The sequence below is a fragment of the Ipomoea nil genome, unplaced genomic scaffold (assembly GCF_001879475.1).
Source record: "Ipomoea nil cultivar Tokyo-kokei standard unplaced genomic scaffold, Asagao_1.1 scaffold1034, whole genome shotgun sequence".
Lineage (NCBI taxonomy): Eukaryota > Viridiplantae > Streptophyta > Magnoliopsida > Solanales > Convolvulaceae > Ipomoea > Ipomoea nil.
In genome coordinates, this window is record NW_017617462.1 from 1,442,169 (window position 1) to 1,514,257 (window position 72,089).

Consider the following 72,089-nt stretch of genomic DNA (forward strand, 5'->3'; position numbering starts at 1 on the left):
TGTTTTGTGTGTTTTTAGGTAAGTTTCGGGCTAAAACGAGGCAAAGTGGCACAACTTGGAGGAAAGCGGGACAAGAATACGAGCCGAGACCAAGCCACGAAGGCCACAATGCGTGTTGCAGCGTGCGTTGTGGAAAGGCAGAATCAGAGCTGATTTCCAGAAAGTTCAACGCGCATCACAACGTGCGTTGTGACGCGCGTTGGACGGAATAAGTTCCTGGACAACGTGCGTTGTCCGGGGCGTTGAAAGCTGTTGCGAAAGGGGTTGAAAGGGGAGGCTATTTAAGAGGTCTATCAGAATTTTAAGAGGAGGATTGGATTTGGAAAGCATTTTGTAAGAGAAGGAAAAGGAGAGATTGTGACGCCCCGTACTAAAATATCCTAATACTAGTAATTTGTAATTATTTTCATAAGGGATTAATTATTTATCCCTATTAGCCCAATTCCTTCAATTAAATAATCTTTAATATATGTATGTATATATATTGATTTGAGAGCCCAAGTCCTAGAGGGATTATATAAATGCCTAATATTTCTAAACCCAATTAATCTTGGACCATAACAAACTCTTTCTACTAAGATTATATTATAATTGGTCCAAAAATTCATAAGATTGAACCTTATGTTACATATAATATAAAGAGCCCAAATCCCTTACCTTCCTAAACTTAATACATACACTATCTATATTTATTACCTTATCCTAGATATTTCTATACAAACAAAGTTGTCTTGGCTTTTCCCTCACTCCCTTCTCCTCACACTCTCACGCCACTTCCACCATTCCTCACCAAAGAAATTTTCTTCCATCTTCTACCAGAGAAAACTCATCAAGACTTGTCTTTTCTTCATCTTCACCACACAAATAAGTATAATACTTCTTGCATTCTCATTTTCCTCCATCTTTAAGCATGCATTCATTCTTCCATTTTTGGAGTTTTGGGTATTTAGAAGTGCAAGGTGTTGAAGAGTTTCTAGGGTGATAAAACTTGGGGATTTGAGGTTGGATTTGCTAGCTTAAAAGGTAAACTCCATGTCCATCAAAACCTATTTTCAAGGGTTGTTCTTGAATTAGGGATTGATTGCTATGGTTCTATGTCTTGTTGTTGGGGATAAAGGTAATGTAGGTATGGTATTCAATGAAAGGTTTATGCAAGTTCTAAACAAGCCCTCGCGTGAGGGCGAGAGAGCCTCTGTGCTATATAATTCAATAAGTTTTAAAAGAGCTCTTGTATAAATAGTGGTGCAAATGCACTTTCCAAACCAATGTGGGACAAAAGCTACTCCCAAGTTTTTTCCCTTCACTTTTCCAACTCAAATGGGTCTACTTTGAAAATCAATATCTCATTCACCCATTATCCGTTTTGAGTGTACAATATATCAATTTTTCGTCTCATTACGAAGAATCCAAATCCACTTTGACCCGACCCAAATCGGAAATAGACCCCACAGATAATTGTACCACAAAATAACCACTTAATATGCCATTTTAAGCTATTTCCTTATACATTTATTTTGTTCAATTTAGTCTCTGTACTTTAAAAAGTGCCCATTTTAAGCTATTTCCTTATACATTTATTTTGTTCAATTTAGTCTCTGTACTTTAAAAAGTGCTGCAATGTAGTATCTGTTCATATACTTTCTCAACCTATTGAAACATAAAGAGCCAATAACACCTCCACTGAGGCTCAAACTCACAACCTTCCAAATGGAAGTCCAACCCAGATACCATTAGACCACATAGTCCTGGTAGTAGTTAACATTGTTAATATTACTGTTAACTTATGTTATGTGACGCTTATGATATTTATATTCCTACTCATATAGTCATATATTACTTTATAAATATTTAAAATTAATTATTTTTAACACCAATATATTAAATTAGTATGTCCAAAATAAATAATTACAACCATATTCTTAATGAGATTTGGAGAATTGTCCTTAGTTTCATCACTTTTTAAAGTAGAAGGACTAAATTGAACAGAATAAAAGTACAAAGACTAAATTGAACGAAACACTATAGTACATAGACTTTATAGTTACTTTGACCAAAATACTAGTATGATAATATTGGTCAAAGTACCTATGAGATCCATGTACTATAATGTTTTGTTCAATTTAGTCCTTGTACTTTCATTTTGTTCAATTTAGTCCCTGTACTATAAAAGGTTGTGCAATTAAGGACAATAATTAACGGTGTTAATATTACCGTTAATTTAGCTTATGTGGTGCTGAGGTCATCACTACCCCATCATGATATTTATATTCCAACTCATATATTATTTTATAAATATTTAAAATTAATTATTTTTACCATCAATATATTACATTAATATGTCAAAAATAAATAACTACAAGCATGATGATTGATGACATCAAGTGTTCAAATCTCATTGGGAGTATGGTTGTAATAAGATACTCTAAGTAAATATTCTTGGTTTTGAAATTGGGCTTAGTTGAGAATGAATTTATATAGGAAAATAATTATACAAAATAGTTTTCGAATTTAAATTTTTACGGAGTGTTGCACTCTCCCCCCTTAAAAGGAGTTTCGTCCTCGAAGTTAAAAATCATTTTAAAATGAGATTTGCAATCGGAAAGAGGAGATTAAATCGGTATAATAATGTCATGAGGAATGAGATGCGGAGAAGGAATTCTAACACAATTCTAATAGTTCAACCTAGCCAAGTACCCAAAATCTACCCTCTAAGTAAAAGAGTTAAGCGCCCATCCTAGTTTCCTGATCAAGTAGCTCCGAAGGTACTTCAATTCCCAACTTGGCTTCTATGTTTGCTAGTCTCCAGAGTCCACGGTCCATCTTGAGATCGAGTGAAGAAAACCTCAGCTCCATCACCCGTTGCAACTCCCAAATCTGAAATGTCACTAGATGGTGCACCATCTTGGACGGGATCTTGACATCCTTTCTTTCTAACCTCCATCCAGCTTTCATCTTCGTCATTAATGGCCCCCTCGTTGTCTTCTCCTTCTGACTCTTGTCTCCTTCTTCATCACTTTCTGAGTCTTCATTTTCTTGTTCTTCTTCTTGGATTGCAGTTTTCAGCTTCTTGTGCGGGATGGGAAATCTATCAAGAAGTGTTCTTCTTTCATCCAAAGGCAACAGACTCAGCTCGGCAAGTGTAAGGTACTTATTGCTATATACTCTATACAAGTCATAGAACCTCAAATTCAGGGTGTTGAAAACCACCATCCCGGATTGCTTAGCTACTTCCCCAATCAAGTGTACACCCTCTTGCAAAAAAATCCAACTCAACAACATTCTATAAGGCAGATTTTTGCGGTTAGCATTCTTACAAACTCAATGTGACTAATCATGAGGACAAGTAAGTTGAATCTGATCTTGTGCGTTAGAAAATAGACAAAAGTACATTCCAAACTACCAATACCTTTGCTCTTATTCCTACTAGGCAATAAGCTTTCACTAACAATCAAAGTTAAAATTCTTTGCTCTCTTGTCAATTCAGATTTCTCAGGCCTAGTGTCCAAAGAGATGCCATCTGTCCTACCCAACATGTATTGAAGATAATGTTGATACCCCACAGTTTCAGTCTCTATCCAATTCTCCCTATCATATTTTATAGTTCCCACTAAGTGCAACCGAAACAATTTAGCAAGCTTGGGAGGGCTCAAAATGATCTTAACATTCTTAACAACAGACTTGATTACGGTACCTCCTTTAGTACGCTTAACTTACATATTGTGATAAAATTCCTTAACAAGTTTGGAGCACACAACTCCCTCAACAACGCTTAACTGCCTCCTTTAGTACGCTTAACTTCCATATTTCCTGCTATGCATGACCACGATTCCGGTTTCGGTTCAGATTTGTCGGTTCTGGTTCTGAAAATGGACAAATCGGATCGAAACATTAATATAAGGTTCCAGTTCCAATTCCAACCGTGATTTTTTTTTTTAAATATTGTATGTCTTGTTTTAATTTTTTAATTCCGGCTGCACTCCTGGCCTCCTGCAAATCCTGGCGCAAAGGCTATGAAGGCTAGAGCCATCTGGCTATTTTATTTTTATGAAGCCAAACTGCCAATGGCTTTTGAAATAATTAAAACATGTTGAATTATTATTAATTTTTTTTTTAATTTCACGGTTTGGAACCGGAACCCTTGAGTTCCAGTTCCAGTTCAATTCCAACAGTACACGGTTCGAATCGAACCGTGATCATGTCTATTTCCAGCCGATCCCAATCGCGTAGCACGTGAACTCCCTGCTGCCACCTCGAGGAACCAGCCTTCTCGCCTCTGTTTGTCTCAATGCCAAAGCGGAAGAAGAGTGGTGGGGAAGGAAGCCGGGATAACACCAAGTACACAGTTATTGAAGGTAAATCCTTGGATCCTACGCATTTTTCACCTGAGATTGTTAATATTTTAGAATACCAAGGATTGCTAGAGAAATTTTGGACTGTTGAGGGGGTTGTGTACCCCGAACTTGTGAATGAATTTTATAACAATATAGTAGTTAAGCGTATTAAAGGAGGCACCGTAATCAAGTCTATTGTCAAGAATGTTAGGATCAGTTTGCGCCCTCCAAAACTTGCTAAATTATTTCGGTTGCACATAGTGGGACCTATAAAATATAATAGGGAGAATTGGATATAGACTTAGAGCGTGGGGTAACAACATTATTTGCGATACATGTTGGGTAGGACAGATAGCATCTCTTTGGACACTAGGCCTGAGAAATCTGAATTGACAGTAAAGAATCTTAACTTTGAATTATTAGTGAGAGTCTATTGTCTAGTAGGAATGAGAGCAAAGACGTTGGCAGTTTCGAGTGCACATTTGCTTACTTTCTTAAGCATAAGATCAGACTCAACTTACATGTCCATATGATAAGTCATATGGAGTTTTTTAAGAATGCTAACCGCAAGAGTCTGTCTTATGGAATGCTGTTGAGTTGGATTTTCCTGCAAGAGGGTGTACATTTGATTGGGGAGGTAGCTAAGCAGTTCGGGAGGATGGTTTTCAACGCCCCAAATTTGAAGTTCTACGATCTGTATCAAGTAAATGGCAATGAATACCTTACCCTTACTGAACTGAGTCAGTTACTTTTGGATGAAAGGAGAACACTCCTTGATAGATTTCGCATCCCGCACAAGAAGCTGAGAACTGCAGCCCAAGAAGAAGATCAGGAAGAGGAGGGATCAGAGAGTGATGAAGGAGAAGGTGAAAGGAGACAATAGCCCGAAAGAGAAGACGACGAAGAGGCCCATGATGACGAAGATGGGAGCTGGAGGGAAGTTAGAAGGAAAGGACAAAAGACACCGTCTAAGATGGTGACCCCGTGGCACTTCATATTAGAGAGTTGCAGCGGGTGATGGAGCTGAGATTTTCTTCACTTGACCTCAAGATGGATCGTGGACTCCGGAGACTAGCAAACATAGGAGCTAAACTGGGAATTGAAGAACCCTCGGAGTTACTTGGTCAGGAGACGAGGTTGGACGCTAATGCCCTTGGCGGTACCTCTCGAAGCGGTGAGCAAGGTAAGAATTTAAGCTTTAGAATAGATCTTAAATTGAGTGTTAACTCTTTTGTTTAGAGCGTAGATTTGGTACTTGGACTTGGCTAAGATTGAACTCTTAGAATTGTGTTAGAATGCTTTCTCCGCATTTCATTCCTCTTGGTATTATTATTCCGATTTAAACTCCTCTTTCCGATTTTGAATCCCATTTAAAAATAATTTTTAGCTTCGATGACGAAACTCTTTTTAAAGTGAGTAGAGTGTGACATCTCGTAAAAATTTAAATCCAAAAATTATTTTGTATAATTATTTTTCAATATAAATTCATTCTCAACTAAGCCCAATTTCAAAACCAAGAATGTTTATTAGAGTATTTTATTACAAGAGTCCAACTTTTATGATTTATAAATAAATAAATAAATAAATAAATATATATATATATATATATATATATATGTATATGTATACTAGTATATAAATTTAACCTTATCCAAGATCATTCTCTCTCTCTTCCCTCCCTTCATTCACACGCCATTTTCATACATACATTATTCCAACTTTGGTATTCATTTTATCTACATCCTTAGTAAGATTCTTCCTTTAGTGTCTCAACAAGAAGATTGTGGTGAGATTCTCCTCTTACATGCATTTTCTCTTCTTAGTTTGTAATCTTTAAGACTTTTCTTCTTCTTATGGTGGGGTTCGGGTTGTAGATGAGTAAGGAGATGAAGGGGTGCTAGGTTGAGCTCCTAAGAGATTTATGCTTGGATTTGCTAGCTCTTGAGGTAAACTCATGTCCACCAAAATGCTATTTTCCATTCTTATGTTGTCCATCTCTTGTATTTTCCTAAGTATCTTTTGGTTGCAAAATCCATGAAATGTGTTGTTTTGATGGTATCTTGTGTTGGAAAAATGCCTAAACTTGTGTCTCTGAAATCTTGATGATGATATTGATTGGTTTCCTGTGTTAGAAGAGTGGTTTCGACAAGTTCAATTAGCAAGGAACGACGACAGAAACAAATGGATCCAACGACCTCTAGCCTTCGCGCTCTCTCTCTCTCACTCTCTCTCATCAACAAGCAGCAACGTTAGCAGTTGTAATTAGGGTGCGCTTCACCTCGTTGGACATCAGTGTCAATTCGGATGCATGCGCATGACATGTAAACGATATCCTGTGTGGATCGGGATGAAAGAATGCGCATGTACCCAATTGTAACTAGGGTGCGCTTCACCTCATTGGACATCACTTCCTTCCCAATCTAGGGACCGATATCCTTTCTGAACTCCTTGATCGTAAACGAGGACACTTCTTCCAATCTAAGGACTGCAATTTTTTCCAACTTTACCGTCATAATCGAAGATATTTTTCTTCGTTGGTCCGGAGACCGTAATTTTTTCCGACCTTATGGTCGTAATTGAGGGCATTTCTCATCGCCGGTCCAGAGGCTGTAGTTTTTTCTGACTTTATGCTCGTAATCGAGGGCATTCCAACATTATTTGATAAAATATTCTCATTGTATATACCGGAGTGCTAATTACTTCGAATTATATACATATACTCAGTACATTGTAATTTACTTGTGCTTCGACACTTTACAAGGAGATTCATATGCACATAGAATCTGTAACTCGGTAACAATAAGCAGAAGTATCAACGAACCAAGGAATTCCAACGTTGCTTGAGAATCTCATGTGCTCCAAGGCAAGGGATAACGCGCAAAACTTCATCTCCATCCACACTATTTTCAACAACCACCATACCCAACCTCACCAATGTTTTTACAGCTTTGCCTATTGGCAAATCAACCTGCAAACAACCAATGGTAGTCTCAAAATAAAGTTGCGGTGGGGTAACCCCAGCCAAGTTGATAAGGTTGTTGACTTAGTAACCACAAGGTTACAACTTATAAGTTTGACTCCCAACGGACAACAGGAGCGGCCTATTGGCTTTCTTAGTTTGAGCCGGTCAACTATGGGAATTGGAAAATATAGACTGGTTTACCTTCTTGTGGTCTTTTGCCGGCAAAGATCACAAGGCGGGATTTATCCAGTGCACACCCTCGAACAGTAGTTGAGGGTTTCCCTTGTCACCCAAAAATTAAGTTGTGATTACATGATAAATTTTCATTTCAATGTTACCTTTTCCTTGAATACATTATACATGAATCCGCTGCACTCAACTCCTACGGTTCTAGCAGAAGGCTCCTGCAGTCAAATAAAACTAAAAGGCTCAAAGACGTAATGCAAAGCATCATTGAATGTAAGAACAAATCATAGAGATTAGTAATCAGCTTTTCAGGAACTCTTGGTACAAGCATACAACTACGTTGTCATTAGTTCTTAGAGCTTAATATCATTGAGAAATAAAACGGAAGGGGGTAAATTTAAAACATTGCCTTCATGCTAGACTCAAACACCTCCAATAAACAGCGTTAGGACATTCATTATACATCTAGTACTCCTTCAACTGATGAAATGAATACGATACATGTGGATGGAGTAGTAGCAACAGATAAAGTCCCTATACTCCAAGAGAAGCAGCCCCATTATCATCGTTTCAGTTATTTAGAGGTCAGGCTAAGGTTCCCTCCCTGCTTTTTTACAGAATTTATTGAGTAATAGAGACTACACCAGACCTCCAATCATCACAAGGCATATTTCTTTTCAAACAAATAAAAGAGAAAAAGGGTCAATGCACAGAAAGTAAACGAAAGTATAAAGAAAAACCTTGTCATTTTCTGTTTTGAGAAGGATTGCATATGCCAAAATGGCTTGTTTGTACTGCAAAAAGCCAAAAAGGAAAAAGAAACTAGTCATGTGCAAAACTCAGTTATAATCAATTTCCTGTGATATGATGAATCAGTTATTAAGAAAGCAGATGAAAACCACCAGTTAAAAAAGTTTCTCACCTGCTGTTGTTCAGAGGCATCAAGAAGAAAGTGAATTGAACCAAAACCACTTGCTATAGTTTTCTCATTAAGTGTCTTGTTGACCAGAAGCTAAATAAAACTAAAACGGAGTTAGTAAAATGAGGATAAGTTCTCTTAAGTCCCAAACCAGTTAGATAATAGAGGTGCTGGACTCACTTGATATCTATCCCATGTTTGTTTGTAACCCAAAACCACACGGGTCACATATATCACAAGTGCACTGAGTGCTATCACATCTAGAAGTATTGCAGATCTGTGTTCAGATTAAAACATTACTATAATAAGCAAAATAGATCCCCACATCAATTGGAAGAAATATATCATCCCCAGTCAACAGAACGTGTAAAGACGCCACATGGTTGGCAATCACCAATCCACATACATAGAACTATGAAGGTATACATGCATAATTTGATGTAAGGAAACACCGGAAAAGGTCAATAGCGATCAAGTTGGAAAACTGGATGGAAACATTTATGACTATACCAAGGGAAACTTCAAAAGCAATTATGTTGAATATCATTGTATACATACGGAGAAGATAATATGTCTTCAAATTTGTAATTTATGAAGTAAGCCAAAAGCCCCAAAATTGAGGCAATATCCAAGCGTACCTATACAGGAAATTCAAAGTATTTGATCAGGAAAAGAAACATAATATTACAAATGCAATATATTTACTATTATAATCTAAGATTGGGTCAGGGTCACTCAATTGGGGCCTTTTAAACCGAACATGCAGGCTTGGGTCTGCCTGAAACAAAAGCTTGGACGCCACCAATACCACAGGGTGGACCGAACAGGCTCTGATACAATGTTATGGCCCTGTTTGGTAAAATGGCTGTTAGCTGATAGCTGTTTGCTGTTAGCTGATTCTGTTAATTAGAGGGTATAAATAGTTGATAACATTAGCTGATTGTAGAAAAGTGTTTGGTAAATTAGCTGATAGCTGTTTGGTATAATTTCTTTTCTCAAAAAGCTAATTGAAAAAGTTGCTTGGGGTAGCTTTTTGAATTTTAGCCTTTTGGAGTTGCAAAAAGCTTATTAACCAAACATTTTTATTGATATTTTAACTAAATCAAACAATTAATAGTGGCCAAATAAGCCAAAATTGGCCTATAGGCCAATTTTTTACCAAACAGGGCAATATAATATAAAATTGGGTCAATTGGACTATAATGCACATAGGCCAAACTACACTAAAAGATTGAATCCAACCTATTAGTAGTCTAACCCATGACCTTATAAACCCATATATTCTCTCTTATTTTATCAATGTGAAACTCTTTAACATTTACTATATTAGTTTACTAAACACAAAAGGATAGAATGGATTTAGGACTGCAAGGCTGCAAGGATAAAAACCTTTCCAACTTGCTGCTGACTTGACCATAATTATGGATAGGGTCTGCCGAAAAGTACCAACTCCCACAAATTGCCTCCATATGTAAATTCAGTTTTGTTTCAATGATTGATCATGTTCATCTCAGGCCATGAGATTTTTTATTCATAACCTCTTAATGGGATTAATTCATATGGTCAAGTCCATATAAATTCATGGAAAACTCTTATACAAAACTAATGCACAAGTTATTAATGTACTGTTCCGTGCTTAAAACAGGGAAAAGTTTGTGGGAGAAGCTGGAGATTAGGGTAAGAAGGGAAAGCATCAACTTCTTTTTAACATACCGAATCTAGGATGCGGAAAGACAACCTTTTGTGAGGAAAAACCACCTACAAATAGTACAATACCAATTAATATGAAAACCAGAGATGACAGAATGCATAGGCAGACTTCAAAATAATACAAATGTTGCAAACAATATATGAAAGAAATATTTAAATGTTCAAGTACTTACCGGTAAATCTGGAATAGGGATTGTCTCATAGAACTTCAACTGCAAAGAAGGAAACTCAACTTCATCTCCTGTATTTCCTTGGCACATTTCCTTTGTATATAGCAAAATTAATTCTTCGAATGCTGGCTCCTATTGGAACAACATTTTCACATAAAACGTTGAATATAAATATGATTACGCTGCCTAAACTAATGGAAATTCAAAGGACTGTATTATCCAACAGATTTATGTGCCTAGACAGGTAGCAATGAAGTATTTGTGTATGTTATAGATGGTGTTTGCCTACACCACCATTTAATGAAGGGCAAAGATAGTGGATCATTGAAATCCTAGAGGAGCAGCCCTTGTGTAGTGGACTAGGCCTTTAGAGGTTGGGACCCCTCTAAAAATGCAGTGTTTTCTATCCTCGTGTTTACATTTAAGTTTTTTTGGTGCCTATCTAGATTGCTATATTATATTGTTTGTATTCACTATTCACCAATCGTTATCATATAGTATTGCATAAATTTAACCTAAAGGTACTTCATAGGAGTAACATACAATTGTTATTGTTTTATACCCTAACTCTCTCTCTCTCTCTCTCTCTCTCCCCTCCCCCCCCCCCCACCCCACCCCACACACACACACACAAAATGGTTATTTGGTTACTGCAATAGATAAGTAATGTGCAGATAGTTGGATATTTTCAGGGATTTTCAGTTTGCCAATGCTATATCTTAGTTGCACTGAAATATATCATAATTCTATTTAGATATGCTGTATAAGCAGTAGCATAGGAAGCACTATAATTTCCACGGATGATAGACTTATCAATGAATTTTGGTATGAAGTTGCCAGTTTTACATTATTTATGACAGTTACAGGAGAGTGAAGACAGTAACACCCACAATGAAAAAGAATACTTGTGTCTGGACTTACCTGAAGAGTTGATTGTGAAAGAAGAATGGATACGGCAGTTCTAAACATTTTCCAGAAATCATTTCCACATGATCGGGTTGAAGCAGGTGCCCAAATATCACCAAGTGATATCCTTGGTAAGAAAACAGGTCTATACGGGAATTCCTTCCAATAAACTAGTTAGTTATAAAATATTTGAGATGAAATATTTTTAAAAAGTACAAAAGGGAACAACTGATAATCATAAAGATGAGAGAATTATGGAATTCATATTTTAACTTGGGTCAACATTAAGAATTTACTGAAACAACTAGCTAGCTCCTCAATACATCCATACTTGTACAGGATTATACACATCAAAGCACCAAGTTTATTTAAAGCTTTTACAATAATGTTTCTAAGGCATGTAAATTAGTCCAAGCAAACAAAAGTACATATATGTATGAACATTCAGACTACAATACATAAAGCCAGTCATATTTCTAGATTTCTAAGATCCAAAAAGTTGGGTAACTTTTTTTTTTTTTTTTCATTTCTATTTAAAGAGAATTTAAGGTTTAAAATCAACACAAGTATGACCCTGATTAGAAAGCATTGATCAGGCTATAGACAACTTGTTTTGGTACTTGCAATTTGCAAATGTGGCTCAATTTACCTATTAACTAAAGTAATTTAAGGATTTAAACTTGAAATTGTAATTGGAATTTTGGAAAGTTCTTACTCTGATTGAGGGGAAGTATCACATGCACTAAAACGCGCTGGTTTATTATTTCCATTTACTATGTTCTTTGAATTTCATTTTTTATGTGAAAGTGACACTTTTGCTAAATGTCATCCATATATTACAAATAAACATACACAGAGTGATATGTTTCAGTAGATAGACTACGCGTCACAGGTCTATGGTTAACGGAGGAAGCAGGTGGTCTACCTATGGTGGCTGGATATAGAATAAGAGAGGAGAAGTTGGAGGAAGAAACTTCCTTTTGATTTTATTCAATTTCCAACTTAACTTGACAAATTAATATTCTCCCATATATATAGGAGTTACAACCAAAGATATAAGGAAATAATATTCTAAAACTGCTAAACTAAATATGAAGGAAATATAACTAAACTAGTAAAGGAAACAATATAACTAAACTAGTAAAGGAAACAATATAACTAATATGATCTTTAGGTAGTGTGAACTAGTTAGGCAGCAAGATCTGTAATGTATCACAGAGGGAGCATTCAAGAGGACCAACCTTAAATGAGGTTCAGACTCTGTATTATCAACATAAAGCTCAAATTCCTGCTGTGGGGTAGAAGGTAAAAGTCCAATCGAAGTAAGAAACTTTCTAAGAAGCCTATCACGAGGCCCAGCAGCTGACAGAATTTCTTCATAATGAGTTGCTGCCCTCTGCGCTGCTTTCCAAATGGGAAGGTCACTCTCTAATAAATGGTCAAGACCCTCTGCCTCACTAGATGTATGTTTGTCATAAGAATATGTTTGCTGGAAATAGGGCAGCTCCTCCAGCCAAATCTTAAATTTTTCTGCCCAATTTTGAGCATCTTCTGCTGGACTATTTCTTTTTAAAACCTAACCAGAGAAATAGAACTAGATGTGTTAAAATCAACAATCATGACATTCATGAAATGCAAAATTTAGAAGGAAAAAAAAAAAAGTATTTTTACATTCAATCCATTAATTTGGCACTAGATGAGAAAAATAAAATAAAATTATGTGACCTATTCTTTCTTATCAATAAAGTTCAGTCACTAAATCCTCTATTTTGCACAAAATCATTGATTGCTTCATATGGATTTTACAATGGGAACAATCTGAAAGTATCTAGTGTAAGAAATAGAAGACTATCCATTTGATCCAGTCCTTAGAATTTACAGCAATCATTTCTCCTTCATTCCTTCAAAGAAAAAAAATACTATGCTGAAATTGTGCGAGATGAACTTTATAGAGTGAGGCTTTCAGAGTAGTTGGGTTTATAGGCATATTTCTTGAACTAAGTACACATTTGGATATGGATACATATACTAAATGGGAACAAGCAGTTTTTACTTTTTAGAAAGTTTTCCATGTATTTTGGAGGATTTGTATCAAATGTTCTATGCCCTAGAGATGCCTCAGTCCAACCATGTATCAGATATGAAGTGGACAAACTGTTTGGATTCTCAACTTTAGAAGAGCATCTCAGGACCGGAAATTCAAGGTTTCCTTTTTTACCTTAGGATCTGTTTGGTAAGTTGGAATAGAAGGATGGAGGATTTGAATGAACATAGAGAAGGAATGGATCAAAGAAATTTACATATTGTTAATTACCTCAGTCAACCAAATGCTGGTTTTCCTCAGAGGTTTGACTATTATAAAAAAGAGTCCCTGTAACAACTTTGACTGCAAATATTCCAATTTTTCTACAGCGAGAATACCCTTTTGCCTTTCAGTTGTATAGCCACGCCTGCATGCAAAAGCATATTAAAATAAAACTACCTCTGAAAGTTTTATACATAAAGAAACTAAAATTTGAGTCTAATGCGCATGCATTAGATTGATGTTCTCAAAGAAGATTGAGATTTAAAACAAGGATCAAGACCTTCAAAGAGCCAACTAACTGAGGAAGGCAGAAAGAGGGATAAACTGCTGCTTTATAAATCTACAAATTCACCTGAAGCAGAAAATACTCATATGCACCTAAATATTATGGTACTGGACTCTGATGCTCTCTTCCAGTCAACACTTATCGGCAAAGTAAGAAGGTAATCAGTATTAAGAGCATATGATAGCATCAAATCTCTTGGAGACAATTCCTCAAATCCTGCATCTGAAAGCAGCCGGATGAAAGAACGCTGGAAACTTGAGGGAACGTCAACTCTACAAGGAAATTTTACATGTTTAGTCAAGTGTTAAAAATAAATCAGAATATTTAATAGGCAGTCAGGCAAAAACAAAGTTACAAACAGAATAACAAAGCATATAAAGTATGAGAAGAAATAAATGTTGATACTGCAAATGATCAAATGGGAAAAAAGTGGGGCAGAAACTATACTGAGAATTTTTACATCACAATCAAATAGAAGCATGATAAGATTACCATTTCTTAAATTTGTTCTTCTTTTCCACTACTATAGTATCAAACTGACACATGTACACTTTTGAGAAGACTAGTGTTAGGACATGTGCCCTAATAAAAGTGTACTTCTCTATTTTTTATTTTTTTTGGGTGTACCCAAGGTTTCCACCGTCGAACACAATGACTAATCCCCTCGCTGAATTGTAGGCAACTCTTTTGGGTGGGACAGCTGGCCTAGAGATTTAAGGCTGCTCCATACCCAAAGCCAAGCTAGGATCGAACCCTTGACCTTTGGTTAAGGATGGCGAGTCTCTACCACTCAATCACACCCTCCAGGTTAAAATTGTACTTCTCCATTACATCACCTTTCTGCATTACATGTTTCTGTTTCCAACTTGAAGATCTAATTAATTGGAAAGTCTATTGAATAAGTCTGAATAGTTTTAAAAATCGCATGGAGTACAAAATGATTTATCTCTTTTCAATAAAAAAAAATAATAAAAATAAAATAAAAATAAGCTGGTGGATAAATGACAAATCTTTTTTCAATTAAAAATAAAATAAAATAAGCTTGTGGATAAATGACTTTAAAATGTTCAAATTTCATCACAATCTTAATGAGTTTATCGCTTACTCAAAGCATTCAACAGAAAGAGCTAAAATTAAAACAAATAGTTAAATTGATCAAAGTTTTAACATCAACACAAATACAAAGGTGAAAAACAGTAGTGCACATGATAATGTACAGAATCTCATAGATAGGACTATAGGAGAATATAAGAATTACCTGGTAAATATATGATTCTCGTGGAACTTACACCAAATACATACACAAAGAACTTGTAATTAATAACTCTATTCTAGGAAGTTATTATTAGGAAAACACTATGTTGCCAATTGAGAAAGCAATTTGCATTCTCCTGTAGCAATACCATCCTCAAGATAATTTGTTCCAAATCTATCTAATAGATGCGTGTTTCTAATAAATTAATTTTTTTCGTCCTTAATAGAATTATTTTTATTCCTCTAAATATAATATGTTGTGCTAAAGGGAACCACTGATACCATAAAGAGATTATAGGAGTTTTCAGTCAACCTTTCAGAGTATAGTATTAAAATTCAAAAGGTTGAAACAAACCTGGATCCACCCACATGAATTTTGTTAATATATTCAAGAAATGAAATGGAGGGAAACCCTAGGATATCTTGACTGGAGGATATTAATAGCTCTGATAATCCTGTGGCTCCATCATATTTATCAATCTTCTGAGAATTACTCATGACAGCATCTGATTCTCTCCCATTGGGACCAATACTATCATCTAAACTAGACGTTCCCTCAAAACTGTTCCCCCTTCTCGTCTTAGCATGAGCAAGATCATAATCATCTCGCATTTCCTCTAGAATGCTTTTATGTTCAGCATGAAGAATCAAGTCCAAGCATCTGCAATTACACAAGCACATCTTTCCACTTCAAAACACATTTTTCAAAGAAGAAAACACTTTACTCCATGAAAATGCTCAATACAAACTTTGGCAACTTTTATGCAACAAAATGTAAATGATTGTTGATTAGCAAAGAACAACAATGAATGAGTGAATGGGGGCAAAATGGCAAATTATACCAGACCAGGGTCTACCTTGCACTGTGAACCCTGATCCAAAAATAAGATACATGCTAAAAATAAAATACATGCTTGCTGTTATACATTTTGTACCTATAGCTAATCATTTTTGTAGCGGTAAATAAATTGAAGGCATAGCACATGCTAATTACAAACACATAAACATATACAGTTAATTGCAAATAACACATAACATGCTAACCAATATATTATGTGTATATTACTATATTCTGTTCTTACAGTTAACAAGTGTATGTAATTATCATGTTATGCCTTCAATTTATTTACAGTACATAAATTTTTACCTAAAAAATGTGTTAGCAGGCATATAATTTTTGAACTAGAATTCACAATGCAATATGAACCAACAATTGGGGAATGGGAGGGACTTACGAGCATAAATCGCGAAATTGCTTAGACTCGTCCTCTGAATCGAACAAGGAGGAGAGGATGGCATCTAAAAGCTGTGACTTAGAAGCGGTGATATGCCTCTGCCGGGGCACTTGAACTCCGGAAACTCCTCCGGAGCCGTCATTGCCCAGGGCGGAATCCCAAGCACCGCCGGGCTTCCCCGTACCGGGAGGGCGCTTGTCCATCTGCTGCTTCAACTGGGACTGAGAATCCACAGACCCAACCGATGCTTCCTGCATAATGGGAGCATATCCAGTGATGTGAGGAGTCTTATTACTAGGGATCCTAGTAGCCGAGTGAGACGAAGACGATAAAGGAGTAATGTTCATGAAGATTCGCAAAGACATCATGATCGGGGACGACTAAGGTATCTTCTTGGTGGAGGCGGGATGATGGTGGTGTTTTATCAGCGGCGGAGCGAGCAGTGAGCCAGTGACAGAGTGTTGTTTGGATATAGTATGCCCACCTGTAGCCTGCTCGGTCACAAGCTTCACTTATTACCCCTTCATCTCCAATTTCCTATCTTCCCACTTCCCACCAAATAGTTCTACACAACTACACCCCTAGTAATTTCACCTTTTTTATCGACTAGTATTTTCACCCGTACAATGCACGGAATGAAATTGTTGTAATATATTAAGAATATTTAAATTGATATATAATTATTTAAGAGTTAATTTCACCCGAGATCGCTTATCTTTCCTGACAATTCCAAATTTAATCCTAGACTATAGTTATTAATTATTATAATTTATTCTATGTTATAATTCTTACGTTAATATTCTTACTATTATTATTAACACTTAACTAGTAGTTACACCCGTGTGATACACGGCCATGTTATTATGGTGAAATATATTAAAAATTGTTTTATATTCATGATATATGGTCAATAAGGTTATAGACGTCACAAATACACAAAATATAATATTTTATTATTACATAAATAAAACAATTACAAATTATTAAAGATTTCTTTATAAACTACATTTTGAGTCTTGTTTAGAAGACCTCTAGATTCCCCACAAATTAAGACCTTAAGACCATCCGGATTACTGACCCGAGAGACTGCAACATATAATTGGCCATGATTGAAAACAGGTTTTTTCAATAACAAACCCACATGTGAAAGTGTTTGACCTTGACTTTTGTTGATTGTCATTGCATATGATAACATAAGTGGGAACTGCTTTCTTTGAAACTTGAATGGAAGTCTTAGGTCTGAAGGAGTCAAAGATAGCCTTGGTATCAAAACCTTTGTACCTGCGTTATTGCCAGCTATGATTTTCCCCTCAATAACATGATTTCCCAATTGTGTTACTATTAACCTTGTACCATTGCACAACCCCATCGAGTGATCTATATTTCTCAACAACATAACTGGAGTTCCAATTTTCAGCGTTAAAGAGTGGTTTGGTACACCTGAGCACCTCAAGCTATTTAAAAATTCTGTTGTGTGTACCTGAGATTGCATATCAAAGTTTGCCTCAGCCTTGCAAACAGAATCACAACTCAAATATGTCCTTGATGCAGCTTGATTAATATCATTCATGTATTCATTGACCTCATCAACATCTAATGTTGAGCTAATATAGCTCTCTTCTCTAATTGTCTTTCATCCAAGTTGCCAGAACGGTATTGAGGGTATGTGCTTTCAACAATTTGTTTGATAGGATCAACCTCATTTTCTAATACAATTGAAGAAGGCATTATTATATTGCAATCAACCTCGTTGTCTTCACCAAGATTACCATCACCTAAATCCGCAATCCACTTGGCAAAACTATCTAACTTCTCAACATCATCTTCATTAGTAACACCTCGCAATCTTAAATTCTTCGTTAGACGAAGAACTTCACAATTATTCCACAAGTAAGATGAATTAATGCTGACTTGTATTATATCTTGTCTAGTACCTTTCGGAATAACGGGTAGAATTTGTCTAAAGTCTCCACCCAACACCACTGTTTTCCCTCCAAATGTCATTGTTGAGCTCCTTGAATTCTTGAAACGCATTAAATCTCTCATTGTGCGATCCAATGCTTCAAAGCAATGTTTGTGCATCATCGGAGCTTCATCCCAAATTATTAATTTGGATTTGATTATCAATTCAGCAAGTGGACTGCCTTGCTTGATGTTGCAAGTGGAATCTTCATTAACACCAAGCGGTATAGCAAACCTGGAGTGTGCAGTCCTACCTCCAGGTAGCAGCAACGAAGCTATACCGCTTGATGCTACGTTTAGAACGACCTCGCCTCTGGATCGTAAACCTGCTGAAATTGTCTTCCACAAAAATGTTTTTCCTGTTCCACCGTAACCATATACGAAATACATTCCACCTTTCTCAGTTTCCACATCTCCCATCACCTTATTGTATATGAGTAGCTGTTCATCAGTTAGTTTCGGATGCAACGAATTATGTTGATGCATTAGAGCTTCCCTATCATATGACATTTCCTCTAACAACAACCTGTTACCACAAAACCAATCATTGTTTCCATCTGGCATTGGCATAGGTGGGTAATCTGATAGAGATTTGTTCCAAGCATTCAACAATTTCTCCATTTCAAGCAGCGCAAAATTCTTTTTTTGAGATTCATTCATATTTAAATCTACAAAATAAAAAACAAATGTAAGATGTAATGATTTTAAACACAGATTTTAATAATAATATTAAAATAAATTATACCTGAGATTGAGAGGTTCCTTCTATAAACATATTCAGCATCATCTGATAAGTATTGCCAAACCATCTCCCAAACATTTTCTGGTTTGGACATCGAACTGGATGTTAAAAGGGTAACAAACAACTTTCGTAGTGAACTTGCTAAAGACCACGTTGCTGCCTCAGTTATTGCATCAATATACTCTTTATCATCTTCGATTAATCCGCGGGGATAACACGCATCTCTAAATGATGTATTGAACACCATCGACCTTTTTAATCTCATCAAATGAAGTCGGTCCACGAACTATATTAAGTAAACACCTAAGATAAAAGATCTCACCAGTATTTGGTGGCACATAAAAGATTCGCCCAATTGCCCAATTTCTTTGCCTAGGCTGCCATTCTCTTTTATCATTCTTCCAAACAAATTTGGTTGGCATTTCTGAATAAGTCAACTGCCTCCCTGCTGCATACTTTTTATTAGCCTCAAACCAGGCAGTAAACATGCTTTGAGCTACTGTTGGTCGATTTACCACATCATCGACCAAATCGTCGTCATGAAATATTATTGATTGCTCATTTGGAAGATGGAAACTCAATCGCTCAACAGATGGGTTCCTAAATTGTATGTCAAACCCAAAAATCCGCCACGCAGCCTCAGGGGGTGAGATATATCTACAGTCATAGTACATCTTGATTTCATCTACAATTTTCCCAGTAGATTCTTCCACCCCACTGTTGTAGAATTCAGCTGTAACCCTATCATTCCCTTTGTTGACGTACTTGAATAAGTACTTTATTGATCTAGATTGGTTGCACCACTCCACATTAATATGAGCCTTGTACTTCATAAGCAAATGTCTATTGTGTGGCACAACATATCTACTATCAAGGTCAATCCCATTCTTCCGTATTGTACGACCATTATCTCGACGCCGATAGATTGGATATCCATCGAAATCCACTGTTGAGTTTTCAACAAATTTTTTGGGGAAGAATTTAGAGCAAATACCATTTATCATGCAAGGTGAGTTCTTCCTCGCTGCACCACATGGACCGTGAATCATAAATTCTTCTACAGCTTTATAATACTCAGGGTCGCACAATTGACTTGGAATTTCAGCAGATATGATCATGTCAATATCTTTAGGATTAGGGTAAGAGTTACTCTTGCTCAAGAAAATCAAAATGTGAGCATGTGGCAATCCCCTTTTTTGAAATTCAATGGTGTAAATTACTGCAAATACGTAGATTGTGAAATTAGACCCCCAAAAAATTGTCAATTATTTTAAGTATACGTAAAAATGAAATATATTCGGTAATATTTATAAAATCAAATAAATTACCTGCATCCACAAGTCCAAAAATCTTCTCCTTCTTAATGTCTTTTATGAGTGCATTTAATTTCATTTTAAACACACGGCATACTATATCTGGCCTATCTTCAGCTTTGAGATTCCTTGATTGTAAAAATCTTTCGATCTCAGGCCACTTAGGATTACATGTGAATGTAATAAATAGACTTGGATACCCGATCCATCTACAAATCGCCATTGCATCTTGGTAACTTTGCACCATATATCTTGCACCTCCTGTAAAACTCGATGGCAAAATAATGCGCTTTCCTTGCGAAGTAGGATCTACCTCACCACGTGTTAACGCATCTGTTAAACATTTGTATGATTCACACCGAAGTGACTTTTGATGAGACCTAATATAAACCAAGCGTCCTGATTCTATCATGGTATAAGCATCAACCAAATATTGTTGAAACAATCGTCTAGCATATAGCAATGTTGACATTTCATTGAACCTATCTTGCAAACGGAATGAAAAATACTCTCTTGGGCTAAGTTTACTCCGTGCATTTGAACTCCGGCCTTCAACATTATTAAATTGTATATCGTCTCTGTATCCGTCTTCACCATAAGGAAATAGAAGTGGGTACTGCAGTAGGAGATATGCTGGATTTAATTCAGTTATTCTTTGAAAATGACCAGCTTTAGACTCCACCAATATATCTCTTTCTCCCATGTTTGGATCTAAATCACCAACAATCAATGCCGCCACCTCCCCAACCTGTGGCAAGTTATATGTCCTTGCATCCTTGCTCCTTTTACCAATAAGTTTGATTTTAATATCAGCTCTACGATTACTTTCCATCTCTGTCTTGGCCATCCTAAAACTCTTGACCAAAACATTATTTTCATCCAGTGCATCCTTGATGTCTTTCACAATTTCACAATGCATCGTATTTGTTGACTCATCTGCCCTGTTTGAAAGAAAGAAACACATACAATTTCATAATCTATTTTATATAAAAAATAATGTTCGTTTCTTTGAATTAAATAAGCGTACATAACTTACCCAAGTACAGTTAGACGATTTTGTATCTCATTTTGAGTATCATAAATATATAATTGAGCAAACTTTGGTCTTTCACCAGATTGTGGTAGTAAACTACCCATTAAGTGGAAGTTTTGACCATGTAACCTGAAAGTCGGCGGTGCACTACCATTGTTGACAGTCCTGTCAATTTTTCCACCCATGGAAGTAAAGCAAAACATATTGTTGAAGGACCGAATGTTCTTCAAGAAATGGGTACTCTTTTGATCCTGGTTAAAGAAAAACTGCCTGATTGCCATAGGTGGAATATTCGGATGCGACAACTTTATCTTGCCATGACTGCAGCATAGAGAATATTTCAGATTTCGAACACCGCTAGATTTATTAACTCGCTCCTCTAACCAAAACATAGCTCCACAGTGATCGCACGAGTACGTTTGATCACCAAGATCACTGTAATAATCTACCAAAAAAACAAATGTTATTACTATGTTTAGATAATAAAGGTTTTTAATCGTATCTATACTCACCATCTCCATTTGTAGAGTTTGATGGTGTATCATGGACAACACTATTAAATGCTGACATCAAACCACATTGCATTGAAACCTTTGGTGAGGAGGTATTGTAATCAACAACGCACGATCTTGTTGTTTGAACTATAAGATGAAAATAAATGTTAAATTTCATAAAACAATAAAGCAATTTATAATAATTGACTTTTTAAAAAGAATTAAACTCATCTAGAAACTTTACCATTTGTTAGAGTATGCAAAGTCCCTCGACTTTCATTGGACACCATAGGGGTACTTTCGAGCAAGTTAGATTGGGATGTCATTGATTGAGTAATATTTTGTAAAACTATAAAAAAAAATTGTTTTAAATCTCAAATAAAAATTCAAAATATAGTATATTAAATGCTTAAAGATATATAATTTATTGTAGAAAATTGTTTAGAAAGACCTCTAATTTGTCCGCTGGCAAAACACTTTTTAGTTTGAGATGTTGAATTAACACATGTAAGTTGAGATCTATCACTTGCCGGTTGTATTGCAACAGAACACTCTAAACATCAAAATTACAAAAATCACATATTAATATATATAATATAAATAATTAAAATAAAACGTACTATACCATACTACCGACATTGCATTTAAAATGAAAGCACTAACCATCAATAAAAGATACATTCGGTGTGTTGAATGTTGCATTTTCTGTCCAATAAGACAATCAATTAAAGAATTACTAATAAAGCAATGCATACAGATTACATGTGTTACATTAAATAAACTAAATTACCGCCAAAATATAAGGGTTATATATGTAACAGCCCTAATTCAAATACTCTAAACACAAAACGTTTTGTTTTCATGACAAATCTAAAAATCGTCCTATATAAATAAGGATATCCTCTACTATAAGCATATTAAACATATTTAACAATAAAACATATCAATAAAATTGAAAAAATAATCAAACTTGTATAGATATATAACGTCTCATACCATTGTATACGTTGAAAGATTGTCTTGAAAGACCTCCACACTGTGTCCCAGTAAGACGGCTCTTATTTTGAGGTGTTGCATTGACACATGTATGCTGAGATCCACCACTTGACAATTCCATTGCAATTGAACACTCTAAACAAAAAAATTCCAAAATGCTAACATTAATATACGAAGATAATATAAAAACTTTAAATTAAATGTACTATACCATAGCACCGACATTGCAATAAGAAAGAAAGTAATTACCACCAATCGCAATTCGTTTCGGTGTGTTGAATGTTCCAATTTCTGTACCATCATTTTCTGACATTAAAACAATAAATATCTTATAACGAAAAAAATAAATAAGTAGTAATATAATTATTGATGTAAATATAGTTAATACAATGATTATATAAAATATATTATTTATAAACTATTTTAGTTGAAAAATGAAAATATATATGTTTATTTAACAATATTGATTTAACATAAATTATTATTTAACAAAAATTACAATTAAATACTACCTTTTAAATACAATAAACACAATACATAAGATTGATTTAACAAAAATGAATATCGTACTATATAAAGAAGCATATGTACATAATAAGCATATTAAAATAATATATAGAATTTAACCATATATATATATATATATATATATATATATATATATATATATATATATATATATATATATATATATATATATATATATATATATATAACCAAAAAAAAAAAAAAGGATCGAAGTGTCCAGAAGTCTCACTTCTGGACACCATCCGATCATCGCTCCCACTGTCTACGCATTGTCTTCTCTCTACGATGTCATCACTCTGTCTATCTCTCGCTATCTCTCTCTATCTATCGATCTAATCTCTTTCAATTTTAGACGTTAATGGCGTCTGAAATTGAAATCGGCCTTTTAAACGAAAGTTCTTCTTGATTAGATCGCAGCCTATATTGTGATTGGGTTCGAGTGAGAGATGGAACTGGGCGAAACCCTAGATCTACTGCTATGCTTGGTTGTTTCTACGGATGCAACCTAGAGAAACCCTCGATCTGGATTACATAGCCATGGATGTACGCAGTCGGACTAATTTACGACTGCGTCGTGCATCGCAGTAGGGTTTTTTTTCATGGAGCTAAACAATCGAATGAAGGTAAGTATTTTTCGTACTCAAACTTAATTAATCTTTACTATTTTTGCCCAAAAAATGTAGATGTAAATCGATTTTCAATTCGAATTATGTATGCTAAACTGTATGTCTGTATAGGTAGGGTTTTAACCTAGGTGAATTTGTCTAAACTCTGCACTTGATTGTTTATAATTTGCAGTCTGTAATGTGTAGCTTTCCTATAATTGATGATAAAGAATTCTTTTTAACTTACCCCTAATATATGGTTATCCTTGTTCGACAGATTTGTAATTGCATGATAAAAAAATTTCAATATGATTAGGAGAATAAAATCTTTTGTTGATTCAGAAATTGTGACAGTAATAGAAGTTTTGATGTGTGTTCATCAGTAGCGTACCTTTATTTGATATTGTATCCTTCCTTTTGGAGCCGATGACAGTTGATTTAGTTAACTTCCTCATGGATTTGAACTGCTTAACGTTTGGTAACTGTTTTTCTGACAGTAGTGAGTTTAGTTTAAAATGAATGGTGTACTATGCATTTAAATGTGAATATCTGATTGTATGTGAGTGTAAAACAGTAAAGAAAAATGAAATTCCCTAGAATTTTGCTGTTCCTTTATTAATGATTATTTCTATTGGGAAGCAGAAAAGACACATATTGAAAAGATAGAATATATTCCCAGCATTAATCCTGCCATTTCCTTGAAAACAGTTTTGATTCCAATAATCACCTAATTAATATATGTGTATTTTGTTATACAATTTCAGATCCAATTGTCTTTTTGAATGAATGTTTATTTTTCTCATTATTTTCTGTTTTTGAATAGACTTCAATTCTGTTAGCTGTTAATTTACTCAGAATCTAACATTTCTTTTCAAGTAAATGGCACATGATGATATGAAATTCTGATGCCATTAGATTTCAGAGTTCCCGTTTTCCTGTAAGTGTACTATTAAACCTTTTGGAGAGGAAAAAAGTTCAGTATTGAATTTCAGTACTGCCAAAGACCATGAATGAAGGCGTTATGGTGTACAGACTTAACGGGCTAACCTTGTTGTCCAGATTTCACAATCTTGATGGTAATTTCGATTAGTAGTTTACAATATGCTTATCTAACCTCTGTAATTTATTAACTATCTGTCGCTTTGCATCAAATCAAGGGTGCAACCTGTGTAATATGAGAACAACTCTTTTTTATTCCCTAAATCATTAGAGGAAAACAATTACTGTGTATCTCGTAGTTTTCATTCTATTTCTTTAGTGTTATAATTTTCGCTTTGAGCGGGAAAATGGAGCCATTTCATGAATCAATGTTTATTTTTCTTATTATTTTCTGTTTTTGAATAGACTTCAATTCTATTTTAATTAATTTACTCAGAATCTAACATTTGTTTTCAAGTAAATGGCACATGATGATATGAAATTCTGATGCCATTAGACTTCAGAGTTCCCGTTTTCCTCTAAGTGTACTATTAAACCTTTTGCAGAGGAAAAAAGTTCAGTATTGAATTTCAGTATTGCCAAAGACCACGAATGAAGGCGGTATGGTGTACAGAGTTAACGGGCTAACCTTGTTGTCCAGATTTCACAATCTTGATGGGAATTTCCATTATTAGTTTACAATATGCTTATCTAACCTCTGTAATTTATTAACTATCTGTCGCTTTGCATGAAATCAATGGTGCAACCTGTGTAATATGAGAACAGCTCGTTTTTATTCCCTAAATCATTAGAGGAAAACAATTACTGTGTATCTCGTAGTTTTCATTCTATTTCTTTAGTGTTATACTTCTGAACACTATAACTTTGAGTTCAATTTTCATTCTATTTCTTTATTGAAGCTTTTATTCGAGTATTTGATTGATCTTTAGGATTTCCATATCTGATAAACAGTTTACTTCATATTGTTATCTGATTAATACACTACAGAACTACTTAATCTGTCTCATATTCTGTCTCTTCAGTATCTTTTTGAATATATATACTGTATGTTGGCACAACTGGTATAGACTTTTTTTCTTTAACTCATTGCAGTTTTTATTGGCTAAAATGTTTTGATAAAGATAACTTTGAGATGTAGGAAAAACAATTGGGTTTGAATTGGATTTGCCTTTATAGACATTTAAATTTGATATTCTAACTGTTTTGTATGATATTATTGGGTTGGTTCAACTTTAAATGTTGGCTGACTTTGTAACTAATGTTACAAAGATTCTGATTTGCTCAACAGGTGATAGCCAACATTTGGTTTGAATTGTATTTGCCTTTATAGGCATATGACTATTGTATAATGTCCTGAAAAGAGTTTAAAGCTCAACAGGTGATATTGAAGTAAAATATGTGTCTAAGGTAACAAATGGTAATCATAGCTTTAGTATTCATTCAATTAAAAGACAAACACAATTTACACAGTACACTTTTGGAACTGATATAAGTACAAATTCCTTTATTTCAGGTGGACTGAAAGTTCAAGGACCACAACATGAGAATTACTATCCCTAACAGATAAGTACATTATTTAAATCCACTGCCATTAGCCTTCTTTATCATTCTGTGATTGTGCATGCTACCTGATCTCTACATGTTCATACCTGCAAAGAGTTAGGAAAATAGACAAACCATATATAGTATAAAGCATACAAAAATCATTTATAAGAGTATCATAACAAAGCACTTATACAAAGTGCCTAATGTCTATAGCATACCTGCAATGAGTTAGGAAAATAGACAAAACATAGTATAAAGCATAGAAATATCCTTTTAAACAGTATAATAAGAAAGCACTTATAAAAAGTGCCTAATGTCTATGGCAAACAATGACCAATAACACATAATATGTACTTAGGAGTACATATTATCAAAATCCTGGTTACAAAAACAATGTCCACCCAAATCACCAAAATTCAATCATCTTTGTCCATCATTTAATCACACAACAGAAGATTAACTTTTCTCCTGTTTAACCAAAACAACCTTTGTTTTCTTTGCATCTCTACTGGATGAAAATTGATCAAGTAAGTTCCTCTTTGATGACACTGGCTCTAGTGGCTCTTCTTGTTCATCCAGCTTTTGCTTCTTAGCCTGAATAGGATTGGGACTGCTTGCCTCATTACCCGATTCAGATTCCTGTTATAAATAAGAACCAACAATTAGTTAGACCAGTAAGTATCTAGTTTATTCAATCAAGTGACCATTACTTAAATACTTACATCAGACTCTGCATCTTGATCATCTTCATTTAGCATTCTTGATAGCTGATCTTGATCATCACTTAAACAGGGGCAGTGATGATCAACTAAGTCTGAATCATGTGCTATTGCAACCACAGGTATAGCTATTGCTTTATTCTTGAAGTGATCATTCTTAGCAGAAATCTTGAAGACCATAGCCTTATTACGGACCTCTTCCATACCAGTTGGGAGAGGAGACCCATCCTAGAAAAAAATAAAAGTGGTTAAATACAATCACTTTCATCAAAAAAAAAAAAAAAAAACACACTGAGAAAAACTGTATAGTCATCTTTTTTTGTTTGTTGTCTAAAAAATACCTTAGAGTATTTGCTCCTTAGATCAAATGCAGTCTTTCCAACAATTTCGCAGCACTCCTTGTCCCACAACAGAAAAGGAGCATCAGTGGTCTTATCTCCTACCCTCACAATCATCCTGTACCTTAGGTTTCCCTCCTGCCATGTTGTGCCACATTTTAGGCATTGTAGAGCCCCACTCTTCAAGTGCAATTTTCTAAAGCATCCCTCACTCCTGCATGAATGGTAATACCAATTTGTAGTACTCTCCACAGAAACAATCCTTCCAGGAACCCAGTAGTAGCCTTCCTGTTAGTTCAAATTAAATAAAATTGAAAAATTAGGATTAAAAAGATCAGAATAGAATGTTAAGATTAATCTAAGTTACATTCTACCTCGGCTCTTTCATACAGATCCTCGATAGTAGTAACTATAATAGGAAATTTTGAACTTTCTGCAGCACTTCCATAGGAAATGTGAGACACAGTTTGCACACTTAGAGGTGGCCTGGTATCAACTTTCAAACTGCAGATTAAAGAAAAAAAAACAGTGAACATGTTGATCTAGGAAAGTTGCTTCAAAATACAATTTATGTGGAATTACCTGTCTTTAAATTCCTGAAATTCACTGCAAGAGTGATTAAATCATAACTGTGTTGCATTGTAGGAGGATGAAATTCTGAATTCATCTACACATTAGAAACAGATATTTGTTAAAATATAATGAATTAGATGTTAATGAATAAGTTATCATGCACTTACTATCCACTTTCTTTGCTCGACAGAGTTGGAGTAAAACAATCAAAGGCCCTTCCACGTGGGTCTTGAAATAATGCATGGCTGTATCAACATGTTGATCCCAAACAGTACACTTAAGACGATTGCCCCTAAAAGTGAGATAAACAGATTGTAAGTAGATAAAATATATTGTACTGAATAAATTTACACCGAGTTGATTGCTTAATGCTATTTGGCTTATACAATATTTAATTTACTACAGGTGTAACTACCCTACACCTAAAGGTGATATAATTGATGCTTTAAACCGTGGCCTGGTATGTATTTAACATGTTAAAGTCTAGTTTGGATTTAACATTATGACTGTTTGGCCTAATGGATTTCAGATTGGATTTTGAGATTGGATTTTCAGATAGCACAAGACTTACAATGTGATTGAAAACAACATTAAGGATTATAGAAAGAAATTGAAAAAGATAAGTATTTTTTGTATAATAGATATTTGAGTCGAATTACTTGATTTCTAGTAGTTGACTTTAGTAAGATTTTCTTATAGGATTTTCTTCTACAATCACAGATTTGAATACATACAATCTTTATGCTATTTTTCTTATAGAATATTTCTTTTAACTGCAGGTGTAACTACAGTACTGGTCAAAGTGAAAAATTGGATGCATTAAACAGTGACCTGGTATGTACTTCAAATGTTCAATTTCTTTTCTACGATTTAGTTAAATCTGCCTTTATCTATAAGCAGTTTATAATTAGGAAAAAAATGCAAATATTACTGCAGTTATATATATGTACATAAATTTAGAAGAGAAAGAATACTTACTGGCCATCTTCTATGAGAAAATCCACCAATTTCGAAGGAAATCCAGCTATAAGAATCTCTTTTGGACTATAGTACTCCACCACTCTACCAATCACATCTAAAAGGGGAATAGAAGAGTTAAAATGGAACAAAGTAGAATGAAAACTTAGGATATAGGATATAGGATATATAATATAGAGAAAAGAAGTAATATATCATACCAATGAGATGCTTTTCAGACACATTGCCACTCATTAAGTCAGTATAAGACTTAAGCCGAAACATTAGTAAGGGAAAACCCTTGCGCCTGTGTCTCTCAACAATAGTCTCATGACTAAATCTGATCATGTAGTTGTGATCAGTAGTTTTGTATTGGTAGTAGTGGGATATAACTACAAAATCTTTGATGGCATACACCTTCCCTTCTTTTAAAAGTTTAGAATACTTTTCCACGCAGTCTTTAGGGATGTTCCCATGAATGTATGTACCCTATCAACCAAGAACATATATATTGACTAACAACTTATACATGTCTTTTTGCAGTTGAAATTGAAAGAGAACTTACCTCACTGTCATGAAAGACACACTCCTGACTCTTGATGCTATCAGAACTGTTGCGACCTTCGGGTACCGTATAGGTACGAATCAATCGTAGCCTGATAGCTTTTTGTAAGTAGATAGTTTGATGTCTTTGCCTAGAACATAAACAGGAGCCATTTGCAGATATTCAAAAATTTGAAAGAAACCAAGAAAGATGAAGAAATCAGTAAGACTGAAGGAGAGAAAAATGGTAGACACTTATGAAGTTACCTCCAAGTATTTATACAGGCTTGGTGAGAAGTTTGAAATCAGCCATGATCTCTCGGATGCCTCCCAATTAAGACTGCACATTGGAAGAACAAACGACACATGAATTTAAAGATTATATATAGATCGTAATTGTATGTATTTGTATTTGTATCGTATTGTATTTCTCATTACGATATTTGTATTTGTATCGTATTGTATTTCTCAATATTTGTTCGTTGATTAGAGTCCCAATTAAATATCTGTCAGCGGCATTAATATGAATGGCGACTGACCACTTTCCCAGATAATTGGGACTCAAAAAAACGGCTGTTAATCATAGATTTATTGTTTCAATTCTTTCAATTAAAAGACAAACACAATTGATTTTATGTATTCGATTTTTTTGTGCGTTTAAAACCGAGAGAAAACCAAAACGGCGTAGTATAGTTTGAGCGGGAAAATGGAGCCATTTCATTGGCCCAAATCTTATGGCTTTAATATATAGGAAGATTACTTTTAGATATTATCTTTACCACTTATATTATTATTATTATTATATTATTATTATTAGTTTCTTTTCAAGTTTTGTTAGTATATAATGGCCGTGAGGCACACAATTATAATATAACTATAATTAAATACTCTTGTATTGTATTTCGTGAGTCACAATAATAATATAACAATAATTAAATATTCTTCAATTCTATGTTTTTTTAGGATTTCTATTACCATCATTAATTATTCCCTAACTTACCATAATTAAATAATTTGACCAATTATAAAGAGAGATTATTAAATAATGCACGGGACAATTTTTTAATTAAAAAATTTAAAAATTCATTAATAAAACATAAGGTTCTCATAGGTTTTTTTAGAAACTATTTAATAAAGCATTTTTTTTTAGAAATTAGTTGGCCAAACCGCCTGCGGCAGTTTGCGGTGGATAGATCTCAAAAAATACGCGATTTCAAAAAAACATTTGTCCAAAACGGACAACCGAGTCCAAAGTTATGCCTTGCCGAACTTTTGACACTTCACAACTTTAACTCGGAATTATTGTACGAATGGGTAGGGATGGCAATGGGCCTCGTCCCCGTAGGGGACGGGGAAAAATTCCGAGGATCGGGGACGGGAACGGGGAATTTAAATAATTCCCCGCCGGGGACGGGGATGGGAACGGAGATACCCGTCCCCGTCCCCGAAAATTAATATATATATATATATATATATATATATATATATATATATATATATATATATATATATATATATATATATATATATATTGATAGGCATATTTTACACTCATATTTTAGGTACATTTTTATAATAATTTTGCATTCATTAGTTAATATTATTTAATAATTAGTTCTTTTTGGAGTTTAACAACTAATGAGCTAAATATAGTACTAAATATATATAATATACATACTAGTATACATATAGTACGTACTAGTATATATATATATGCTTTTTAAATATATAAATGTGGTCCACCTCTTGATTTTGTTGATTAAGATGCATAAATAAAACTTTAATTACATGCGTCCTTCTTTTTCTCACATACGTGCAGCACATTTTGTCAAAGATGAAGCGGCATTCTCGGCAGTCTTCGGACGTGCGGAGGAAAATTAGGAGATGGATGGTGGAGACTTTTAGAGTTTATTTTTAGAAGTAGTATAAATAGTGTAGGTTTCCTATTGTAAATCGTTCATTCTTTCTCTTCTATAGTATTCGTTGAAGTTGTTATCAATGTCCATTCGTGGCTAATTTCTTTAGCTTGGTTTAGTGAATTAAAGCCCCGGAATTGATTATGCTGTAAGATTATTTATTTATTTTATTATATATTTTTTATGCATTTGGGTAATAAATATTCTTCTAAGCTATTTGATATAATTATTTGCTATATTAGATAATGTTGTACTACAAATTATTCTAATATTCAGTAGCAACTGAGGTTAATTATTGATGGCTTAGTGATAATTGATTTCAGGAAGAATATTTTCCTAAATTAAATGCAACCGCTTGTCCTTGTGTTATTTAGTTTATTGGTTTTCCTAGTTCCTATTGCTGCTATTAAATTAAATCTATAGCGCTTGTCTTAGGTTATTTAGTAGTTAGGGGTAATTAAACCGCGTGTGCTTTAGTTACCTACAACTAAGGGTAAACGGAAATGAAATAATTTCACGACAAATATTCAATTGCATATTAATTACCTTTTGAATCAATGATCAGTGTTAAATTCCGGTGGTGGATCTTTACTAACCAAGGTTTTCTATTATAGGTGCTTTCAATATATTGTTTTCATTGCTTTATTCGTTTATTTTCTTTGATTATCACCTTCATACCAAACTCCCCTTTACTTTAATTTGAACACATACATTAAACTAGTTACTCCTCGTGGGATCGATCCTTACTCCCGCTACTACGTTTGTAAGGTTTTAATTTGGGAGCCTACGACAGCTCACCAAATTTTTTGATAAGATAACTAGTTTGGAAAATTTGGTGAGCTGTCGTAGGGGACGGGGAAAAATTCCGAGGATTGGGGACGGGAACGGGGAATTTAAATAATTCCCTGCCGGGGACGGGGACGGGAACGGAGATACCCCTCCCCAAAAATTTATATATATATATATATATATATATATATATATATATATATTTATATATATATATATATATATATATATATATATATATATATATATATATATATATATATATATATATATATATATATGATGGGGTATGGACCCCGGCCCAAGAAGAATTGGGAAGCCCAAAGAGAATACGATGCGGTCCAAGGGAAAAGGGGCGGAAGCCCAGAAAGTAATAAAAGCCCGGGAGAAGATCAGACCGAGTCCAGGAGTCGAGCCGACTCCAAGGTCGGGACAAGGACTCGGCGATAGTGACAAGGAGCCGTTGAAGAGAATTTAAAGAAACATTGAAGAAGCCGTTCAAAGGGCCTCTGGGAGGCCCAGTAACGGCAGCCCAACGGCCCTCCGATGTAATTAGCCATCAAGGCCCAATTTAATGCACTTAAAACCCGAATTAAAGGAGGGCCTACTATATAAAGGCCCCTCCAAGATTTTAAACGGGCGAGTCCATGCCCAGAGAATAAAGAGACACGTTTACTAAAATTATTCATTCCATTCCGTTTTGAATAGCTTTATTGAAAGGTGTATCCACCAACCAAGGTTGTGTTGGACCTTCCTGGGCCCAAAAACCCTAAAACCAACACTGGCGCCGTCTGTGGGGATCGAAATAAAGAGTCACGTCCATTCTTGAGCATCGGAATTCGCAGAGAAAAAAGAGACGAGCGAGCGGGAAGAAGAAGCTTTACAGCATGTCTGAATGACGAAGCCGTGCCTCCAACCGTAACCACGAACCGGAAGCCGATTTGAGAGATCAGCTGAACCAGCGAAACTCGCAGAGTCAAGGAAATGACCTGGCACCCCGAAACCGACCCTAGAAAATAATACCTCTCACCCCCGAGCAAATTCAGGTTACCGGTTGAGCGATCGCAGCCGAGACTCGAGAAAGAGGAGAACCGTCGACCTCTCGGCCGCCGAACGCACAGCCGCGCAATCAGCAATTGCCTCAAAGGTCGAACGGAGACAGACGAGGAGATCGAAGAGTGGAGGACCCGCCGGTGCGGTCGGTACATTCGAGGCTAGGCCTGAACACGACGCGCCAATCGGTGAGAGAACGATTGGGGGAAGGGGAACCCAGTCGCGTGCCGACGAACCAGCGAAATCGAGAGGCCCCCCGAGAAAGGACCCGCACCAGAAGGACGCAAACTCGGGCGCACCAGGCCGATCGACCCACTCGCAATGAGGAGTGGCAAACCGAGTCACAGGTCGGCGAAAGTACAGAGTCCACAGGAAACCACACCCAAAACGCCGAAGATGTGGCCCACTTGGCCCAAGAGCTACGGAATTTGAAGGAGCAAGTGGAAGGTAGAACCAAGTCCCCAGGTCGGATGTTGCTCACCGCCTTGCCCTTCTCAGCCGAGATTATGGCGTACAAGATACCCGGCGACTTTAAGTTCCCGGAGCAGGCCACCTTCGACGGATCCGGCAACCCGCGCGAACATCTTTTGAGTTACCAAGCCAAAATGCAAGTGCTGGGGGTCCGAGATCCCATCATGTGTCGCGCTTTCTTGCCAACGCTGAAGGGCTCGGCGCAAAGATGGCTCGTGGCCTTACCCCCAGGCTCAATTCGCAGCTTCGAGGAATTGGCTGACCGCTTCATGAGCCATTACTCGACTAACATCAAGCCCCAAAAAGATTTAACTTATCTGGGAGATATCCATCAAGAGGAGGGCGAGTCCCTCAAAACTTACCTAGCCCGGTGGCAGAAAGAGATCCAATCCATCGAGGAGGTGGAGGACCAAACTGCCTTCACCTTCTTCATTGAGCCGTTACGATCCGGACAACTGTATCGCGACCTACGGGACAACCGACCCGCCACCTATGCGGAGGCGATACACATGGCCAACAAGCGAGCCAACACGGAACAAGCGACAACGAGAAGTCGGCGGATCCTCTGGCGGAAAACGAACCCGAGCAGAAGTAAAGGAAAGACGTCCGGATCTAGCTAGACGGCCTGAAGCTCGATGCGTATACGATAGGCCCAGCATCCAGCCTTACCGGCCGACCTCCCAGCATCCAGTACATGAAGTACAGGCGGTCGCACCGCCTCCGCCTCCTCCGACCGGAGAGCGCACAGTAAATGAGGACCCGGGTAAGTTGTCTAAGTATTGTCGATACCACAAATCATACACCCACAACACGGAGGAGTGTTATTACCTGAAGAAGATCATGGAGGGGATCATCCAACAAGGGACGCCGCCTCCCAACCAATGGCAAAGAAGGTCTGCGGCTAAGGAGGATGCCGACCCTTCGGAAGCGGTCGAAGGCAATCACAGCAAGCAGCCGGTAATCGATGAAGGCGAAGCCCAGTGGAGGCAGAAGCCGGTTATCAACATGATAGTCGGCGGACCTGAAGGAGGCGACTCTGCCAACACTAGGAAAGCCTGGGCTCGGCAGCGGTGCGTAGGGACTGTGTACGGACGAGAAGGTGGCTCGAAGAAAGTATGTCGGGAGCCTATCGTCTTTACAGACAAAGACTTGCTTACAGGAGAAACTCCGCATCGCGACGCCCTAGTCATTGCCATGGATGTGAACGGGGTGGTCGTTCGACGGACCCTGGTAGACACGGGGAGCAGCGTCAATATCCTATATCTCGAGACATTCACCAAAATGGGAGTGGCACGAGAGCAACTGGCCTCAGTCAAGACGCCACTAGCCGGTTTCACGGGCGACTCCGTGGAAGCTGAAGGATCCATTATTCTACCCGTTGAGGTTGGTACCTATCCCAATGTACAGAAGCTAGACATGAAGTTCATTGTGGTCGACTTAGCATGCTCTCACAACGTAATCCTCGGCCGGCCTATTTTGGAAGATCTGGGAGCTTTGATCTCCATCGAGCATCTTTGCTTAAAATTCCGCACACCAAGCGGAGTAGGTACGGTGCGTTTCGACAGGAGGGCCGCCCGCGACTGCTACCTACAAGCTTGCCGAGGTATGGGCAAATGGGAGATGCAAGTTCATGAGATCACGGAACGACCCACGAAGAAGACGATGCCACCTCGCCCCGAGCCAGCCGTAGAACTGGAAGAAGTGGAGATTGACCCGTCTCGACCAGAAAGGCGAGTGAGGATTGGAGTCAGCCTCCGTGAGGAGGTGCGAGAGGAAGTCATCAAGGTGCTCCGAGAAAACCGCCTGGTTTTTGCGTGGGGGCCCGAAGATATGCCTGGAGTGGACAGGTCTGTAATCTCTCATCGGCTCACCGTCGACCCTGGCCACTGACCTGTGATCCAGAAAAAGCGGTACCTGGCCAATAATCGTAGAGAATTCGTCAAGCAGGAAGTAAACACACTGTTAGCCACCGACCATATCCGGAATGGTTAGCCAATGTCGTGCTTGTGTCAAAGCCACCAGCCTGGAGGATGTGCGTGGATTACACTGATCTTAACAAAACTTGTCCAAAGGATCCTTTCCCCTTGCCCAGGATTGATCAGCTGGTCGACGATACGGCAGGGTCGGCGTTATTGAGTTTCATGGATGCCTTTCAAGGGTATCACCAAATCTACATGCACAAGGCCGATGAGGAGAAGACAGCCTTCCTGACCCCGGATGGCGTGTACTGTTACCAAGTCATGCCCTTCGAACTCAAAAATGCGGGGGCCACATATACCTGGATGGTTGCCCGGTTGTTCCAAGACTTGTTAGGAAAATCCATGGCGGCTTACGTGGATGATATGCTGGTGAAAATCCGAGAGGAAGCTGGCCACGCCGGAGACCTAGCCGACTGCTTTCTGGTAATGCTTAAATATAACCTACGGCTCAATCCCAAAAAGTGCGCTTTTGCTGTACAAGGAGGTAAATTCTTGGATACATGGTGACCAAGAGGGGCATTGAGCCAAACCTGGAGAAGGTACAGGCTATAATGGATATGAAGCCTCCTAGCACTGTTAAAGATTTGCAGAGATTGACCGGCCGACTGGCCGCCCTGAGCTGTTTCCTAAGTAAATCGGCAGATAAGACCGTACCTTTCTTTGAGGCTATGAAGAAGAAAGAACGGTTTGCATGGACGGCCAAGTTCCAGCACTCCTTTGAAGAATTAAAAAGATATCTTTCCACACCTCCGGTGCTATCCACCCCCCAGGTCGGTGAACCTCTATTCTTATATCTGGCGACGTCTCCCAAGGCCGTGAGCTCGGTACTCGTCCGAGAAGAGGAACAGGCGCAACACCCGGTTTATTATGTGAGTCGTTCCTTGAAATCAGCCGAAACTCGGTACACTTCTCTGGAAAAAATAGTCTACGCCTTGGTGATCACGGTGCGGAAGCTAGCACCTTACTTCCAAGCCCATACCGTCCGAGTCTTGACAGACCAACCTCTGGGAAGTGTGTTGAGGAATCCCACATCATCCGGATGACTCGTGAAATGGGCGATAGAGCTAACCCAATATGGAATCGAGTACCAGCCTCGCCCCTCGATTAAAGGGCAGGCCCTGGCCGACTTCTTGGTCGAGTGCACCGCGGGAGAAGATGACAAGACCTCGGAGTCATGATGATCACACCTGAAGGGAGCAGGCTCTACTACGCTCTGAGTTACTTATTTCAGACATCCAATAATGAGGCCGAGTACGAGGCAGTACTGGGAGGTCTGCGACTTGCCAAGACGTTAGGGGCGGATCGCCTGCGGATCAAGACTGACTCGCGCTTGGTAGTAGGACAGGTGTCCGGAACCTGCGAAGCCAAGAACGCCCAGATGGCCCAATACAAAGAGAAGACAGCGGAACTATTGAAGGGATTTGTTGCCTATGAGATAGAATACATCGCGCGGGCCGACAACATGGAGGCGGATATACTATCGAAGATCACCTTAGAAAGCGTGCCGGACCATCTTGTGAGAATTTGCTAGAAGGAGGAACTGCTTCGACCCAGCATAGAGGAAACAACCAGTGAGATTCAACAAGTGACGACCCTGGAATGGGATCGTGACAAAAACCCCGAGATGTTTTGGATAGAAGATATCCGTCGCTACAAGGACAAGGGGGAATTGCCAGACGACCCCGCGGTCGCTGCAAGGCTCCTTCATTTGAGATCATAGATGGACAGTTGTATAAACGATCGTTTGGGGGTCCTCTCCTCAAATGTCTGCTCAGAACGGAGGCAGAAAAGATAATAGACGAGGCGCACCGTGGAATATGCGCGACCCACCAAGGCGCACACATTGTAACACCCCATAATCCAAATTCGATTAAGGGATTAATTAAATAATTAATCCCATTTCAATTGGTAATTTAATTCCTTAAATTCCTGAAAATTCAATAGTCGGGGACTAGTAATTGACTAGTCAACTCTAAAGTCAAAGTTGTACCTTGAGCTTTGTAAGGAGTTCCCTTGTTCCCTTACACCTCTTCATGTTAGTAAGGGTATTCTTGACTTTTCACCTTGTGTTAGTATTGTAAGCTAACCTAGTAAAAACACCCTCATTTCTCTCCTTACACTTTCCAAATTCTAGCTCCACCTTCTCTCTAAAAAGGTAGATAGCTTTTCTTCCAAGCCAAATTGAAGCTTTGTCAAAACCTCAAGAGTTGTCTCCAAGATTCTACCTTTCATACATTTGGGCATCTAGGAGGGTAAGATCCATGTTCATCTTGTGTTTTTAGTGTTTTCTTAGGTGTCTTTTCTTAAAGATAGAATCTTTATGATCTTTTGGTGTGTTCTTGAAGTGGGTTTGGAAGGTGAGCTTTGTTAGGAGCTTGGTGAGGTGTTAAGTGAAGGTTTTTGTCTAAAAGAGGTAACCCATGCTCTACAAAATCTATTTTGCTTACCTATATGATGATTTCTTGAATTCTACATGTGTTTTGCTATGAAATGTGAGTGTTTATGCATTGTCTTGTGAAAATGCATATCTAGAGCTTGTGTTTAGGGTTCTTGTATGCCATTGCTTGGCTATTCCTTTAATTCAAGTCATTTTGTTGTATTTGGTGAGATTTGGCATGTTTTGGACTTGAATTTGAGCTTGGTGTTGAAAATCCCCGAAGGGATTATTTTGGGCACAGGTATGTACCCGCGGGCGGAACGACGGGCAGAGCCCTACCCGGCGCCCCACTCGCGGGAACGTGGCTTGTGGGTGTTGGTACCCGCGGGCAGAACCACAGGTAGGGGCCTACCCGTGGGTCCACCCGCGGGGAACATGATGGTGTTGTTTGGGGATTTGTTCCCCGTGATTCTTTTGACTCGGTATTTGATCTTTTGACTTCCCGTTGTTCTTTTGTGGGACTGTTTGAGTGTCTTCTTGATGTTTCGTATGTCTAGAACTATATGGTAGGAATCCATGTAGGTTTTGGTGTCTTGAATCGTGCTAAGTGTTCAACATTGTGTTTCGTTGAACCGTGATGAGTCTTGTGTGTTCTTCGGAACTACGTTTGGTTTACCCGTTTGATGAGCATGCTAGTTCGGTGTTTAAATGCTAGCGTCATAGCGTGTGTGTTGTTTGTACATTCCTATTTGTTGATGATGACTTATGTTAATCATCGTTGTTGTTGGGCTGTGACCCATTCCTTGATTGAGTATGATTTCATATCTTCGTTGTGATCCGTTGATTGATTCATGTTGAGGTGTGATGTGTGTGTGTGGCTTTACCTGGATTGCACGATTAGTGGTATGGGACACTAGTCCCCAAGGTATTGCAGTGGTCCTCGTGGTGGCCATGACGTGATTATGGAGTTTGTGGCCTTTGTGTAAGGTTCACGTGTTTATTTCTGGGATAACATGTGTTATCCAGGGCATGTGTTGCCATGTGTGATCGGTACCCTCGTGTACTATGAAATTGGTGGTTCTGTTGGAGGGACTGTTGGAGGGGGAACGACGGTTCCCAGGGGAATAAGGTTGGACTTGGTGTACAGGGGTCCTGGAGGTAAAGGTTGGAACTAGATATAAGGTTGAGGGTAGCCATAAGGTTGGAACCGGGCATAAAGAAGGCATATCAACTCGCGATAGGTGATGTCATGAGGGCTTGTGTAGCCGTTGTTGTGAGTTCTCTTCTTGTGACTGTGTAGTCACAAAGGTATGTGTTGCCTTGGCATGTGTTGTCATTTGTTGTGTCCTTATTCCTTTGAGTTATGCATGTCGGGTATTAATCTATTGTGTGATGATAGATTATACCTTGAGACTTCTTGTGAGTCATTGTTGTTCTTGTAGTCTTGGGATGTGTTCCCGTGTTCTTGTTGAGAGTGTTTGAGTCTTGTATTGACTATTACTCTTGGTTTTGAACTTATATATATGTATCCCATTTCGAAAATGGCTTTACAAACTTATATCTTATCTATGTATGATATTTCACATGTATTGGTGGGTTACCAGCATTATTCGCTGACCGGGCGTCGTCCCCTGTTTTATATGCTTCTTTCAGGTGATGCTTAGACGAGTGCGCGGTTTAGTGCCAGCTAGTGTAGCTCCCCTCTTATGTTTTGTAGCCTGTGAGCCAATTGAGACTTAGTACTCTGTTATGTTGGTTTAGATGTTAAACAATGCAGATGTAGCCTGTGCGTTCACCTTTGGGTGAGCGTGGCATAGCACCCCGTTTCTTCTATTTTATATATTTCCCTCTTTCAGTCTTCCGCTGTGTTTGATGTTTTGGTTTAGATATCTGCATGTTTTAAGGCTTTAAATAGCATGGAATTAGGGGGTGTTACACACACACTTGCCCGAAAGTCAGTCGTTCAGAGCTACTATTGGCCTACCATGATGAGAGATTGCATAGAATGGATAGCCAAATGTGTGGTATGCTAAGCATTCGCCCGGAAGGATACTCGACTAGCTACCTTTTACACACCGGTCACCACGGTCATCCCGTTCGCGAAATGGGGCATTGACCTATTGGGCCCCCTGCCAGTCGCCCCCGGACGCTTAAAGTTTTGTATAGTAGCTATTGATTACTTCACTAAATGGATCGAAGCCGAGCCGCTGGCAACCATCACCGAGTATCAATGCCGACGTTTTCTATGTAAAAAGGTGATTTGTCGATTCGGGCTACCCGAACACATAATTAGTGACAACGGCCGACAATTCGACTGTCGACCCTTCGCCGATTTTTGCCGATGACACAGCATACGACACACCAAGGTGTCAGTTGCCTACCACTAGGCCAACAGGCAGGTTGAAAATGCAAATCGCACGATCGTCGATGGTATCCGGAAGAAGTTAGAAGACGTCGGAGGAAACTGGGCGGATAAACTTGACCGAGTCTTATGGGCGTATCGAACTACCCAGAGACAAGCAACCGACGAGAGCCCATTCTCCTTAGCATATGGCTTCGAAGCCAAGGTACCCGTAGAGGTCATCGAGCCCACTCACAGAGTCCGCCACTATTCGGATGAAGGGAACGAGGAAAACCTTAGGATCGAAAAGAACTTCCTGGAGGAACGAAGGGAAGTCGCGCATGCCCGCATGGTGGAATATCATCAGACTGTTAAGCGGTACAGGGATCTGCGAATTCGACCACGAGCCTTCCAGGTAGGCGACCTCGTGCTACGAGATCGACAGGCTAGTCAACCCACGGAGGGAGGAAAGTTCGCTGCCAAGTGGGAAGGGCCCTACCGCATTGCTGCTGTGGTCCAAGCTGGCACGTACAAGCTAGAAACTCTGGAAGGAAGGCCCGTTGATTGGATCTGAAATGTAACCCACTTAAAGAAATACTACCAGTAAGAGGTCAGTCGCGTGTATTCGTTTAAAATCCGACTTTGAATAAAGGCCTACGACTTTTGCATCTTGGCAGTAGTTTCTAAGCCTATAGGAATCGCCTCGACTGAGAGACTCGACGAGAAAAGAAAGAAACGACGGGGCACTGACCCTAAACAGTTTCTAAGTAAGAAACAACCTAAAGGGTTGCCTCGACTGAGGGACTCGGCGAGAAGAGATGGGAAACAAGGGCACTGACTCTTAGACGTTTCCGAGAAAAAGCCTACATGAGTCGCCTCGACTGAGGGACTCGGCGAGAAAAGAAAGAAACGACGGGGCACTGACCCTAAACAGTTTCTAAGTAAGAAAAAACCTAAAGGGTTGCCTCGACTGAGGGACTCGGCGAAAAGAGATGGGAAACAAGGGCACTGACCCTTAGACGTTTCCGAGAAAAAGCCTACAGGAGTTGCCTCGACTGGGGGACTCGGTAAGAAAAGAAAGAAACGACGAGGCACTGACCCTAAACAGTTTCTAAGTAAGAAAAAGCCTAAAGGGTCGCCTCGACTAAGGGACTCAGCGAGAAGAGATGGGAAACAAGGGCATTGACCCTTAGACGTTTCCGAGAAAAGCCTACAGGAATCGCCTCGACTGTGAGACTCGGCGAGTTAAAAAGCAGAGAGAAGGTTAGGGTATTGACCCTTGAAACTTTTTCGAAGAGCAAGCATACTAGGAGTCGAGACAAGGACTCGGCAAAGAGAATTCTAACGCATAAAAAAATCGCATAAGTAAGAAAAGATGCAAGAAAAGTTCCAAAAGAAGTTCTCATTCATAGAAGTTCGAAAGGGGGACCAGCCCTTACAAAAGTTTAGTTTATAAAAACCTAAACTACGGAAGAAGGTACATCCGCGTCGACTTCCTCGACTTGCTCCTCTGCCGATGTTCCAGCTGGAGGAGCAGGTGAAGGGTCTTCCGCTGAAGGCAGCGGCTCAGTCGGCACAATCAGATCCGCCACAGGAAGGGCCGCCGGAGAAGGATCAGCGGTCGCCACGGCCGCCTCGGGGCCCGGTAAGAGGTCCAGCACCGGCTTGAAGCCCCCAACCCTCAGGGGTGAAAGTTGGATCCCGGGCCAGAAAAAGGCCGTGTATCTCCAGCTGCGCCTCACGGAAGCCCATGCGGTAGTCGCGCTCGCCGAGATCCAACAATTAGTCGTCTCCCTCTGGAGTCGCCAGCCACTCTTTTGCCAGTGCCTCTCGACGACCCTCGACCGCCGATTTCACGTCCGCCTCAAAGGCGGCCGACTTCTTGTACTCGGCAACGGCGGCGGCAGCCTTGTCTCGCTCCTCCTCCCATTGGCGGGTGACCCTCAAGAGTTCGGCTGTGTGGACCTCCCTCGCCTTGATGAAGGTAGCCTGTTCTTCTTGACGAGCCTCCTCCGATTGGCGCAGGTGATTGCAGAGGGTCTGCAACGTAGACTTGAGCGCCCGCATCCGCTTCCTCATCTCTAGCTGGAAGGTGAGGTTCTGGGAAAGAGACACGTAGGTCAAAAATCAAAGTAACAAGAAGAAAATAAAGGGTAAAGAAGACAACAAGGGCTCACCCGGTAGGACTGGCGCATAGAAGCCTCCAGGATGTACTCATCGTGCATCTTGTTCGCCGCCTCGAAATCCTTGGGGAGAAGAACGTGCTCGGCCCATTTCAGAACCGAGTAGTCGCCCTGCCATAATCGGGCGTCCTCGTCGAGCTCCAAGCTCAGCCGGATTTTCTTCGGCGGGGGTGCGTCCGACTGCTCCAGTGGGCGCTTGGAGCTTGGGCTCTCTGTTGGGGCCGGAGGCGGAAGTCTGGAAGGAGAAGCAACAGGGGAAGGCGACAAATCCACCACATTCCTTGGGGGAGTCGAAGTCGCCCGGAGAGGTGGAGAAGGGAGAGAGGAAGAGGCTACTGGAGTGCCGACCGAGCGCTATGTCAGTCGACGCCTCATCTTCTCAGCACGGTCGGCCATGGCTGGGGTCGGAGCTTCAACTTCGTCCGAGCTTGTGGAGTCGGAGTCGTAGGGACCTGCACAGATTAGAAGAATTAGCAGTCGGATAGAGAAAGGAAGCGAAGAAAGAGAAGGCGTTATGAAAGGCTACCTGTGGTGGCCGCCCCAGTTGGCAGGAAATCCCATTTCGCCATGGCCCGCACCCGGGACCAATATTTGGCGGAATAGGGTCCCATGCTCTTCAAGAACTCGGCGCCCTGGATTGCGTCCGTGGTGAAGACAGCGCGTCGGCAGCAAGGCTTGAAGAGAGCAGCCGGCCACATGGTTGGAAAGGTGAAGGCAGAGAAGGAAGGACGAACGAAGAAAAAATAGGGCTTCCAGTCCTTTAAGGAATCTGGAAGACTCTCAAAAAGTTGATGCCCAGGACGGGCTGAAATTTGAACGAACCCTGGGGAGTGTGAGCCGACCTTGTTCACCGTGAACAGGCACCGAAAAAGATCCAGATCGAGCTCACAAAGCCACTAGTGGCAGAGAACGACGAAACAGACGAGGAGACGGTGCGAGTTGGGTACAAGTTGACCCGGAACCAAATTGTAATGGCGAAAGAGAAGGGAAAGAAATGGAGAAGGTGGCACTCGAAAGCCAAAGGCCACCGAGTGCAGGTGGACGCCAACACAACCTCCGGCGGGTCGTAAATTGACCGGCTTTCCGGTGGAAGAACGGTGGCCGATGGACCCAGAATGAAGCGGGCCATCTCGAGGTCCGCCTCAGTAATCAAAGACGGGGACCCCGCTGGACGGGATATGGGGTCAAACTTGCCCCTCGGCCGCCGGAGACCGTCCGGGAGGGCCGCCACTGTCGTAAGTAGGGCCGGACTTAAAGGAGTAACCACCCCAGAAGAAGAAGGGGCCGGTTGAGAAGAAGACATCGATGGAAGGTCAGACGGAGCCTCCACACGACGAGGAGAAATAGAAGAGGATGAAGTAGAAGAAGAAGAAGTCGAGGAGGAAGATCCCGCCGAGCGGCGGGAAGATGAAGAAGAAGAAGACATAACCAACCTGGGAAGTCTCCGGTGAAGACGAGAAGAAGAAGAAAGGAGTCGCAGCTGGTCTGGGTTCTTAGCAGAAATTTTTGAGACGAAGTGCGTGAAAGAACAATGGAAGAGGTATTTAAACTTGGGGAGAATCCCAAGAGGCTGCCACGTGCCGATCACCTACTGGGAGATGGGAAGAGTCGATGAGATGCGAAGGGACGGCTGCAATAAATGCCCTCGAAAGACGGAACGACGGTTGGGGGCTAGGGTTAAGCCTAAGACGGCGCGTCTGTAACCCTAGGCCTAGGATAAGCTGAGGTGACCCAGCCTACTTAAGTAAGGCCCATTCTCCGCCATGGCCTCTGGGCTGCCCGGGTACGAGTCAAGCCAACTAAGGGGCTGATCGCTGGGTTGAGCTCATCAGTCGACCTAAGTAGTTCTGGGCAAGAACTGGACCCGGTTCCAGCCGAGTCCATCAGTCGACACGGAGTCGACACCGACCTCAGTCCGTAACAGAAGATGAAAATACAGTCGACTAAAGAGTAGTTTGGCGACCGCAGTATATAGTCCACTTTCTAGAAAAACCGAGAAGGAAACGAGAGGAAATAATTTATTGATTGCAGATAGATAGAAACCTACATCTTGGCCAGTTACAAGTTAAAAAGAAAGCATGGTAAGGGAGCTCAGGGATCCGACTTCTCTTATGCCGGATGAGCTGGAGGCGGACCCTCTAGGAACAGCTGAGGGCGGAAAGGAGGCGGAGACGGATCCGGTTCCCACACGTCGTCCAGGTAGGCTGCCGGCTTCCCGTCGTCGATCATTTGAAGGGGCCTTTCAAGAGCACTAGGAGACATGGCCACCCCAAAGAGAGGAGGAACCTCCCACACTTCTTCCTCGTCCAGAACCGGTTCCTCTACAACTGGCTCCACTCGTCGGTCGGCCGAGTCTACTGGAACCACATCCAGCATATCCGGGGGAACGACAATGGGATCTAAATTGGAGTCACCCACCAAGTGGCCACCGTTGGCCAGCTTTCGTTGCCTCAGCTTTTCCAGTCGAGCTTGCTCCTTCTGGCGGATAGAGGAACGCCGATCGCCGATTCGATAACTCATGGCGAGAGAAGTGAGACGTGAGGAATTGCTAGAACAGAAGATGATACGAAAGACGAATGAGAAGGATCCCTTTTTATAGCCCTACAGAGGCGAATATCAAGGAGAAAATCACGGAGGGGAATCTTAACTGCCATCCTTGGGCAGGGTGAGATAAGGTGCAGGAATCTATGTCAGGGAAGGATCCCATCAAATTAACTCGGGAAGAGCAAGATTCGCGTTTTGACTGGAAAAGTAAGATCTTCCAAGGATACTAGAAGATTACGATTGTCAGATCTCGAGATAAGACATTGACCGACTCGAAGACCGGCCGACTAGTAAGCCTAACCGAGTCAAGAAAGATAGTCGGCAAGCAAAAAACCACATCACTTTATTCATGGAAAGAGCAGTACATCGGGGGAAGGAACTTTATTACATATAAATAGATATATATATATATATATATATATATATATATATATATATATATATATATATATATATAGTGTTCCTATCACAGCTCTTCCTTAGGCTTCACTCGGTTTCACGCCCCGCCACTTGCAAACCCTGGATAGCATAATCACTCGTCGGGAGAAGAAGGCTCGTCTCGGAAGAACATCTCCTCCGTTGGGCCGGTAGGAGATGGACAAAACGAGTCCCGAAAGGTCGGCATGAGAGGTGGGACGACGGGTGCCTCGTCATCCGGGTACAGCTCCAGGTAGCGAGCGAAGTCGGCATCAGTCATCAAGTTGGCCGCCGGCCCATCCAAGTCGTTAAGAGGAATAGTGAAAGTCATCTTAAAAGCAAGTTGCTCCGGAATCGCCACCTCAACAAAGGATCCGTCTTGGGCCGTGACTCGAGCCTTAGTCTGAGACGGGGGGGTCGGCCAGGGACGGAGAGTTTGTCACAAGGGGCAGAGCCTCGGTCGACGGTTGAGAAACGGAGGAGGTAGCATCCGAGTGATGCCTTCGGGAAGAAGGACGGGGAGCCTTCTTTCTCCAGTTTTGACCGCTTGGAGTGGGAGGGGCGAGACTGCGACCCGAAGTCAATCTTTTTCCCTTTTATGGGGGAGCGACCCATGATTGATAAAAAGCAATGAAGAGAAACCCAAGGATCAATGCGCTATTTATAGGATCTCAGGAAGGAAGGAAAGAATCTAAACGGACCCAGCGAATCAGGCAAATCGCGTGGAATCCGGGCGTTACTCGGCCGGTAAGGGTAGGAGATTGAGAGAGGTCTACGAAATAAGGGAGTAAATGTTGTTACTTTCCGATATCCAAGTTAGAGGGCTGGATATTGGAAAGTGAGGGACTAGTTGATGAGGTATGGACCCCGGCCCAAGAAGAATTGGGAAGCCCAAAGAGAATACGATGCGGCCCAAGGGAAAAGGGGCGGAAGCCCAGAAAGTAATAAAAGCCCGGCAGAAGATCAGACCGAGTCCAGGAGTCGAGTCGACTCCCTGGGCCCAAAAACCCTAAAACCAACAATATGTATGTATGTGTGTGTGTGTGTATATATATATATATATATATATATATATATATATATATATATATATATATATATATATATATATATAATCCTCCTATTTATTTTCCCGCTCAAATTTAAGGGCAATTTAGTAATATCAATGTTATGAATTAATTAGGAATAAAATTAATTATGAATACAATTAATTAGGAATATTAATATTAATATAATGACTTGATTAGGAATATCAATATAATGAATTGATTATGGCAATACCTTAAATAAATAAATACACTTTCCTTTTGAAAAATCTTACAAATTTGTAATTCTCATATTTTTCACCTATAAATACAATTAGTTGATGACTAAAAAAATTATGAGTCTTCATTTTACCTTGCATCCCTCTTTTCCCTTGCAGAGATGACTCTCTCGTCGCCCATTTATCAATTTAATCATTGTGGTTCAATAGCCACTCAAACTAATATGCATATTTTAAAGCATTAAAGGTACAATTTCTCTTCTAGCTATTTTTATCTCTGTGAAAAAAAGTTATTATTTTTTCATTTACATTCTTTATTAGGATTTGTTCGGGTTGATGCCACTCCAGACCAGCTGTAGCCTGTAGTTGCTCCGACTAAGCCGATGCAAGCAAGTTTAATTTTTTTAGAAAAATATATTTTTCGTATTATTTTTGTCTATAATTGATCTTCCGTAGTTTTTAATTATTTTTTTGTTTTTAAAATTTTGCATTATATGTTTTTTTTTCTTCGTATTATTGCTTTGTTTAAAACATTAATTTTTTAATATTGTTTATATATTTTATTTCCAAGCATGGTTTTTGTTATTTGTGCGATGCAATGGTTACAGAGTCAGTAGGGGATACTACCCGAGTTCACTGTTTTTTGGTGACTTTGTAGTTAAGAGAGAAGTGAAAGCTGCGGTCGAGAAGACCATCGCGAAAAAAGCAAAAAAAAAAAAAAAAAAAAAAAAAAAAAAAAAAAAAAAAAAAGGTTCAGCTTTAAAACAAGTTATAGAGAAAAAAAAATGTCGATGGCAAGATTCAGAAGAATGTGGTGGAAAGCCGTCTCTCTTCATCTGATGAAGACACTTCTTCTGATTCTGAGAAACAATTGAAGGCCAGTAGATTAAAATATCCATGTATGTGTATGCTTGAAAGTACCATTTAGTATTTTTTGCTTTTATTGACCTAAACTTGATTTCCTGTAATTAAATTCTTATAAAAAAACCAATGTTATTATATTTTTTGTTTTTAGAGTATGGATTATTTGTTCCATTCATTTTTTTTTTTTTCAATATATTGTGGGTTGTGTTTTAAGTATTGAGTATCTATTGGTGTTTTTAATTGTTCTCTTTGTGTTATGCAGGGAGGATTTTATTTTTTATTAATAGAATAGATTATCATATGATTAATATTACTAAAGTAAGAAATTTATATATGACATATAACTATGGTAACATTTATTTAAAATATAATGAAATTAAAATTCTCTATACTATTAGTACAAATAAAATTCTGTTGTGTAATTTTCAGCACAAATTTTTATTAATAATATGGTTATTTCCCTTAAAAAGTGAAAATGAAAAACAATCGGTAATATTAAGAATTTAAAAGGTAGATTGTGCGAAAATAATAGAACCAAATAGAATATTAATAATTAATCGTCCAAATTTAATAATAATAAGTGTATTAAAACAATTAGTAATCTATACTATATATACAAACAAAATCCTATATTTTAATTCCCGCCCAAAACACTCCTACAGTATTAAAGTTTGCGTAATATTGTAAAATATATGGTAATACAATTTGTATTCGTACTACAATGGTACAAATATGGTAATACAATCCCTACGACAAATATTCTTTCATACTTTCCTATTCCTTCTACAATTATAAATTAAATTTGATATCAATTTACATTATGTAGGATATCAATGGCATCTATATATTCTTTCCTCTTCTGTTTTTCTTATTCTTTTTATTTATCTTTTTTTAATGCCAAATAATTACCATAAATAATTATTAATAATTGTAAATTTATATTGGGTAATTATATTAATAATTAATTATTAAAGCAAGTATAGTTTTTTTTTTTTTTTTTTGTACTGTAGACACATTATTTTTAATAATTTTGATTTAAGCTACTCAAGTTTATATGTTTTTCATATACAAAGTTATAATTGTAATACTTTCATAATAATATTGAATAAATATTATCCATATATTTAGATTTAATTTTATATATATCAAGAGCGAATAATGTTAGGCCCTTAACTGGAATAAAAAAAAATGTCGGTACTAATTGTTTCTTAAAATGAATAGTTCATATTATTTTGATTTTAGTATTTTTAATGATTTTCCTTATTTATCCTTTATTATATTATTTTCTTTCTTTAAATAACTTTAAATTCCGTTAGTATAAACTTTATTAACGGAATATTCCTTTACCTATTTATTATTCTTAACTTACTTATTGATTTCTATAAGAAAGGTCTTAAGTTCGAACCTCATTCCAATTAGAGTTAGCATAATTGTTAAACATATACTACGAATATGTTAAAATGTATTAAAAATATAATATAAAATTTAACATAAATTTTGGTCAAATAATTAGCCCGACTAAATACATAGCATTCAATGATTATAAATCAGGAACTTTTGAAAATCATTTAATTTTTTTCATTAAAAATAAATAAATTTAAGTTTAGTTTTTTTTTTTTTCCGTTTAATTAATCTTCTTTTGATTATTGAGAACAAAACTTAATATTTCAATTATGCTTTTATCAATGTATGAAAACTTCTAAATAAATTTGTAAGTTAATTTTTACTATATTATTATAATAATATCTATTATAACCTTATATTTTGAATTATTTATTATCATCATCTATTGACAGCAATTGTCGACAAACTCTCAAACAATTTGTCTCAACAACTAATGAAAATAAAAAGAAAAATCAATGATTTCATTATTATCGATGAAAAGTATGTACACCACTTTATTCAATCGTTATGCTGTGAAACTGTATCCACCTTGCAATGTGGACATGGTCTATGTTCATAATTACTGAATTATATGTTTATAATTATAAAGTTATATATTTATAATTTTTGAACTTCATATTCATAATTATTGAACTCTATATTCACAATTATTGAACTCTATGTTCATAATTACTGAATTATATGTTCATAATTATAAAGGTATATATTCATAATTTTTTAACTTCATATTCACAATTATTGAATCTCTATATTCATAATTACAGAACTATATGTTCATAATTATAGAACTATATGTTCATAGTTTTTGAACTATATATTCATAATTATGAACAGTTTTAGAATCATGTCCACCTTGCAAGGTGGACACGGTTCCATAGCATAATTTGCCCACTTTATTGCTCTTATTACTTAAATTTATAAATAAATTAGTAGCTACAACAAAAATAATACATATGCATTTAATTAATTTAGAATTAGATTTCTCACAACACATGAAACATGTAGGGAAAAACTACCACTACCAAATATCAACATGTGCTTGTAAGATAAAGAGTTCATAGCACAACTAAGATCTCAGTCATATACACAACAAGACAAATCTAAAACTTCATACACCATCCCTCTATGATACAGGGCCGGATTTTAGGTTTGTGTGGCCCTGTTCTGGTAAATAACTGAGGCCCTCCAAAATCTAAATTTTTAAAAGTAAGATATGGGAGTTTCGAACTTTTGACCTCCAAGTTAAAATACAATATATACACATTTATACCATCTCTTCATAGAACCTTTTTAAATTTATTGTAAACTTTTAATTTTTATTTCTAAACTACCTAGGTAAATATTAAATATTGGACCTCTAAAATTTGGGGCCCCTCTAAAATTGGGGGCCCTGTGCGGTAGCCCAGCTTGCACAGCCTAAAATCCGGCCCTGCTATGATACCACCAATAACTCAATTGCACATGACACACTACCAATAAAAAAAAAAAAAAAAAAAAAAAAAAAAAAAAAAGACATGTACCGAAGATGAAAACAATAACAATGCTATCCAAAAGAGAATTAGAAATTTAAACCAAAAAGAATATTTAGTTAGACTATCGCTTTTAGACTTAGTACTTAGATTAACGTTATTACAAAGTTGCAAACATTTATTTTTGTGACAGTTATATATAATCAATCTCTCATATATTATCTTGCATTTATATACTTTAAATTACCGATTTAAATAAATAAATTCAACATTTATTTACTTATGCATGAACATCTTCTATATAATATTGCATTGATATACTTTGAAATACTTATGTAAAAATAAGTATTGGGCATTATCTTATTCGCGCAAAGCGCGTAAAAAAACTAGTTAATCTAATATAGTGATGATTAATACGGACAAACCATATAAGAGCATAATCTAATATAGGAGAATATTCATTACTAACCATATACAACTTAGGAAATAACTAAACTTAAACTTAATTATTTATAATTTCACCTTTAATATAAATATGTAGTTTTAATATCCGAAATTAATAAGATTTTTTTTAATGTGGATCTATATATTTTAAATAATTTCAATTTAATAATACTATACCTTAATTATAAAAATAATACCATATATATATATATATATATATATATATATATATATATATATATATATATATATATATATATATAGGGTCAGGTTCCTGTCAGGTCAGGTCTTCCCGTGCGGTCAGTGCGGCATACACCATTAGGTATGCATAAATGCACTACATAGTGTTCGTAAATACACCATTATGTGTGGTGTATTTTTTTTTTTTTTTGTGTGGTGTATTTTTTGGCATTTCATTCTGGTGTATTTTCGACCACTATACGGTGCATTTATGCATACCTAATGGTGTACGCCGCACTGACCGCACGGGAAGACCTGACCTCACAGGAACCAATATATATATATATATATATATATATATATATATATATATATAATCTCTCACAAAGCTGTCGAATCTTCTCTCCTCCTCTCACCGGCGCCACCACCAACATCCGAAACCGCCACAATCATCCCCTTTTTTTCTTCAGATCTGGAGATCCCGGAGGCCACCATCGCTTGGTAGTCGAAGAGCCACAACCCTCTGGGCATCATGAAGCCGTAGACAGTGAGGACAGACGCTGTCGCCAATCTATAGACAGTGAAGCAGGAAAGGACGCTGGGCGATGACGGCAGGAGAAGAAGAAGACTTTCGTAGTTCTTGAATACATTTCAAATGCAATCGATGGTGAATTTCATTTTTTTTTCTTTTTGCATTTCAAATCATCTGCTCACGCCACCATCATCCCCACCAGTCTACGCCGCCACCCCCTGTACTGCCAATCTCCTTCGATTATCGGACGGTGGCCGGCTGTCCGCTAAACTCCGAGGAACCCGGAGGTTCCCGATCATCAATCCGACAAGGGACGAGAGGTCTCCGCAAATCCCCAACCTCATCCAAACCATCTGATCGATCATGCAAGGGCCGGCCGGCCGGCCGGGACGGGACGCCGACAGATCCTCCATTGACGAAGGTGCAACGAACTATCGGGCAGCGTAGAAGCCCTCCGATCCACAATACGATCATTTGCGGACGACCTCGACGCCTCCCCAACACCATCCAAGTCATCCGATCGTCCATGCAGTGGCCCAATCGCCGGCAGAGTCGCCATTGACGAAGGATCGCCCAAATTCTCGGAAACCACAGTTGACCTCCGATTATGACTCTGATCAGTGCCGAACGGCCGAGATACGTCCCTGACTCCATCCCCGCCTCCTGATTGTTGAACTGCCGATTGGATTGCCGGCGAGGGGCTAGAGACGAATCCGGCGATGTTTCCGTGGACGTACCATATGAGGTTGGGTTCTACATTGCGTACCAGATTGTTGAACTGGCGGCTGCATTGCGGACCTTTGACACCGGTAACCATAACCAAAATAATAAGCTGAATTGACACAAATGCCCCTCATTTTGACGGTCAATTAACGAAATAATAGACGAAGGACTATAAATTGTCCATGCCACTATAAGTCTAGGACCAAAAATGTCTTTTACTCTATTTTTTGTGATTTTTATGATTTTTTTTAATGCTAATGACTCTATTACATTGTAGTATCTGTTCAAACATACTTTCTCAACATATTGAAGTACAAAGAGTCAACAACGTCTCCACTGAGGCTCGATCGCATGACCTCCCATATGGGAGAGATCACTACATGCCATCTGATTTTTATGATTATTGCTACTATTATTATTAGTAGTAGATGTGTTATTATTTGTCTAGATTTTGTATTTTTTTTTTTGGAAAGTACGATTAATACCAGTGCGATGCACGGTATGAATCCGATCAATATACATTTGTATTTGAATCGTTGTTGTTTCTATTAGTATGGCATTTTTTTCAATAATAAATTGGTAACAATTTTTTTTTTTTTAATTCTCTGTAAAGAATGTTGATAGATTATCTCTTGAGCCTGTTGCAAATCAAATAATTGGTAATATTCACATTCAGCCGCAAAAATCATGTTTTGTTGGAGTGTTTGGGAATTGTCTTTCAACACCCATCATTGTGTTGACAAATTCTAAGTGCTAATGAAATCCCTTTTATTCATATTTGATAATGTTTTTCTTTAATATTTGTTAATTTTTTCTCTTTAATGTAGGTATGCGAATCAATACTACAATATCTTCTAATGTTGAAGGTTCAGTAAGGATTATTGACAGTTTTACTACCGGAATTAGTAAATTTTTTTTTTCGTTTGTTCAATTAAGGAATTGAAAAAATTAATTTTCCATTAATGAATTTCTAAACATTTAGTACTTGGGGGCAAGGGGGGGGGGGGGGGGCGGGGGGGGAAGGGGGGTGGGAATCAATAAATTCTCAACTATTCCTTTATGATTTTTGTAGTATTGTTGTCTTTCTTTCTTTTTTATTTTTTTTTATTTTTTTTTATGTATTTATGTATTTCTTTTAATGTAGGGCATCAAATTAATAGTACGATATCTACTGATGTTGCATGTTCGAACATGGATGTATGGTAATTTAACTTTTCCTTCATAATAAATTAAATGTTAGATAAATTAATATAGCGACTGTATTTTTTTTTTATTTTTTTGTGTGTATAAATCTGCAATTAATGTTGTTGATAAGTTGGAGAATAATTTTGTATGAAATTAAGTTTTTAGTTTTTGTTTTTAATGTATTCACTTTAATGTAGGGAATCACAACAATAATACTGTTTCTACTTGATGATTTTATCGGGACCGGGTCCACCATAAATCGGGTATAGGAAATATTGAACGGAATAAAAGAGCTATTATTGTCAATAAGGCGCGAGGCCCACACAAGCAAAATGTCGCAGGCCCAGAAATAATAGTACAGGAAAGCTATACGGTGAAAAGGGAAATAAACGGATAGACATAAACCCAAATTACATGCATAATAACATAATCGTTCCCTACCAATTTGGAGAGAGAGAGAAGACTCGGACCACCAAGCTTCCAGGTCTTTTGTGTTTCCCTTCCCCTAAACTGACCGCAGCACCCCTTTTTATACTGACTCGGGATTCCTTCAGGCCACCCACATGTACGACATCTACAGGCCTCCAGCTTCCACCATACACGTGTCCTCCCCTCTCCGCACATACCCTCAACTACTCGGACTGGATCGATTTTGTCACGCATCCTCCCGAGATCCCTGCTCCTATACGCACGCCCTCCGCCAGCTGCCAACTCGTTGCCACCTCACCCGCATGCAAGCATATACGTAGCCACCATTTCACCCGCATGCATGCATGTACGTAGCCGCAACTCCATGCGCATGCAACCGTCATGCCGTACGTATGCAACTGCCACCTTGTACGTGCAGCCGCCACCATGTACGCATGCAACCGTCACCCGTACGCGCAATCGCCACCATGTACGCAGGCAACAGTCACCCATAGGTGCATGCAGCCGCCCCCTCGCATACATGCGTGCTTGCATGTCCGCAGGCCCCATGCGTGTATGTAGGCACGCATGAAAGCCCATGCGTGTGAGCCTCCCTCCCCATCCATTTGGGCTCACACTCTCTAATCTACATGGGCCAAGTCCAATACATTATACTCTATCATAAGTCCCCCACTTCTATTAATCATTTACTAAATAATTAAAAGAAGTAAAGCCTGATCCATCAGACAAGCCAAAGACAGTCAACCCTAAGAAAGCCTAAAACTAAAATTTATCAGGATCAGTCCTTTCTAGAAACTCCCTCCTATAATCTGTCACTGATCTCCTCCATAAGTACCATGTGCGCAGCTGCCGCCCTGCATACACACACCCTACATGCAGCTGTCATCCTACACACATGCACACACCACGTACACCGCCGCTACCTCCTCATGCATGCAAGCACGCACACGCCGCCACTTTCATGCATGTAAGCACGCGTCACCTCCAAGCTCATTCATGCATGCACATGCCGCCACCTTCCTGCATGCATGCACCACACGCCTCCACCTTCATACATGCAAGCATACACATGTCGCCACCTTCATGCACGTAGGCACGCGCCGCTGCCACCTTCATGCATACAGGCTCTGTTTGGCAGAGCTTATTTAGGAGCTTATAGCTTATTTTAAGCTACTAATAAGCTATAAGCTCTGTTTGGTAATGTTCCCAAAATAAGCTCCTAGCTTAAAATAAGAGCTTATTTTTGAACGCTACCTTAGGTAGCGTTTCAAAATAAGCTCCTAGCTTCCTAACTTTTTTTCCATCTTTATCCTTATTATTTTTAAAAAATGACATACTTTACCCTTCCCAATTAAATCCATTTTCTCTTTTCCTTTCTCCGCATATTTCACCTGAAATATTATTATTATTATTATTATTATTATTATTATTATTATTATTATTACTAGTATTTGCACCCGTGCGATGCACGGAATTGATTTGTTGTAATATATTAAGAATATATGAATCGATATATAATTATTTAAATTAGAACATCAAATATTATATAGTGCAATTAAATATATGGTTTGGATCGTTTATATATTTTGATGGTATCATTGCTTGAATTTGTGCAAATAATTGCTCAAATTAATAGCTAATGTCTAGATGTACGCATACGGTGCTATAACTTTGAAGATTTTATTTATCATTGTTTAGAATTTTCATAAATTAGTAAAATGTGTTCGTTCACTAACAACTCAGTTATAGAAATGAATTGGTATCCTTATTCATTTGTATGGAAGATATATTTTTTTGTCCAGATATATAACAATTTTTTCATTTAAAAAAAAAAACTTAATATCACCGATTATATTTACACATTATTGAAACCTCTTTGTAGACGACATTGGTAGTGACAACACAATCCTATTCATCTTCGTCTAGAGCTAACATCTTCAATCCATCAGGACGGATTACTTGGATTAAAATATATAATGGTAGAATATTACTCGATTAGTTATCCTTTTATATTTTCAATCAATTAGTGATATCGGATTCATTTTCAGCCAATTATTCTTTTTTATTTTCAGTCAATTAATCAATTAGAATATCAAATGTAGTGATATTTTTACCTAATTTTCGTTCCATTTTTAATTGATGATGTAGAATTGTAGATATTATTATTAAAATATTTCCGTTTCATTTTTAATTCACCTTTACTATTGTTTAAAATATGCATTTACTATTGATAATGTAGAATATTATTATTGAAATATTTTTCTCCAATTTTTAATTTTCATTCCATTTTTAATTAAAATGCAATGATCTGGTCATTTTTTTAGTCAATTATGGAGCATTTTTTTATTTGCAGTCAATTATTAATATTCATTTCCTTTTAAAATTTTCAGTCAATTAGTAATATTAGATTTATTTTCAGTCAATTATTATTTTTTATTTTCAGTCAATTAGAATATAGATGTATTAATATTTTTACCTAATTTCCGTTACATTTAAATTTGATGATGTAGAATATTATTAATGAAATATTTTCGTTCCATTTTTAATTTACATTTACTATTTTTAAAAATATGCATTTACTCCTTCATGATGTGAAATATTATTATTGAAATATTTTCTTTCTATTTTTAATATTCATTTACTTCTAAACAAAAAGGAAACAAAAAAAAAAAAAAAACTTTGGACTTCTCACTCCTTGGCCACATTGATGGCAAGCAATTATGTTTGTAAACATTTTCAAGAGCTCCTTTTTCCAAACATTTTCAATGTGAGATTAAAATGATCTCACATCATTCTTCTTATTTTTTTCTAATTTTAATTTTATTATTATTATTATTATTATTATTATTATTATTATTATTATTATTATTATTATTGACAATTTTAAAAAAATCGAGATTGAAAAATTCACCAAAATTTTAACAAATTCGTCATTTTAACAATTTATCTTTAATCAAAACACCAAAAATATTATTTCATAACTTAATAATTTGCTCTAAACTGCTAAAAACTAAAACAATACATACATTTTGGGTTAATCTTTCCCAACCCACTAATAATTAATAAATAATAAATAATGAATAAATAAATAAAAACTAAAATAAGAAGACAAATCTAAGGTTTCTTAAATAAGAACCTTTTAACTTCTCAATACTTGCGACATTGATGGACAAACAATTATGTTTGTACCTCTTATATAGAGGAGTTCAAGAGCTTATCTTTTCAAACATTTTCAATGTGGGATCAAAATAATCTCATATCATTTACAAAGGGACGGGTTCCACTTTGTCTTTTTTTTTTTTTTTGTTAATTTTAATTTTATTTGGATTATTATTATTATTATTGTTGTTGTTGTTGTTGTTGTTGTTGTTGTTGTTGTTGTTGTTGTCGTCGTCGTCGTCGTGTTGTTGTAATTTGATTATTTGGCAAATTCGACAAAATTTTAACAAATTCAAATGTTTAACATTTTATATTTAATCAAAACACCAAACATATTATTTAATAACTTAGCAATTTGCTCCAAACTGCTAAAAACTAAACCAATACATCTACATTTTGGGTTAATCTTTCCCAAACCCCCTAATAAATTTTTTTTAAAAAAAACTAAAATAAGAAGCCACTAAGATAAGGTTTATTAAATAAGAGTCTTTTGACTCGTTGGGCTTCAATAGGTGAACATATATTATATGTAACAGGTCAATCGAATAGTTATGCTGTGGAACCGTGTCCACCTTGCAAGGTGGACACAATTCTATGTTAATAATTACTGAATTATATGTTCATAATTATAAAGCTATATATTCATAATCTTTGAACTTCATATTCATAATTATTGAACTCTATATTCACAATTACAAAACTATATGTTCATAATTACTTAATTATATGTTCATAATTATAAAGTTATATATTCATAATTTTTGAACTTCATATTCACAATTATTGAATCTCTATATTCATAATTACATAACTATATGTTCATAATTATAGAACTATATATTCATAATTATGAACAATTTTGGAACCGTGTCTACCATGCAAGGTGGACATAGTTTCACATCATAATTTGTCGGGTCAATAGTACTCAAAAATAAAACATTAGCATTTGGACTTCTCAATACTTGCCCACATTGATGGTCAAACAATTATGTTTGTAAGAGGAGCTCAAGAACTCCTCTTTCCAAACATTTTCAATGTGGGATCAAAATGATCTAGCATTATTTACAAATGGAGCCCGTGGATCCCTTTTGTCTTCTTCTTATTATTTTTAATTTTAAATTTAATTTTATTTTGTATATTGTTTTGTTTGGATTATTATTATTATTATTATTATTATTATTATTATTATTATTATTATTATTATTATTATTATTATTATTATTATTTGTAATTTGATTATTGATAAGTTCGCCAAAATTATAATAAATTCGTCATTTTAACATTTTAACTTTAATCAAAACATCAAAATATCAAAATCAAAATATATTATATAATAACTCAATAATTTGCTCCAAACAGCTAAAAACTAATACAACACATACATTTTGGGTTAACCTTCCACAACCCCTACTAATAATAAATAAATAAAAACTAAAATAAGAAGACAAAGTTAAAGCTTCTTAAATAAGAACCTTTTGACTTCTCAATACTTGACCACATTGATGGGCAAGCAATTATGTTTATAAGAGTCTCATTGCTCCTCTTATATAGATGAGCTCTCTCTTTTCAAACATTTTAAATGTGGGATCAAAATGATCCCACATCATTTACAAAGGGTGCCGGTGGCTCGCCTTTGTCTTTTTTTTTTTTTTTTTTTTTGGTTAATTTTAATTTTATTTTGTATATAGTTTTTTTTTTGGATTATTATTATTATTATTGTTGTTGTTGTTGTTGTTGTTGTAATCTGATTATTTGGCAAATTCGTCAAAATTTTAATAAATTCGTCTGTTTAACATTTTATATTTAATCAAAACACCAAAAATATTATTTAATAACTTAGCAATTTGCTCCAAACTGCTAAAAACTAAAACAACTCATATACATTTTGGGTTAATCTTTCTCAAACCCCCTAATAAATTAAAAAAAAAAATTAAAAAAAAAAACTAAAATAAGAAGCCATTAAGATAAGGTTTCTTAAATAAGAGCCTTTTGACACGTTGGGTTTCAATAGGTTGAGAAAGTTTACATGTTACATGGTCAATCGAATAGTTATGTTGTGGAACCGTGTCCACCTTGCAAGGTGGACACAGTTCTATGTTTATAATTACTAAACTATATGTTCATTATTATAAAGCTATATATTCATAATTTTTGAACTTCATATTCATAAGTACATATTGAACTCTATATTTATAATTACAGAACTCTAAATTCATAGTTACTGAACTATATGTTCATAATTATAAAGATATATATGCATAATTTTTAACTTCATATTCACAATTATTGAATCTCTATATTCATGATTACATAACTATATGTTCATAATTATGTTCACAACACTATGTTCATAATTATAGAACTATATGTTCATAATTTTTTGAATTATATATTAATAATTATGAATAATTTTTGAACTGTGTCTACATTGCAAGGTGGACACATATCCACAACATAATTTGTCAGGTTAATAGTACTAAAATAAAAAAAAATAAAAAAATAAAAATAAAAAAGTCTTTGGACTTCTCAATACTTGCCCATATTGATGGGCAAGCAATTATATGTTTGTAAATGCCCGTCTTATATAGAGGAGTTTAAGAGCTCATCTTTCCAAACATTTTCAATGTGGAATCAAAATGATCGCACATCATTTACAAAGGGAAGCCACCTTTGTCTTCTTCCTTTTTTTTTTTTTTTAAATTTTAAATTTATTTTGTATATAGTTTTGTTTGGATTATTAAATTTGTTGTTATTGTTATTATTATTATTGTTATTGTTATTGTTATTATTTTAATTTTAATTTTATTTTTGTATTATTACATTATTACATAGGATTTTTATTATACTTGAACAATAATATTATCAATTATATTATTATATTATAGAATATAATACCATACATAATGTTACCAATTATGCAATATTACCAATTAATAGATTTTATTTAATTTCCATTAGACATTTACTTACCAAATATGCTTTACTACAAAAGTTTGGGCGGGAAAATGAAATTGGATGATTTTGTTGTTTTTTTTTTTTTTTTGAAAAGGGATGATTTTGTTTTTATATAATAATAATAATAATAATAATAATAATAATAATAATAATAATAATAATAATAATATATAATATATAATATATATAGATTAATTATTACCCTAATACTTAATTTATAATTCTGATTTTAAAATTCTTATTATTATTATTAACATTAACATTTGATTAGTTTTATAAAAAAAATGTAAATTCTAAAATTTGTATGAATAAATTTAAACTCTAATCCGACGCATTTCCTTATATGATTGTATAATTCATTTTATATACACATAATATTTATTAAAATGAAAATAGGAAAATTCTATAATTTATTTTGATAGATTTATAATTAAAAATTTACATTTAAAAATTTAAAAAGTTGCATTTAAATTTTACATGATTATTATAGTGCATAAGTGTATGTATGATTAGAAATATTCATGTTTTGTTAATTTAATAATTTCATTTCTTTAATTAAATTTCATATTTTATTAATTGTAATTTAACTAAATTGTCACAAATATTTCTAGGGAAGAAATCTTATATTTCTCAATTTCTTTAATTATATTAATTATAATTACCAAATATTGTGACAATTACCATAATAATTTCATTAATTATATTACTTATATTAATTATAATATTTGTAATAATCTCTTCCGAAATTTAAATACATTACCATAATAATCACACAAAATAATGAAAGAAAAATTATCAAAATAATTATCTTTAATAAAAATAAGGAAATTATATTAAAAATTAATTATATATTAAGATAAGTATAATTTTTTTCATGCCAATATATTATACATTAAGTATAAAAATATATATGTATATAAATTACCATAATAATTACACCGAAAAAGGTAACAATATATAATTATTAGGTAATAATATTAATAATTAATTATTAAGGTAAGTATAACTTATTTTGTACTAATAATATTATCCATTATATATATATATATATATATATATATATATATATATATATATATATATATATATACTTTTAATTTTATATTGATAACCATAGTCTATGTATATACTTTAAGAAAATATTCATTATTAAAGATTAAAGATGAGATATAATTTAAAAAGTAAGTTATTTATTAGATTACCTAATATAATTGTCTTACTAATTGATTCAATGCTACTATGTATAATTCATATATTTGAAAACTTTTTAAATCGATATATCCATTAATTGCCTTAATAATTAAAATAATTGTTAGTCAATCAATATTCAATAGTACTAAAAGTATTATTTGAATTTTTATACATAAGATATAATATTATTAAATTGAAATAATTAAAAATAATGTGTCCATATTACAAAAAATTTTATAATAGTAATTTTTATTGCATAATAGAATTTGGCAATTATTAAACATTGTTTATGGTAATTATTGTATGACTTTTAATACTAAAATTATTAGGTAGAATTTTTATAATTAAGGTATAATATTCTTAAGGTAAAATATTGCTTATATATGGTTTACCCGTATTAACCATCACTATATTAAATTAATAAATAATTCTTTTAATATAATATATTATTAAATCTAAACATATGATTAATATTTATTCAATATTATTACGGAAGTATTACAATTATAAATTTTACTCCGTATTAAATTTTAAATGGCTTAGCATATCGAAGCAAACATGGTAAGTCAATAACATTATTTTACATTAGTAAAGTGATTTTATATCAAGGAATGTCAGATGAAGAATAAAATCAAAATAATACTCTATTGAAAAAAAAGCCACAGTACTTAATCATTTTTTTCCTAAAAAAAAAAAATTTAAATGGCAAGAAAAACGTCTTGAAGGGAAAGACAAACTACTCTCTTATTACAAAAAATGTACACTTTAAAAATGGAGAAATTGAATCGAAACAAAGTCCAATGCTTTGATATATTGACAACTAAAAAATGCTTTTAATTTCATTTTGGTTTTTATTGTATTCTTAGTATGGTTCCCTCTATAAGTCTATATATATTTACATATACACATAATTCGTCCCTCGATCACAAAACTTTATCATCTTGATGAGCAAGGAACTCTTTTGCTTCCCGATCAATCTTTCTAGATCTGTATCTTCTCCACAAAAAAAAAAAAAAAAAAAAAAAAGACAAAAAAAAATATATATCAACATTTTTTCTTATGAACCACTTTTGTTGTTTAAAAACCATAAAATACAAAAAAATAAAAACAAAACAAAACCCAAAAAGAAGAAAAAATAAAAGAAACTAAGATGATGAAAACCTCACCAATGTAAATCACGTATCAACCTCAACTATGGAAGATCACATGATGATTAGAAGTCTATTGCTTCCCGGTCAATCTTTCTAGATCCGTATAGTATCTTCTCCACAAAAATAGACCAAAAAAAAAAAAATATATATCAACATTTTTTCTTATGAACCACTTTTGTTGTTTAAAAATCAAAAAATACAAAAAAATAAAAACAAAACAAAACCCAAAAAGAAGAAAAAAATAACAGAAACTAAGATAATGAAAACCTCACCAGTGCAAATCACGTATCAACCTCAACTGTGGAAGATCACAGGATGATTAGAAGTCTATTGCTTCCCGATCAATCTTTCTAGATCCGTATCTTCTCTACAAAAATAGACAAAAAAAGAAAAGAATATATCAACATTTTTTCTTACGAACCACTTTTGTTGTTTAAAAATCAGAAAATACAAAAGAATAAAAACAAAACAAAACCCAAAAAGAAGAAAAAATTAAAGAAACTAAGATAATGAAAACCTCACCAGTGTAAATCACGTATCAACCTCAACTGTGGAAGATCACAGGATGATTAGCAAAAATCAATAAAATAATTAACCTTAGTTGGGGTTGTGTATGGTCATATAAGGTGTATTTATACACAATGGATGAGATCAAAAGGGTTTAGTATTGAAATTATAAAATGGTAAGAGATCTCAAGAAAGGTAAAATCTTTAATATTATTAAAATGTCATATTTGTCTAAATATTTGATATTACAAAAATGCCTCTAAATTTTGGGGGGAAAACTTGGCTAGGAGGATTTTACTTTTATATATATATAGATAGATAGATTATTATTATTATTATTATTATTATTATTATTATTATTATTATTATTATTATTATTATTATTATTATTATTATTATTGTTATTGTTATTATTGTTATTATTGTTATTATTGTTATTATTGTTATTATTGTTATTATTGTTATTATTGTTATTATTGTTATTATTGTTATTATTGTTATTATTGTTATTATTGTTATTATTGTTATTATTGTTATTATTATTATTATTATTATTATTATTATTATTATTATTATTATTATTATTATTATTATTATTATTATTATTATTATTATTATTATTATTATTATTATTATTATTATTATTATTATTATTATTATTATTATTATTATTATTATTATTATTATGAGCTTTGCAATAATATTGCTACTTCATTATGAGATGCTAGATCATGATTATGCTAATAGTTCTATTTCAAAATGTAACTTTTTTTAAAAGATAAAATGTTAAATTTTAATATGTAAACAAACTAATTTAAATTTTATGAAGATGTCTTTTTTAGTCTTTTTACATTTATCAGCTTATAAAAAAGCTAATTTTACCAAACACTTTCAACCATAACAGCTAGCTTAACAGCTCTTCAGTTTTCAGCTCCGAGCTTATAGCTTTTCAGCTTTCAGCTCCTTTTCAGCTTTCAGCTCCTAGCTTATAGCTTTTCAGCTAGGTTTGCCAAACAGAGCCACAGGCACCACATGTCCGCCCATGCGTGTATACAGCACACGCTTCCACCTTCATACACGCAGGCATACACATGCCGCCACCTTCATGCATGTAGGAACGCGCCCATGTCGCCACCCTGCATGCATGCACCACATATCTGCCCCCATTCGTGTATACAGCACACGCCGCCACCTTCATGCATGTACGCACGCGCCGCCGCCACCTTAATGCATGCACGCACGCACCGTCGCCACCTTCATGCATGTATGCATATGCCACCACTTTCATGCATGCATACACCACATATCCGCCCCCATGCGTGTATATAGCACACCCCTCCACCTTCATGCATGCAGGCATACGCCGCCGCCACCTTCATGCTTGCACGCACACGTCGCCAGTCGCCACCTTCATGCATGCATGCACCACATATCTGCCTCCATGCGTGTATATAGTACATGCCTCTACCTTCATGCATGCAGGCATACACATGCCGCCACCTTCATGCATGTAGGCACGCGTCGCCGCCACCTTCATGAATGCATGCACATGCAACCACCTTTATCCATACTTGCACCAAATATCTGCCCCTATGCGTGTATACAGCACACGCCTCAACCTTCATGCATGTAGGCATACACATGCCGCCACCTTCATGCATGTAGAATGCGCCGCGGCCACCTTTATGCATGCATGCACATACCGCCACCTTCATGCATACATGCACCACATATCCGCCCCCATGCGTGTATACAACACACGCCTTCACCTTCATGCACGCAGGTATATGCCGCCGCCACCTTCAGGCATGCACACACGCAAACCCAACCCATCCTCTCCTCTTGGGCTCTTGAGTATTACTCCCCAAGCTAACTGGGCCAAGCCCAACTCTAGTACGCGATCACCTCCTTTCTTCACCACCCCAACTTGGGCCAAGACTTTCCTTATAAAATGGGCCCTGGGTCTCATGGCCCTATCACAAGTCTCCCACTTTCTTTGGTTGTCTCTGATGAGTAAAGAAAGTATATACACTCTTAGCCTTCAACGCGGCCTGACCCTTCCAACTCTCGGTCCATAAGCTCTCCCTTCCCCTGGACAGCTTGGTGCTCAGTTTCTACAGCCTCCCACACATGATGCTCGTTAGGATGACTTAGCTCTCGCATGTACCCTACAAGGGAAAGACAAAGATACTCACCATCTTCCATTCGTGCGGGTTTATTGGGACGCCATGCCGTGAAGGGTATATTATCGACCCACTGAGAAGCGACATATATTGACCGTTGAGTCGCATAATTTAGACTCATAGACTGCTACAAAATGGGATAGGATGCGTCAACCGAATTGACCACTGAGGAGCGAGGTAATAATAAGTCGACCACTGAGGAGCGGGGTAATAATAAGTCGACCTCTGAGAAGCACGACAGTGCATGTCGATCGCTAAGAAGCAAGATAGAAATACTGTCGACCGCTAAGAAGCGAGATAGATACATGTCGACCACTAAGAGGCGGGATATATAATAAGTCGGTCGTTGTAGGCCAAGTGGAAACGTATACGCCCTAGGCCTTGAGATCGTGTCCCGTTAACTTGGGTGTACTTGTATGTGGGCTGCATGCTACCTCATGCTAGCACCACACACTTTTTTTCTTTTCTTTTTTTTTTTCTTTGATATTGCACGCTGGGTTGCGTACCATGCCCTGCATGCCAGGTGGAGGTGTGTATACCTTTCGTCTTGGGGATCGCGTCCCCTTCAACTGAGTATGGGCCACCTGCTGCCTCATGCTAGCACCACACACTATTTTTCTTTCTTTTTTTTTTTCTTTTTTTCTTTTCTTTTTTTTTTTTTGAAAAGTGCACGCTGGGCTACGTACCATACCTTGCAAGCCCAGGTGGATGTGTGTATACCCCTTGTCTTGGGGATCGCGTCTCCTTCAACGATGGTATACTAGTGCGAGGGCCGCTTGCTGCCTCATGCTTGCACCACACATTATTTTTCTTTCCTTTTTTTTTTCTTTTTTTTTTTTTTTTTGAATAGTGCACGATGGGCTACGTACCATACCTTGCCGGCTCAGGTGGATGTGTGTATACCCCTCGTCTTGCGGATCGCATCCCCTTTAACGACGGTATACTAGTGTGAGAGCTGACTGATGTCTCATGCTAGCGCCACAAACCTTGTAGGCCCAGGTGAAGGTGCGCATGTTGGAGTGGAGCTCGCGTTCATGCGGGTAGATAATAAAGATTTATCATCGTGTTAGGATCAACAAAACTTTATTATGCTTAATAACGAGGATGAAAAATAAAACCGGAAAGAGGCAAAAAATGTGAAAGCGTACCAAATCTGAGAAAGGAACTTGTGCATGCTGTTTTTCCGCGAGTTACTGGAGGAAAGCATCCATGAAGCTTAGCAGTTCACATCCGGGCCCCGCGCGTACCAGGGGACTAGTTCGACAGCTTGAACACTTGGGTTCGACTCCTTCTAACTCCAGAAATTCTAGGGTACTCGCTAGGACTTGAGTGCATGATAGAATGTAAGAGGATAGGTAAAGCTAGGGACAAACGCTTTTTGTAGCGTTCCCCATAGACGGCGCCAATGATGATTTTATCGGGACTAGGTCCACCATAAACCGGGTATAGGAAATATTGAACGAAATAAAAGAGCTATTATTGTCTATGGGGCGTGAGGCCCACACAAGCCTAATGTCGCAAGCCTAGAAATAATAGTACAGGAAAGCTATATGGTGAAAAGGGAAATAAACGGATAGACAGAAACTTGAATTACATGCATAATACCATAATCGATCCCTTGACCAATTTGGAGAGAGAGAAGCCTCGGACCGCCAGACTACCGGGTCTTTTGTGTTTCTTGCCCTTCCCCTAAACTGACCGCAGTTCCCCTTTTTATACTGACTCGAGATTCCTTCACGCCACCCACGTATACGACATCTACATGCCTCCAGCTTCCACCATACACATGTCCTCCCCACTGCGCACGTACCCTCAACTACTCGGACTGGATTGATTTTGTCACGCATTCTCCCAAGATCCTTGCTCCTATACGCACGTCCTCCGCCGGCTGCCAACCTGTTGCCACCTCACCCGCACACATGCATGTACGTAGCCGCCATTCCACCAGCATGCATGCATGTACGTAGCCGCCACTCCATGCGCATGCAACCGTCATCCCATACTGTAACACCCCACTTTTCTAAACACTAAATCCCAATTACTTAACTTACAAGGTAAGTTAAACAAGAATTAAAAGAAAGATTCAAAACTTAAATTAATCAAAACCAACCAACGGGTGTTACCGCCACAGTCACCACCAACGGTGACTGCACAGGCTACTAAAGGAATAAACTAAACAAGTCAACTTCATTAAAATAACCTTAATACTTGGGGAACAACCCCGGTGTCCAGCACCCAACAAAAGAGATTAAACTATGTTTCCAACAGTCAAACAACTAACATCAAAGTTCAACAACTGTAACTAAACATCACAAGTTTAACGTAGAATCTATCTAGAATATACCAACTCAAAGTCTACGCACTAAATCTACTCGTACGCGCTCAAACACAGGGCCCACCTGAAAGGGGTTATAAAAACAAGTAGAAAATAAACCCATTAGCAAATTGATGCTAAGTATAAAACCACTCAACCCTGTAAAGTACTATAGATATAGATTTTGAAAATCATTTGGCAAGCACACATAATCTTAAACACTTTCAACACTTAAACAACAATCTCAACATACTCATAATCAATTCTAAATGCTTGCATCCTATTCAACATATAACAAAGCTTTCTCAAGTATTCAACTTAAACACAACTCTCATGCTTCAACAAATCACTCTAAACATAGTTCAATATACAAACTTATGCTTTCAACAGATAAAACAAATCATAGCTCAAAAGTAACTCATGCTCAACTCAAGGATGAAGAGATACTAAATAACTCAACAAGCAATCTCATGCTATCATGCCAAACAATAAGCAATCTCAAAGCTAACATGCCGACTCAACAATCAACAACAAAGTATCATACTTCTCATCAAACTCTAAATGCAATCATGCAAGTCATGTAACAATAAAAGACATGATGCTATAAGTATAGGTATATAGATATACACTCTCTCATAAAAAGGATTTCTTTTTCTATGGAGGTTTCTGTTGAGTCACACAGACTCGTTTTTCTCTTCTTTCTCTTGAGTCTCTTGACTCGCTTTCTTTCCTCTTTCTCAAACTTTCTCATTTCTCTTCCTGGGCAAGGCAGGTACTCCGCTGCAACGAAGCCCTAGCGAACGGTGCAATCTTGTGCAGCCGCCACATCCGTATCAACGAAACCTCTAACTCGTGGGGAGGTAGGACTTAACGAATCGTGAATGGACCTAACCGGCTCGGCAATCTAGCCAGCCACATACTCAACTCGCCCACAGAACCGGTGCTGGTGGTTCTTTAATCAATCTTTCTTTCTCTGTGGAATCAGGTATCGTACTTTCAGTGTGCACATCCCCTAACAAGGATTCCAAGCCCGACGGGTAGTCTCCAACCTAGTAACGCGGGAATATCGACCTTGTTACTTCTAAAGTATCTGTCGGCTCGCAATGTCCGTTTCTTTTCTCAAACTTTCTTTCTTTCTCTTTTCTTCCGAAAGGACATAGTCCTAATGGTCCTCCAAAATACTATTTCCTCACAATAGATAATATATAGATATATCTCATGCAAAAATCATTCTCATGCCACAAACTCTTCTTATGCAAACTCATGCACAAATATTCTCAATCAACTTCTCTTTTTCACAACTTTGGGAATCAAATATCATGCAACTTCTCAATGCAAATAGATAATGATCTTCCAAAATAGATATAGTTTTTGAAATAGAATTTTGGCTTACTTAGAGCCAATAATGTACTTTAACAATGAAATGCACTAATCATGCTCTTTACTGTGAAACAAACTAAATTCTCATTCACTGTAAAAATTATGAAAATATGCACTGCTCAAGCTAAAATCTCAAATACTTAACAAAACTTCTCAACAATTGCTAGCAAGTATTTGGGCATGCTTCTCAACTCAAAATGGCAATACTCAGATGTCTCAAACTCAATTAATGTTATAGTTCATAGTTCACAGACAACAACAATCAACAGAGTACTCATCCTCAACAATTTCGACTATAAAACATGCTTTATAACTCCAAATGTAACGAAACTAACTTCTACTAGTGCATTGTAACAAAGGGCCCGACCAGTACTGAAAATGGCCTAGCGGAGCTTGGGAAGCCCCACTTGGCTCCGCCAAGCCGCAGTGCTTGGCAACAAACAATGCCATGGTCTGTTGCCATGATCCGCCTCTCAACGGGGCTGGCCAACGGACCTTGCCAGGGTCCGTTGGCTAGCTTCGTTGGGTGATCTGGTGCACCAAACACCTTCTTCTTCACCTGTAACACAAAACTAGTGCAATCCAACACTTCTAAACCACAATAAATCAATCATAGATCATCAACAACACACAAATAGCTCAACCACAACACTTATCTAGCATTTCTACACATCTAACCACAATCTAACAGTCAACAGAGATAAAAAATATAATTTAGGAGTCCATGGTTTATACCTCAGCTTCTTCTTCTTCTTTGTGTGGATCCCTTCCTCCTCTCTACTTAAAAACCACCTCCTTCACCACCTAAAACTTCAGACAAACAACACAAACCAAGCCTAAGGAAGATTCTCAGATATTGGAAAGCAAAGGAGGTGATACCTTAAGGAAATAAAGGAAATGGATGGCTAAGAATGAAGTTAGGAAAACCTTACTGTGAGTTTTGCTTCTTCTTCTAACAGAGCTGGGAGAGGCAAGAATGAGATCAGGAGAAGCAAATGAATAGTGTTTAATTTATAGGGTGCAAAATCCTAGGTGAGAAGCCAATGATTGGTGGAGGGCAAAATGGTAATTTGGCTTGTTTCTAGCAAAGATCAGACAAAGTGGTAGAAAGCTCTTGGTTCACCTTGCATCATGGACCAAGGTCTAAAAAGTGAATTTTAGATAACTTGGGGTCAAAAATAGATTTTCTAGTTAACACTTGGTTCAGGTTTCTCAGGTTCCTTTCCGGTTTCACTCAGATTGATTTTCCGGGTCAAAACTTGGTACACAAATGTACCCAAAATTTAGGATTTTCGAAATAGGATAAGGCTTGGTGTTGAATTTATTTTAAAACTCGGTTTAAAATAATTAATTCAAATACCATTTTCGAAATAAATTTTGGAAGAGTAAAAATGGTTATTTTGAAATTTTATAAAAATGGAATTTAGGAAAATTATTTTGGGTTGTAGCATATACGTACGCAACCACCACCATGTACGCGCAACCGCCACCATGTACGCATGCAACCGTCACCCGTAGGTGCATGCACCCCACCCCCTCGCATACATTCATGCATGCATGTCCACGGGCCCCATGCGTGTATGTAGGCACGCATGCAAGCCCATGCGTGCGAGCCTCCCTCCCCATCGGCAAATTATTGTGTGGACCATGGTCCACACAATTGTGTGTGCCATGATTATCATGTACATTTTTAATATATTAAAAGTATATTATTTTTGTACTGAAGGTACATTATTTTTGTACTGAAGGTACATTATATAAAATAATGTATCCTTAGTATATTAAAAATGTACTTTTAAAAAATGTATCTTACGTACATAAATAATATACCCTTAGTATATTAAAAATGTATTTTTTATTTATGGTCCATACAATTGTGTGAACCATGGTCCATGCAATAATAATGGCACCCCATCCATTTGGGCTCATACTCTCTAATCTAGATGGGCCAAGCCCAATACATTATACTCCATCACTACTAATGTTGATTGTTTAGATATGCATATTGGCGATAGTAACACCGAAATTGGAACTATCTTTTTCCTATTTTGATAAATTAAAATGTTAGATTATTAATATAGTGACCACCTTTTTTTGTCTGTAAATCTACAGCAAATTTGGTTGATAATTCTAATACTGTATTGAAGATTGTTTATGGTTCAAGGCGAAGAAGAAAGTATGCGATAGATACAGGTAATTTATATATTCTTTAATAAATATATGTTCGAACAGGGCCGTCCCAATAGAAACAGGGGTCCTGTGCAATATTTTGATTTGGACCCCTTTTCTTCAAGTAATTTTTATATATAAATAATAGTTGTTTAAAAAGTTGTGTTAAACATTTAAAAATATAAGTATTGTATAAAAAATTACATCTAAAATTTCATTTAAAAAGTGATATGCGTCATACACACTTAGATGCAAAATCATCTATCAAACTTTTGATATCAACTTCTTCCAAAACCTTCATTGACCAAAACATATTTTCATATACTTAAAAAAAAAAAATCTTGCAACAAAAACAAAATACCTTGTCAAGTACTTTTGAATATATAAGTCAATCTCGATCACACTTCTCTCCATTTGGCAAATATCTTGTGTAAAATGCGGATGAAAATTTTCTAGAGAATTTATGTTTAAGACCTTCATTTATTGATAAATCTCTTTTAGGGCCATCTTTCACAATAATATCTATTAATTTAGAATCAATGGCATCCCAATTTCTTGGATCATATATGTCAAATAAAATTGAATCATTTGGTTTATTACTGTGACCAACATCATAACAACTATCAACATTCTTATTATTTTCATTGTCACAGTTATACCTATCATCCTTGTGCACATGATCATTTAAAATCTTTCCAATCTCACAATCATCTTGATCTTCTATATAAAAATTAGCATCTAACAATTTTTCCTTGACATCATTTTTTCTCATCTATTAGAGTTTTTTTTTTTTTTTTTTTTTTTGTTTTTTTTTTTACAATAAATTTTTCAAGAGCTCCCTTTTGAGATTGAGTTAATTGCTCAATTCTTTTTTTTTTTTTTTTACTTCTCAAACCTAGATGAATATTTTCTAGAAGACATAAATCTTATGGAAAAAATAAAAATTTATTTTTTAAACTCTATGA

At 36.7% G+C, this 72,089-nt stretch overlaps 4 protein-coding genes and 1 long non-coding RNA gene across 7 annotated transcripts; 2 read left to right on the top strand and 3 right to left on the bottom strand.

Moving 5' to 3' along the window:
• The first annotated feature begins 6,123 nt into the window (after positions 1-6,123).
• Positions 6,124-11,170, top strand: LOC109180805. Its single transcript, XR_002054122.1, has 2 exons — positions 6,124-6,277; positions 11,139-11,170. It is a non-coding gene; the product is annotated as an uncharacterized LOC109180805 (long non-coding RNA).
• On the bottom strand, positions 6,516-16,800 carry LOC109180802. 3 transcript variants are annotated; one of them, XM_019330508.1, is made up of 14 exons: positions 16,265-16,797; positions 15,385-15,690; positions 13,868-14,047; positions 13,499-13,634; positions 12,426-12,760; positions 11,200-11,329; positions 10,282-10,410; positions 10,112-10,156; positions 8,957-9,036; positions 8,579-8,675; positions 8,402-8,491; positions 8,220-8,273; positions 7,632-7,697; positions 6,516-7,299 (listed from the first exon to the last, which is right to left on the bottom strand). In XM_019330508.1, the coding sequence occupies exons 1-14, from the start codon at positions 16,630-16,632 to the stop codon at positions 7,144-7,146; spliced, it is 2,172 nt and encodes a 723-aa protein (XP_019186053.1). In that variant the 5' UTR covers positions 16,633-16,797; the 3' UTR covers positions 6,516-7,143. The 3 variants fall into 3 exon arrangements, with proteins under 3 accessions (XP_019186053.1, XP_019186054.1, XP_019186055.1); XM_019330509.1 differs by lacking the exons at positions 6,516-7,299; positions 7,632-7,697; positions 8,220-8,273 and having other exon boundaries at positions 8,402-8,501; positions 16,265-16,800; XM_019330510.1 differs by lacking the exons at positions 6,516-7,299; positions 7,632-7,697; positions 8,220-8,273; ... (1 more) ...; positions 8,579-8,675; positions 8,957-9,036 and adding an exon at positions 9,043-9,247 and having other exon boundaries at positions 16,265-16,800.
• Positions 16,801-17,857: 1,057 nt separating this feature from the next.
• Positions 17,858-22,925, bottom strand: LOC109180750. The gene is made up of 7 exons (XM_019330460.1): positions 22,805-22,925; positions 21,827-21,955; positions 21,318-21,759; positions 20,297-21,222; positions 19,291-20,187; positions 18,972-19,049; positions 17,858-18,894 (listed from the first exon to the last, which is right to left on the bottom strand). Exons 1-7 carry the CDS (start codon positions 22,923-22,925, stop codon positions 17,858-17,860), a joined length of 3,630 nt encoding a protein of 1,209 aa, XP_019186005.1.
• A 3,952-nt stretch (positions 22,926-26,877) lies between these two features.
• On the bottom strand, positions 26,878-34,213 carry LOC109180751. Its single transcript, XM_019330462.1, has 8 exons — positions 34,143-34,213; positions 29,574-29,703; positions 29,230-29,497; positions 29,030-29,126; positions 27,853-27,982; positions 27,482-27,766; positions 27,144-27,368; positions 26,878-27,060 (listed from the first exon to the last, which is right to left on the bottom strand). Exons 1-8 carry the CDS (start codon positions 34,211-34,213, stop codon positions 26,878-26,880), a joined length of 1,389 nt encoding a protein of 462 aa, XP_019186007.1.
• Positions 34,214-35,810: 1,597 nt separating this feature from the next.
• Positions 35,811-36,266, top strand: LOC109180752 (RNA-directed DNA polymerase homolog). Its single transcript, XM_019330463.1, has one exon. It carries the CDS (start codon positions 35,811-35,813, stop codon positions 36,264-36,266), a length of 456 nt encoding a protein of 151 aa, XP_019186008.1.
• Positions 36,267-72,089: the final 35,823 nt, after the last annotated feature.

What these genes read in the sequence shown, in the direction of transcription:
- LOC109180802 (XM_019330508.1), bottom strand. Translation starts at nt 16,632, where the DNA reads ATGATGTCTTTGCGAATCTTCATGAACATTACTCCTTTATCGTCTTCG. An exon ending in TCCAGTACCATAATATTTAG is followed by an intron (nt 13,635 to 13,867) that starts GTGCATATGAGT and finishes TTTTGCATGCAG; the next exon opens with GCGTGGCTATACAACTGAAA. An exon ending in TTTCACAATCAACTCTTCAG is followed by an intron (nt 10,411 to 11,199) that starts GTAAGTCCAGAC and finishes TTGTTCCAATAG; the next exon opens with GAGCCAGCATTCGAAGAATT.
- LOC109180750 (XM_019330460.1), bottom strand. Translation starts at nt 22,925, where the DNA reads ATGGAATTGTCAAGTGGTGGATCTCAGCATACATGTGTCAATGCAACA. An exon ending in ATCTTTCAACGTATACAATG is followed by an intron (nt 21,956 to 22,804) that starts GTATGAGACGTT and finishes TTCATCTTATAG; the next exon opens with TTCAAACAACAAGATCGTGC. An exon ending in TTTTGGACTTGTGGATGCAG is followed by an intron (nt 20,188 to 20,296) that starts GTAATTTATTTG and finishes ACGTATTTGCAG; the next exon opens with TAATTTACACCATTGAATTT.
- LOC109180751 (XM_019330462.1), bottom strand. Translation starts at nt 34,213, where the DNA reads ATGAAGAAGGTGAAGGCAGTTTGGTCCTCCACCTCCTCGATGGATTGG. An exon ending in GTGTCTTTCATGACAGTGAG is followed by an intron (nt 29,498 to 29,573) that starts GTAAGTTCTCTT and finishes CTTGGTTGATAG; the next exon opens with GGTACATACATTCATGGGAA. An exon ending in GTCTGAAAAGCATCTCATTG is followed by an intron (nt 29,127 to 29,229) that starts GTATGATATATT and finishes TTCCCCTTTTAG; the next exon opens with ATGTGATTGGTAGAGTGGTG.
- LOC109180752 (XM_019330463.1), top strand. Translation starts at nt 35,811, where the DNA reads ATGTGCGTGGATTACACTGATCTTAACAAAACTTGTCCAAAGGATCCT.